The sequence below is a fragment of the Salmo trutta genome, chromosome 36 (genome assembly GCF_901001165.1).
Source record: "Salmo trutta chromosome 36, fSalTru1.1, whole genome shotgun sequence".
Classification (NCBI taxonomy): Eukaryota; Metazoa; Chordata; class Actinopteri; order Salmoniformes; family Salmonidae; genus Salmo; species Salmo trutta.
The window spans coordinates 2233154-2305242 of record NC_042992.1 but is presented as its reverse complement, the minus strand read 5'-3'; the positions used below and the strand labels follow the sequence as shown (position 1 = coordinate 2305242).

At 44.7% G+C, this 72089-nt stretch overlaps 3 protein-coding genes across 4 annotated transcripts; 2 read left to right on the top strand and 1 right to left on the bottom strand.

Annotated features, from left to right (window-relative positions):
- Positions 1-13824: 13824 nt before the first annotated feature.
- Positions 13825-19895, top strand: LOC115176278 (uncharacterized protein C6orf62 homolog). The gene is made up of 5 exons (XM_029736203.1): positions 13825-15568; positions 16042-16218; positions 16331-16456; positions 16793-16927; positions 18422-19895. Exons 1-5 carry the CDS (start codon positions 15440-15442, stop codon positions 18545-18547), a joined length of 693 nt encoding a protein of 230 aa, XP_029592063.1. The 5' UTR covers positions 13825-15439; the 3' UTR covers positions 18548-19895.
- Positions 19896-22938: 3043 nt separating this feature from the next.
- On the top strand, positions 22939-29800 carry tdp2b (tyrosyl-DNA phosphodiesterase 2b). Of its 2 annotated transcripts, XM_029736202.1 has the most exons (8): positions 23073-23164; positions 23347-23397; positions 23808-23938; positions 24397-24600; positions 26729-26820; positions 28113-28231; positions 28335-28505; positions 28797-29800. In XM_029736202.1, exons 2-8 carry the CDS (start codon positions 23383-23385, stop codon positions 29082-29084), a joined length of 1020 nt encoding a protein of 339 aa, XP_029592062.1. In that variant the 5' UTR covers positions 23073-23164; positions 23347-23382; the 3' UTR covers positions 29085-29800. The 2 variants fall into 2 exon arrangements, with proteins under 2 accessions (XP_029592061.1, XP_029592062.1); XM_029736201.1 differs by lacking the exon at positions 23347-23397 and having other exon boundaries at positions 22939-23164.
- Positions 29801-43322: 13522 nt separating this feature from the next.
- Positions 43323-67190, bottom strand: LOC115176276 (transmembrane protein 64). The gene is made up of 3 exons (XM_029736200.1): positions 65554-67190; positions 46701-46856; positions 43323-44648 (listed from the first exon to the last, which is right to left on the bottom strand). The coding sequence occupies exons 1-3, from the start codon at positions 66274-66276 to the stop codon at positions 44460-44462; spliced, it is 1068 nt and encodes a 355-aa protein (XP_029592060.1). The 5' UTR covers positions 66277-67190; the 3' UTR covers positions 43323-44459.
- Between the last annotated feature and the right edge of the window lie 4899 nt (positions 67191-72089).

Genomic DNA, 72089 nt, shown 5'->3' with positions numbered 1-72089 from the left:
GAGGATTTGAGGGTGAGCACTGGGCCTAGGTTTTGGTTCAGTGAGGGTTTGAGGGTGAGCAATAGGACTAGGTTTTGGTTCAGTGAGGGTTTGAGGGTGAGCACTGGGCCTAGGTTTTGGTTCAGTGAGGGTTTGAGGGTGAGCAATAGGACTAGGTTTTGGTTCAGTGAGGGTTTGAGGGTGAGCACTGGGCCAAGGTTTTGGTTCAGTGAGGGTTTGAGAGTGAGGAGTATTTCTCTCTTTAGTGTGGGTTTGCACGTGGACTGTCAGATTTGCTTTGGAGTCCAAGACTCCTTCACACACACCACAACAGTATTGTTTAGCATGCTTTGTGTGTGTTCTTTGCACGTGGTTAACTAAAAAACCCATACGAACAAAAGTCCTCCCACACAGCTTGCAGCAATAAGGAGAAGCATCTTCAACAACGCTTGTTCCTTTCTTCACCCGTTTTCTTTGTGATTTCCGTGGCTTTGACCCCAGCGTTAGCTCCCTGCTCTCCCCATCGGTGTCTCTCCCACTGTTAACACTGTTTTCACTCTGAGCTGCAGGACTGGATGGTTCTGATACTATATAGTCTATATAGTCTTCATCATCAGGCTCTGTCTGGATCCCTCCAGTTGTGTTATTGAATGGTGAACCTCCGTCTCTATTCTCCACAGTGTGGGGTGCATGCCTTGCGTTCACACCCTCACAGTCACTCACCACACAGACTGTTATGAAGTCTTTGGTATCAGACTCCAGCCCTTGAAGCAGCTCTTCCTCCTGACTGGTCCCGTAAAATTCCTCCTGTTCAACTTTAATCTGTGTGGGCTCTGGGGCCTGCTGCCCCATACTGGGACACTCTTGTTCACAGAGCTGCTGCTCAGAGGGAATCCCCTCTTTAGAGACTGTTAAGGTGAGCTGTTGGGGGTCTAAATTAGAACAAATTAGAGAAATACAAAATTAGTAATGTTATCATTAAATATATAGTTAGACGTTTGTAATCTAAAAAAAGTGTACCCATAGCTCTCAGAAACAAGCGCAGTTGCTGTTACATAGCTTGCTACATGTTTAGCAAACTAGCTAGCTACTTTACGGTGGGATACGTTCATCAAGTTGTGCTAGTTAGCTTAGCTAGCTAACGTTAGGTAGATAGTAAATTAGCTAGCTAACGTTAGGTAGATAGTAAATTAGCTAGCTAACGTTAGGTAGATAGTAAATTAGCTAGCTAACGTTAGGTAGATAGTAAATTAGCTAGCTAACGTTAGGTAGATAGTAAATTAGCTAGCTAACGTTAGGTAGATAGTAAATTAGCTAGCTATCTAGCCAAGTTGCGACTGGTGAGTGGATGTGAATCCAATTCGTGAATCGGGTTGTCGATAATACTAAGAGAGAGGGCCATAATTATTTCATCCCTTACAAGATTGATATAGCTACCTAGGGCAACGGGTGTCCGTCCACACATACCTTTTGTATTGAGGTGTAAAAGTGGTTTGAAATCCAGCAGCAGTCGTAACCGTTCGTTCTCCTCCTTGAAACGGGACATTTCGTCCTGATAGTCAGTTATTGTTCTCTCTACCGCCGACGTTATCTCTCTCGCCGCGGCAGTCAGCCGTTCAGTAAGATACACGTTGAACAACTCCAGTTTGGACATTTTATGAGAGTCGTTTTTTAATTTTAAAAACGTTATGAAAAGTCGATAGGTTTAAATTGTTATTTTGCTCAATTTACTGTGGTTTTATTCCGTTGTACCCATTGATGTGTAAAATAACCGTCGACTGATTCCAAGATGGACGACCAGCGTCATCTACTTCATCTACTCATTTGCATAGTGTCTCTTACGTCATCACGTTTCACAGTGGCCACGCCCCTCTAGTTAAAAACTCAGAATCTGCATTTGGATTCCAAGTCAAATTAGACTCAAATTTGATTTGTTAAAATCTTGCTCATACTCTTAAAATGAAATACCATGAACTGTCATCTCTTTAGCTGGGAATGTTGTTTAAAATGTCAGAGATAGCATATTTTGGTGATATCGTTATTAATTTACTGCCTAGCCCTTAAAAATTTACATTTTCATGTGCAGGTTGTGCTCTTAGTGTGCTAACACTCATTAAGACAGGCTGGTAGAACAGCTAGCCATAGCTAGCATTCACAGGTTGAAGTTCAAATCAAATCCAACTTTATTTGTCACAATTGCCAAATACAACAAAATGTAGACCTTACCGTGAAAAGCTTACTTACAAGCCCTTAACTGACTGCAGTTCAAGAAGAGTTAAGAAAATATTTACTAAATAAACAAAACATATATATTTTTTAAGTAACATAATAAAATAACAATAACGAGGCTATATACAAGGGGTACCGGTACAGGTTAGCTGAGGTAATTTGTACATGTAGGTAGGGGTGAAGTGACTATGCATAGATAATAAACAGCAAGTAGCAGCAGTGTACAAAACAAATGGGGGGGGGGGGTAAATAGTCCGGTGGCCATTGAAGTAACTTTTGAGCATAATGGAGTTGACTGGTGACTATAACATCACTATAAACTCACTGTGTGCAGTTTATTAGGTACACCACCTCGTTCACGAAAATGGATCGCTCCTACAGACAGTGAGTCATGTGGCCATGGTTTGCTATATAAAGCAGGCAGGCAGGCATCCAGCTACTGTTCTATTGAACTTTAGAATGGGGAAAACAAGTGACCTAAAGCGGCTTTGAGCGTGGTGTGATCGTCGATGCCAGGCACGTCTGATCCAGTATCTCAGAAACATTCACCCTCAAAATCAAATCAAATTTTATTGGTCACATACACGTGTTTAGCAGCGGGTGTAGCGAAATGCTTGTGTTTCTAGCTCCGACAGTGCAGCAATATCTAACAGGTAATGTCTAACAATTTCATAACAATACGCACAAATCTAAAGTAAAGGAATGGAATTAAGAATATATAATATATGGACGAGCAATGTCAGAGCGGCATAGACTAAGATACAGTAGAATAGAATACAGTATATACATATGAGATGAGTAATACATAGACTAAGATACAGTAGAATAGTATAGAATACAGTATATACATATGAGATGAGTAATACATAGACTAAGATACAGTAGAATAGTATAGAATACAGTATATACATATGAAATGAGTAATACATAGACTAAGATACAGTAGAATAGTATAGAATACAGTATATACATATGAGATGAGTAATACATAGACTAAGATACAGTAGAATAGTATAGAATACAGTATATACATATGAGATGAGTAATACATAGACTAAGATACAGTAGAATAGGATAGAATACAGTATATACATATGAAATGAGTAATACATAGACTGAGATACAGTAGAATAGAATAGAATACAGTATATACATATGAGATGAGTAATACATAGACTAAGATACAGTAGAATAGTATACTAATATTTTTTATTTAACTAGGCAAGTCAGTTAAGAACAAATTCTTATATACAATGACGGCCTACCCCGGCCAAACCCTGACGACACTGGGCCGATTGTGCGCTGGGACTCCCAATCACGGCCGGTTGTGATACAGCCTGGAATCGTGGGTTAACTGCCTTGTTCAGGGGCATAATGACAGATTTTTACCTTGTCAGCTCAGGGATTCGATCCAGCAACCTTTCGGTTACTGGCCCAATGCTCTAACCACTAGGCTACCTGCCTCCTCATATTTTTATTTATTTATTTTATTTCACCTTTATTTAACCAGGTTGGCTAGTTGTGAACAAGTTCTCATTTACAACTGCGACCTGGCCAAGATAAAGAAAAGCAGTGTGGCATTACAATCAGAATCTGAAACTACAGGTGTGCACTCACACTGGAGAGAAACTATTCCAATGCAAAGAATGTGACAAAGGCTTCCCTACCAAGCAATACCTGACCAAACACATGCTGTTCCACACAGGGGAGAAATCCTACCAGTGTAAGGACTGTGGGAAAGGCTTCGACCAGAGGGAAGACCTTGAACAGCACCAGTCAACTCACATAGAGGAGAAGCCATACGGTTGCATAGAGTGTGGCAAATGCTTTAAAGACACTTACCATATGGCCAGACATAAGCTGGTTCACACAGGGGAGAGACCTTTCACATGCATTGTGTGTGGACGGGGCTTCAGCACCCAAGGCAACCTGAAAGTACACCAGCGGATTCACACCGGAGAGAAACCCTACCGCTGTAAACTGTGTGGTAGATGCTTTACAGGTTTTGCTAGTCTTAAATATCACTTGAACACTATTCACCATTACGACGGTGTCCTTTAAATGACGTGTCTGTCAGAAGATGACAAACCAGAGGAACATCATTACACCATTGTGGCTTTATAGTGTATTTTTGGTGGCTGATGCAGAACAACCGTTAGGACATAGAATCTATAAAGGAATATGTGGTATAATCTCTAACACCTTGATTATGGTTCAACATTGGATGTGAAATAACACATGGAATCATGTACGGTAATAACCAAAAACAGTGTCAAACAAATCAAAATATATGTTCTATTCTTCAAAGTAGCCACCTTTTGCCTTGATGACAGCTTTGCACACTCCTGGCATTCTCTCAATCAACCAGCTTCACCTGAAATGCTTTTCCAAAAGTCTTGAAGGAGTTCCCACATATGCTGAGCACTTGTTGGCTGTTTTTCCTTCACTCTGCGGTCCAACTCATCCCAAACCATCTCAATTGGGTTGAGGTCGGGTGATTGTGGAGGCCAGGTCATCTGATGCAGCACTACATCACTCTCCTTCTTGGTCAAATAGCCCTTACACAGCCTGGAGGTGTGTTGGGTCATTGTCCTGTTGAAAAACAAATGATAGTCCAACTAAGTGCAAACCAAATGGGATGGCGTATCACTGCAGAATGCTGTGGTAGCCATGCTGGTTAAGTGTGCCTTGAATTCTAAATAAATCACTGACAGTGTCACCAGCAAAGCACCATCACACCTCCTCCTCCATGCTTCATTGTGGGAACCACACATGCAGAGATCATCCGTTCACTGGTCTAATGTCCATTGCTCTTGTTTCTTGGCCCAAGTAAGTCTCTTCTTCTTTCTGGTGTCCTTTAGAAGTGGTTTCTTTGCAGCAATTCGACCATGAAGGCCTGATTCACGCAGTCTCCTCTGAACAGTTGATGTTGAGATGCGTCTGTTACTTGAACTCTGTGAAACATTTATTTGGGCTGCAATTTCTGAGGCTGGTAACTCTAATGAACTTATCCTCTGCAGCAGATGTAACTCTGGGTTTTCCTTTCCTGTGGCGGTCCTCATGAGAGCCAGTTTCATCATAGCGCTTGATGGTTTTTGCGACTGCACTTGAAGAAACTTTCAAAGTTCTTGAAATTTTCCAGATTGACTGACCTTCATGTCTTAAAGTAATGATAGACTGTCATTTCTCATGGATTATAAAAAAAAATGTTTTCACCTTTATTTAACCAGGTAGGCCAGTTGAAAACAATTTCTCATTTACAACTGCGACCTGGCCAAGATAAAGCAAAGCAGTGAGACAAAAACAACAACACAGAGTTACACATAAACAAACGTACAGTCAGTAAACACAATAGAAAAGAAAATTAGAAAAATCTATGTATAGTGTGTGCAAATGTAGAAGAGTAGGGAGGTAGGCAATAAATAGGCCATGGAGGTGAAAATAATTACAATTTAGCATTAATACTGGAGTGATAGATGTGCAGATGATGATGTGCAAGTAGAGATACTGGGGTGCAAAAGAGCAAAAAATAATAATAATAATATGGGGATGAGGTAGTCGGGTGTGTAATTTACAGATTGGCTGTGTACAGGTACAGTGATAGGTAAGCTGTTCTAGCCGTAATAGGAACTTGGTATTTTACCAAATAGAGCTACCTTCTGTATACCACCCCTACCTTGTCAAAACACAACTGATTGGCTCAAACTCATTAAGGAAAGAAATTCCACAAATTAACTTTTAACAAGGCACACCTGTTAATTGAAATGCATTCCAGGTGACTACCTCATGAAGCTGGTTGAGAGAATGCCAAGAGTGCGCAAAGCTGTCGTCAAGGCAAAGGGTCACTACTTTGAAGAATCTCAAATGTAAATATATTTTGATTTGTTTTAACACTTTTTTTTGGTTACTACATGATTCCATATATGTGTTATTTCATAGTTTTGATGTCTTCACTATTATTATACAATGTAGAAAATAGTAAAAATAAAGAAAGGCCCTGGAATGAGTAGGTGTGTTCAAATATTTGACTGGTACTGTAAAAACACCTGGCCCGAATGACAGATCGCCACAGCAATTGGGCCATTATTAAGTTCCAGATGTTAAGACTACAAACCGTTATAAATTGCCTATTTGTTATTTCAATAGGCATAGGCTACTGATAAAAATCTGGGTTTCTAATCACAATTCAACTATGCCATGGTTTGCTGAGCTAGATGCAGGTAGGCTAACAGCCCAACATCTAATTTCAGGGAAAAGTCCACAATGAAACGAATATTAAATTGATAACTTCCAATTTAATCAACTAAACATGTTCATTAATAATTGCATAATAACACAAGGCTACAACAACAAAATTAGTTACAGGCTATATTTACTAAATCCGTTTCCCAGCTCCAGTTAGGCTACACAAGTGGCACAAATTGATATGCAATGACTCCAGTGATATCGTCATTTCAATATATATTTATTGTATCAAATGGTAGGCTACAGTAGCCTACAATGGCATATAAATGAATAGACTACTTGATCGCCATCAGAGGCAAATGTATTATTCTACACATTTAATGTCAGTTTCATTGGGGACTTTTCCCCATTAAAAAGAACCACACAAGGGAGTTCCAGAACTTCCATTTCAAATTTCCGCTCGGGCAGCCCCCGAGACCCAAGAACTGAGCATGCCTTCCTCCTGGCTACCCCAACCCTGGCCAACAGCTCCTCGTAGCTACTTGCCCAAGCTTCCCCAGCTTCTCCTTCACCCAAATCCAGATCGCAGATGTCCTGAAAGAGCTGCAAAACTTGGACCTGTACAAATCAGCCGGGCTAGACAATCTGGACCCTCTCTTTCTAAAATTATCCGCCGCCATTGTTGCAACCCCTATTACCAGTCTGTTCAACCTCTCTTTCGTATCGTCCGAGATCCCCAAAGATTGGAAAGCTGCTGCGGTCATCCTCCTCTTCAAAGGGGGTGACACTCTAGACCCAAACTGTTATTGACCTATATCCATCCTGTCCTGCCTTTCTAAAGTCTTTGAAAGCCAAGTTAATAAACAGATAACTGACCATTTCGAATCTCACCGTACCTTCTCCGCTGTGCAATTCGGTTTCCGAGCTGGTCACGGGTGCACCTCAGCCACGCTCAAGGTACTAAATGATATCATAACCGCCATCGATAAAAGACAATACTGTTCAGCCGTCTTCATCGACCTGGCCACGGCGTTCGACTCTGTCAATCACCGCATTCTTATCGGCAGACTCAACAGCCTTGGTTTCTCAAATGACTGCCTCGCCTGGTTCAGCAACTACTTCTCAGACAGAGTTCAGTGTGTCAAATCGGAGGGCCTGTTGTCCGGACCTCTGGCAGTCTCTATGGGGGTACCACAGGGTTCAATTCTCGGGCCGACTCTTTTCTCTGTATACATCAATGATGTCGCTCTTGCTGCTGGTGATTCTCTGATCCACCTCTACTCAGACGACACCATTCTGTATACATCTGGCCCTTCTTTGGACACTGTGTTAAGAAACCTCCAAATGAGCTTCAATGCCATACAACTCTCCTTCCGTGGTCTCCAACTGCTCTTAAACGCTAGTAAAACCAAATGCATGCTTTTCAACCGTTCGCTGCTCGCACCCGCCCGCCCGACTAGCATCACTACTCTAGACGGTTCTGACCTAGAATATGTGGACAACTACAAATACCTAGGTGTCTGGCTAGACTGTAAACTCTCCTTCCAGACTCATATCAAACATCTCCAATCCAAAACCAATCTAGAATCGGCTTTCTATTTTGCAACAAAGCCTCCGTCACTCACGCCACCAAACTTACCCTAGTAAAACTGACCATTCTACCGATCCTCGACTTCGGCGATGTCATCTACAAAATAGCTTCCAACACTCTACTCAGAAAATTGGATGCAGTCTATCACAGTGCCATCCGTTTTGTTACCAAAGCGCCTTATACCACCCACCACTGCGACCTGTATGCTCTAGTCGGCTGGCCCTCGCTACATATTCCGCGCCAGACCCACTGGCTCCAGGTCATCTATAAGTCTATGCTAGGTAAAGCTCCGCCTTATCTCAGCTCACTGGTCACGATAACAACACCCACCCGTAGTACACACTCCAGCAGGTATATCTCACTGGTCATCCCCAAAGCCAACACCTCCATTGGCCTCCTTTGGCCGCCTTTCCTTCCAGTTCTCTGCTGCCAGTGACTGGAACGAATTGCAAAAATCGCTGAAGCTGGAGACTTACTAACTTTAAGCATCAGCTATCTGAGCTGTTAACGGATCGCTGCAGCTGTACATAGTCCATCTGTAAATAGCCCACCCAATCTACCTACCTCATCCCCATATTGTGTTTATTTACTTTGCTGCTCTTTTGCACACCAGTATCACTACTTACACACCATCATCTGCTCATCTATCACTCCAGTGTTAATCTGCTAAATTGTAATTACTTTCCTACTATGGCCTATTTATTGCCTCACCTCCTCACGCCATTTGCACACACTGTATATAGACTTTCTTTTATTACTATTGTGTTATTGACTGTATGCTTGTTTATTCCATGTGTAACTCTGTGTTGTTGTTTGTGTCGCACTGCTTTGCTTTATCTTGGCCAGGTCGCAGTTGTAAATGAGATCTTGTTCTCAACTAGCCTACCTGGTTAAATAAAGGTCAAATAAAAAATAAATAAAAAAACTTATCTTGATACTGTTTTCTTTAAGCAGTCAACATTAGAATCAAATCAAATCAAATCAAATCAAATTTATTTATATAGCCCTTCGTACATCAGCTGAAATCTCAAAGTGCTGTACAGAAACCCAGCCTAAAACCCCAAACAGCAAGCAATGCATGTGAAAGAAGCACGGTGGCTGGGAAAAACTCCCTAGGAAAGTTTAAACCACCTCCAAGCAAATGTATTGTATGTAATGCACTCTAGTGCGCCCAGTCGTGTCACGTCCTGGCCAGTATAAGGATTAATTGGTATTGTAGTTTGGTCAGGACGTGGCAGAGGGTATTTGGTTTATGTGATTCGGGGTGGTGGTTTTTCTAAAAAGGGTATTTGATTTATGTATTCCGGGGTTTTTGGGCACTGTTCCTTGTTTATGTAATTGTATGTTTAGTCTAGGTAATCTGTTTCTATGTTGAGTTAATTGGGGTGGACTTCCAATTGAAGGCAGCTGTGTGGTGTTGCCTTTGATTGGAAGTCCTATATTAGTTGGGTGTGTTTGTCTGTGTATTTGTGGGAGATTGTTCTGTGTTTAGCCTTGTGCCTTGCCAGACTGTCTGTTGATCGTTCGTTCTCTTGTTTGTTATTTTTGTACGTTCATTCTGAGTTAATAAACGTCAAGATGAGCTTACACATACCTGCTGCGTTTTGGTCCTCCATTACCAACGACAACCGTGACAGAATCTCCCACCAACTAAGGACCAAGCAGCAGAGGAAAATGGATTTTGAGTTGGACTGGTGGGAGAGATGGACCTGGGAGGAAGTTCTGGATGGGGCTGGACCTTGGCACCAGGCTGGGGAGTACCGTCGCCCACGGGAGGAGATAGAGGAAGCTAAGGCAGAGAGGCAGCGGTATGAGGCCAGGAACGCGCTGATGGAGAAGCACGAGAGGCACCCCCAAGAAATGTTTTGGGGGGGCACACGGGTAGTTTGGCTAGGCCTAGGAAGAGCCGGAGGCCAGCTACCCGTGGTTATATGGAGGAGCGTATGAGGTGGAGAGCGACATGTTTCGCTGAGGAGCGCACTCTCTCACCCATACGCACGCACAGTCCGGTGCGCGTTATTCCAGCCCCTCGCAGGTGCCGTGCTAGAGCGGGCATCCAGCCTGGTAGGAGGATGCCTGCGCAGCGCATCTGGTCGCCGGTACGCCTCCGAGGACCAGGCTACCCAACTCCCGCTCTACGCACGGCTACCATCATGCCCCTGCACAGCCCAGTCCGCCCTGTACAAGCACCCCGCTTGTACAGGGCTACTAGTTCCATCCAGCCAGGACGGGTTGTGCAGGAGGTAAGATCAAGACCGCCTGTGCGCCTCCATAGCCCTGGGTTTCCAGCTCCTGTCTCTCGTGCGGACCCGGAAGTGCGTCAGCCCAGTCCGACTCGTCCTGTTCCCGCTCCCCGCACTAGCCTGGAGGTGCGTGTTCCCAGTCTGGTACGTCCAGTACCAGCACCACGCACCAGGCTTCAAGTGCGTCATCCCAGTCCGACGTCGCTAGAGCTGCCCGTCAGTCAAGAGTCGCCCGAACTGCCCGTCAGTCAAGAGTCGCCCGAACTGCCCGTCAGTCAAGAGTCGCCCAAACTGCCCGTCAGTCAAGAATCGCCAGAGCCGCCCGTCAGTGAAGAGTCGCCAGAGCCACCCACTAGTCAGGAGCTGCCAGAGTGGCCAGACTGCCCGGAGCTGCCAGAGTGGCCAGACTGCCCGGTGCTGCCAGAGTGGCCAGACTGCCCGGAGATGCCAGACTGCCCGGAGATGCCAGACTGCCCGGAGATGCCAGACTGCCCGGAGATGCCAGACTGCCCGGCGATGCCAGACTGCCCGGCGATGCCAGAGTGGCCCGACTGTCCTCCGGCCCAGCCCGAGTGGCCCGTCTACCCGGAGCTGCCGGGGTGGGTCGTCTGCCCGGAACTGCCTGAACCAGAGCCACCTCCAGATATAGGTGGGTTGGGGAGGGGGGGTGTAGCACAGTGCCGTCGTTGACGGCAGCCACCCTCCCTTCCCTCCCTTTAGTTAGGGGGATTTTTTTGTTGTTGTTTGGGGTTTTTGTTAATTTGAGGTGCTTCCGGGGTTAGCACCTTTAGGGGGGGGGGGTACTGTCACGTCCTGGCCAGTATAAGGATTAATTGTTATTGTAGTTTGGTCAGGACGTGGCAGAGGGTATTTGGTTTATGTGGTTCGGGGTGGTGGTTTTTCTAAAAAGGGTATTTGATTTATGTATTCCGGGGTTTTTGGGCACTGTTCCTTGTTTATGTAATTCTATGTTTAGTCTAGGTAATCTGTTTCTATGTTGAGTTAATTGGGGTGGACTTCCAATTGAAGGCAGCTGTGTGGTGTTGCCTTTGATTGGAAGTCCTATATTAGTTGGGTGTGTTTGTCTGTGTATTTGTGGGAGATTGTTCTGTGTTTAGCCTTGTGCCTTGCCAGACTGTCTGTTGATCGTTCGTTCTCTTGTTTGTTATTTTTGTACGTTCATTCTGAGTTAATAAACGTCAATATGAGCTTACACATACCTGCTGCGTTTTGGTCCTCCATTACCAACGACAACCGTGACAAGTCGTTTTCCAGTGCTTTCACTCCATTATTTCATGATCTGCATCAGATCTATCGTATGAATATGTTTTACGGAAAAAGGGTTGGAAATACAGTCGGTGTCTCCATAATGACTCAGCAACAGTCTGCCTCACTGCCATAACAGGCAGAAATACGTCTGTTACCCACCTATGGAAAAAGGGTTGGAAATACAGTCGGTGTCTCCATAATGACTCAGCAACAGTCTGCCTCACTGCCATAACAGGCAGGAATATGTCTGTTACCTACCTGATAGGGCCTGTGATTGGCTGACCAGGTCAGCTGACCAGGTCCCTGGTAACCTAGTCCCTAAAACAGAGGTGTGAAGTGCCCCACTGAAAAAATTGGATAAGGCGGGGGATTTGTAGCCTTGTCAATTAAGGTGTGTTCGTAAATTCACTCTGGCTATCTATTCCGATTTCAGCGTATTCTAGTCTGAGTGTGTCAGAGTGCAGAATAACTGATGAATTTACAAACGTTTAACACCCGTTGAATATGGCCGGTGTCAGTAAACCTCGCCAAAAAAAAAAAAATTGTAATTAAATTGTTGCCAGCAGTACAGTTACAGTCACCAACGCTCTGGATAACCAGCCCTTCTAAGGCGAGTAAAATGGTCAGAGTTGGGTGTTCTGTAACGCCCTGGCCATAGAGAGGGTTTTTTTGTTCTTTATTTTGGTTAGGCCATGGTGTTACATTGGGTGGGCGTTCTATGTTCCTTTTTCTATGTTTTTGTATTTCTATGTTTTGGGCCGAGTATGGTTCCTAATCAGAGGCAGCTGTCTATCGTTGTCTCTGATTAGGAATCATACTTAGGCAGCCTGTTTTCCTTTGGGGATTTGTGGGTAGTTGTTTTCTGTCTTGTGTGTGTTCACCTGGCAGAACTGTTGGCTTTCGTTTTCCCTGTTTGTTTTTGAAGTGTCTCATTAAAAATCAGAATGACCACTTACCACGCTGCATCTTGGTCCCCTCTTCCAGACGATCGTTACATGTTCTCTCATTTGTATCTAGAAGTAGCTAGCAAGCTAGCCAACGTTAGCGTGTGTGCTTGATTTCCGTTGTGAGGTCAGAACGCTTGGATCAACCCTAGTCCTCGGCCATAGTGTCCAGTGTGTCATAGTGTCCAGTGTGAGCTCTGAATTTACAAACGGACAATCTGACAACACTCTGAATTTATGAACGCCCACAGAGCACTCTGGCATCCCCACATTGAATTTACGAACCCCCCCCCCCCCCCCCCCCCCCGGTATCATTAGATAGAACGTTCCAAAATAGCATGGAAATTATTGTGTCGTTCCGGACTATGCGATTCACAACACTGTCTCACAACACCCTCCCAACACTTCTCATCTATTGAATATACATTTATTTTAGGCAACATACATATACAACAAAATGCACAATGTGGACCCAGAGGATATCACTTGAAAGTATTAATTAAAACGCTTATTTCCAAAGTGGTCCTCGATGGTTTAAACAATAACACATGATTAAAAGTCAAGACAAAATTACAAACAACCATAAATACATTCATTTATATTGACATGGTAAAAAGTGGTACTATTCATTGCACTTCTCCCTAACCGTAAAAATCAACCATATTAATTTCACATTAAAACAATCTATTAATTGCACATCATACCGATCCTTCAAATAGATACACCTGACCAGCACTATGGGCCACAAGGGGCAGTGGAGTGGTTTCTCTTTGACAACCTTGTCCAAATGAAAAACTTTGACTGCTTTTTAAAGCTATTTGTACTTTTAAACACCCCAGATCATACCAATGGTCCCTCCCAAGTTCTCATCATTACTACAGGTCTAACCCTGTACCAGTCAGAGTTAGAGCTTCTAAGCCCATTATATTCATTCTTTTTTTCTTCTTCTATGCTTGTAAACAACTTAAGCATTACAAAACATGATATTTGAGCAAATAAAACTTATGAAAGCAAATATCCAATTCATTCTGTCGACCAAATTCGAAATTCTCTCATTAATTAACCTCCATACAAAAACTCTTTGCTTGGTGTGCGAAACAACGAGAATACGCCACCTGCTGGAGGAAGACATATTTTCCTCTGAGTTGGTCCTCTCTGGTTAATATCTATCTTTGTGTGGCTGTCTGACGCTGGTCGGCCATTTAAAATCCGCTGAGTTGGGCATCTCTGGTTAATATCTATCTTTGTCTGGCTGTCTGATGCTGGTCGGCCATTTAAAATCCGCTTAGTTGGGCATCTCTGGTTAATATCTATCTTTGTGTGGCTGTCTGACTCTGTTCGGCCATTTAAAATCCGCTGAGTTGGTCCTCTCTGGTTAATATCTATCTTTGTGTGGCTGGCAGACTCTGGTCGGCCATTTAAAATCAGCTGAGTTGGGCATCTCTGGTTAATATCTATCTTTGTGTGGCTGTCTGACTCTGGTCGGCCATTTAAAATCCGCTGAGTTGGGCATCTCTGGTTAATATCTATCTTTGTGTGGCTGTCTGACTCTGGTCGGCCATTTTGTGTAGGTTATTCGACGTCGGTTTACTAGCTAGCACACCAGGCCGAAGACTTCCAAGAAACTGAACAACAACAAAAAAAGCCGTTTTTACAACAAAACATCGTTCAATAATGGGTCCACCAGGAGACAACCTTGATCGTGCGTCCTCTGAAAGAACGGAGGATTTAAGTTGGTTTGTCAATTTATCTTGACATGGCATGTAAAGGTTAGTTTGGTGGTTGTGACGACTGAAGAAAAAGCACGGAGAAAAGAAAACAAAAATCCCAAACGCAGATAAAATAGCTAACACCTCAAATTCAGCGTGTGAAAAGAGATTTTTTTGTTTGACTACGTTTGTTGTCTCGACGGGAATCCTAAACATCATGATGATATTGAAGGAAATTGTCATTTAATTTAAAAAAATGACAGGACACAACAGTTAAACCAAGCCAACCGTACCGACATTAATAAATAGCAAACCGGACAGTAAAAGTCGTTGGAAATGTAAAATGGAAGATAACCGTCAGCTAGCTAACTAGCTAACCGCACGAAATATAGGCCTCAATTACACCAAGTAACAAAACACATATGATGTAGCTAGCTAGTTAATCCACTAACTAGTTAGTGTTTTGAAGTGTATACTGCTTAGCTAGCTCATGTTAGCTAGTCAGCTAAAAAAATAAATTACTCCCCGTCCGTCACTATGAGTATCGACAATGGAAGTAAACAAGGCCGTGGGACAGTTCAATGGTAGTAAAACCCGACATGTCAAACTACTTGGTAAACGTCAATGTTGTAACCTCAACCTGGTGCCAACATCTGCTATCCAACGTTTACTTTTTTCCCCACGATGGTTGTCTGTAAAACCCCAAGTCTTGTCGGTGTAACTCTTCGGATAAATGAACACAAACTGCGGCAGTCATGGACGAAGCGTTGACTTTGAGAAGACGAGAGGATATTGTCTTGTTAGTTTTGAGTCGTAGCCTTGTATTTCACTAGTGTCGGTATGGGTTTTTTTTAGGGGGGGAAATAGATATCCTTTCTGTTTAAGTAGTTGTTGTCAGTAACGTAAAAGGAAAAAGGTGCACCTAAATACGATTTGTTCATGTTATCACTAATGTGTTGAATTCAAGTTTAATTTGGCCTGTATTCGAATGTCATGTTTTTAATCACATGGCTTCTTCAGTAATGAATCAAACAAATGTAGCGAAATATTAAGAACCCCCCCCCACACACACACACTTTCGTATAATCCCTTTAAATACATACAAATGACAGTTTGATATTTAATAAATTCCTCCTTCAGTTAGTAGGTATTTCTAAAGAGATGGTTTAGAATCATTTGATTTCTAGATTCTGTAAAGGGGGGTAGCTACATCTCAAAAGTAAATAGACAACTCGAAAGTATAGGCAAAATATTCTGTAAAAGAGAAGACACTAGCATCAAAATCTAATAATGGGGGACCCAATCTCGAGAAGAAACCAAACTAGGAATCGACTCCGTGCTCAGATTCAGAAGAAAAGGGAATCCTTGGCTGACCAGTTTGACTTCAAGATCTACATAGCCTTTGTTTTCAAAGACAAGGTAAGTATTATAGAGAAGTACCCTATAGGGCCCTGGCCAAAAGTAGTGCACTATATATAGGGTGCCATTTGGGACAACCATTCTTTTGCTAGTAACTTCTCTGGTGTGATCGACTTGTCTGCCCGTTGTTCTTAATGTCTCTTCCCTGTCCTATGCTCCTTCCTATGGCAGAAGTCTGCACTGTTATTCTCATCCATTTACTCTCTCTGTTCCATCCTATGGCAGAAGAAGTCCGCACTGTTATTATTGTCTCTTCCATTTCCTCTCTTTCTGCTCCTTCCTGTGGCAGAAGAAGTCTGCACTGTTATTATTGTCTCTTCCATTTCCTCTCTTTCTGCTCCTTTCTATGGCAGAAGAAGAAGTCTGCACTGTTATTATTGTCTCTTCCCTGTCCTATGCTCCTTCCTATGGCAGAAGAAGTCAGCACTGTTTTTCTCATCCATTTCCTCTCTTTCTGCTCCTTTCTATGGCAGAAGAAGAAGTCAGCTCTGTTCGAGGTAGCTGAAGTGCTACCGGTGATGACCAACAACTATGAAGAGAATATCCTGAAAGGTGTACAGGCTTCCAGCTATTCCCTCCAGAGTTCCATGGAACTTATGCAGAAAGATGTTGTGCAGTTGCACGCCCCACGTTACCAATCCATGCGCAGGGTAAGTTAAAAACTGCATTCCTTCCATTGGGGAAACCTAAAAACCACAGAGAGAGAGAGAGAGACATATTGTGCTGTTTATTGACTGTAGCGTTCCTCTGTTCTTGTTGCAGGATGTCATAGGATGCACCCAGGAGATGGACTTCATCCTGTGGCCGCGTAACGACATCGAGAAGATTGTCTGTCTCTTGTTCTCCAGATGGAAGGGGGCTGAGAACGAACCCTTCAGGCCTGTTCAGGTAAAACATTTAGCTTCCTTCACCAAATGGCTACACACCTGGGTCCTATTCACTACATCACACTGTAGGGTAAAAAGGTTTGAGAGAGAGTTTATTGGATAAATTCAGGTAGTCTTTCCCTGTTTTTGGTTTATTAACTTTTTTTCTGGTGTGTTCCTAGTGAATATGTCCCTGAAATCAAATGTAATATATTCAAGTAATAGTCTATACTGTTACGTTGAGGGCCAGTCATGGTGAACTTTCTAGGGCTTATTGAACTTGAGCTGTTTTACGTCACAAAGGACATTTATATGAAGTGTTATATCCAATATGTATTTCTGTTTTGTTTATCCACAGGCCAAGTTTGAGTTTCATCATGGAGACTACGAGAAGCAGTTGTTGCACGCTGTCGGCAGGAGGGACAAGGCTGGAATGGTTATGAACAACCCAACTCAGTCGGTCTTCCTCTTTATGGACCGACAGCACTTACAGGTCAGTCCATTCACACAGCTGAGCTTACTACCCATAGGCCCTCTGGTCAAAAGGGTATCCAATAAATTTAAAAAAAAAAAGGTATATTTCGACCAATGGGTCACGTCTCTATCGGCAGCGTAGCCTAGTGGTTAGAGCATTGGACTAGTGACCGAAAGGTTGCAAGTTTGAATCCCCGAGCTGACAAGGTAAAAAATCTGTCGTTCTGCCCCTGAACAAGGCAGTTCTCTGTTCCTAGGCCATCATTGAAAATAAGAATTTGTTCTTAACTGACTTGCCTTGGTAAAATAAAAATATCAAAAGTTGTTAAGAGTTTTTTTAACGTTGTTGGATGGGTGACGAAATCAATGGAGGCCAGTGGAAAAAGTGGTCAGAAATCTAGAAAATGGCATTGAGTCAGCTGTGAAAGAAGGAAGAAGATTTCTCCCCCCCCAAAAAAAACAAGCTGAAATGTCAACAATGTTTTTTATTTTCAAAACCTTTTTACATTTAATTCAGTGTGTTAATTTGTCTTTTTGCGACCTCGGGGGGGAAAACAACTTTACGGACCACCACGACGTGAAGTCGATGCTCTGTCAAGACCTCGGTGATAATTATGGGATGTATTATAGATTGCGAAATCCAACTTTTTGGGATATAACGTGAACGATCTGAACGTGTTTTAAGATCACCACTATCATTCCTGTCCGTCAAGAACGTCTAACGCGTCATACCAATGACCAACTAACTCCCTGTCTGTAGCACTCACTTCCGTAATCAGGAAGTACTTTGAGAGGCTGGTCATGGCACACATTAGTCCACCATCCCAGACACCCTAGATCCGCTCCCAGTTTGCATACCGTCCCCAAGAGACGCATAGATGATGCAATCTCAATTGCACTCCACACTGCCTTCTCCTACCTACAAAAGAGTAATACATATGTGAGAATGCTGTTCATTGACTACAGCTCAGCGTTCAACACCATAGTCCCCCTCAAAGCTCATCACTAAGCTAAGGACCCTGGGACTAAACACCTCCCTCTGTAACTGGATCTTGGACTTCCTGACGGTTCGCCCCCCCCCCCTCCCCAGGGGGTAAGGGTAGGTAACAACACATCCGCCACCCTGACCCTTAACTGGCGCGTGGTAGCCCCCCGGGCGCGTGGTAGCCCCCCGGGCGCGTGGTAGCCCCCCGGGCGCGTGGTAGCTCCAGTCGACGTCGCTGCCGGCATGTCACTTGTGCCTAACATTCCTTCTCTTTGTGGCAGACTCCCCTCAATGCTAACCTGTCACCACTGCACTAGTCACACAATGGCTTTGGTAAAGCTAAGAGCTCTAACACACAGGTGGTAGAGAATCATTCTTTCTGTCATGGGGCGATGATGTCTTACCCACAGAAATATAATATATTAGTGAAATTACTAGTTGTTAATAGATTTTATTTCTATGGTCTTAACTGTCTCTTCCATGTTGTCAACCATGTTTTCTCTTGTCATCCTTCTTCTTCCCTGTCAGACTCCTAAAACCAAGGCTACAGTTTTTAAGTTGTGCAGCCTTTGCCTGTACCTGCCCCAGGACCAGCTAACGTGCTGGGGCGTTGGTGACATCGAAGACCATCTCCTCCCGTACATGCCCGACTAGGGCCCAGCCGGCCTCAATGGCCTCCACCCACAACACAAGGAAGATTTAACCCACAAGCCACTGAAGCAAGTTGATCTCTCTCTCTGTCTCTCTGTCTGTCTCTCTCTCTTTCTTTCTCTTTCCCCCCCACCACATTTTCTTCTTTTGAATAGAATTGAACTGGTGCTTGGATATCCCGTTTTGTTGTTAAACACTTGTTCATTCATTAATTTCTGTCCTCCTGAAGCATATTTGTTTTTCCTTACCAAGCTTCCTCTTCCTACCAGTTTTGGCTTGGTTTTCCCTTTTTTTTTTATCCCTCCATTTTGTTTATTTTGAACCTGCACAAACATTGATTTTGAGTGGTTGGTTATTCCCCTGGAGCTGCACTGTCAACGACACAGACCAGTCACTGAAGGAACTGTTTATGTTGCTACCAAGCAGGAACAAAGCCACACAGGCTTTCATGACGTTCAGTCTCTGCTGGACACATTGTAACCCATGTCATAAGATTTGTAAAAGCTTCTGTCATTTCAAAAGATGTGTTTTAAAAGACGGGAAAAGATGTCCGTTCTAGAACGACTAGCTACAATCTATGATGACAGGTGAGGTTTTGTTAAAACGTCTCCCTTTAAAGATAAATGGTGAACAGTATTTCAAAAATCATTTGGTGTAGGTATTTGCTTCTTTGTTTTCCTTTTAAGCCTCCTTTGTTTGAAGCTGCTTTTTTTTTTTTTTTTTTGATTTTGGCTGTCATTTGCATTCCTGTGAAATATGCCAGGTAGATAATTTTGGTAAGAGCTGGAGTATAGATGATAACTGTTGGGAGGGAGTTTTGAGACCAGTGTTGTGAATCGCATGGTGCGGACAGACACACAGTGTTGATGTTGGTTAGATGCTGAAGCTTGTTACCATGCAAGCCATTCAAGCTACTGAAATCTCATGGTTTTTTGTTTGTTCCCCAAGTGGGTTGGCAAGGGTGAATGTTGGAACTAATGTTAAAAAGATAATGTACCTAACAATGGAAAGGTTGTTGAGTTGAAATTAATGTGATCGGCAGATTTATGTTTCTTTAATTTGACCAACAAAACTATCCTAAAAGTACTAATTGATGCGGTGCTTATAAAATGGGTGTTATTTTTTATTTTTATTTTTTTGCAAGCTTGTTCTGCTGGGGAAATAAGGCACAGTTGGTAGATTTAATTTAGGTTTTTCTTTTTGATTCAATGTGTTCTCCTGAAGGCGGGTCGACCCGCGTCCGCCTGAAGGCGGGTCGACCCGCGTCCTCACGAGTTTATTCTTTATTTTGAAATTAATCTAGAAAACAACACTGCTGAACATATCCCAATACAATGCCAACTTAAAAGTATTTCCTGGTGTGTTTTATTGTGTATACACAGTGTGTAGATATATATTTACAGCACTATTAGATACACACAATAATCATCTTTCTTCACCCCTCCACAGACTTGCTAACTAACACAGTGCCACAATTTCCTGATTTGCTGACAGTGGCTCTGGTGTAAAGTTTCCTCTAGTAACATGAACTAGGTTCAGCTTCCCCTCCTCCAATCCTAACCATTAGTGGGGAAATGCAAAACTGACCCAAGATCAGCATTTAGGGGAAAGTAGCTACCAAGGTGCTTTGTGTGTCCCTTTTTTGTACGATGAGTTTTCCTCAGAGGCTTTGCCAGTGAGGTCTACAGGAGCGAATGCCAGAGTCCGTCCTTGCTTTCGACACCTTGGCTGTGATCAGCACATCCTCAACCACCTCGGCAGCGTTCATGTACCTGTCGGTAAATGGTTGTTCCATTCAGTGGCTGTGTCCCAAATGGCAACCTGTCCTCTATATTGAGCACTATCTTTTGACCAGAGCCCTAGACTGCCATTTACAGATGCAACCAAATGAGCTTTTCCATTCATTGTTTTTAGATGACAGGGTTATTACTCTTTCATCCTCCACCTATTACAGTATGGAGCAACCCGTTTTAGAGCTCAAAGGCTACAACACCAAAGAGCCCTAAAGACACACAGTTCTGTATAAATGGCTTCCATTCATTCTACAGGTTATTATCAAGCCTGGGTAAGAGTCTGTTTTGTGCCATCATGCCACTTCTCATACCACACTGCACAAACAGATCTGAGACCAGGCTATTCTCCCATGTATCGGCTAGCTACTGTAATTTAATTTATAAACCTCCAGGTGGTGGTGGTGTTCATGTCTTGACTTTGGGACCAGACAACCAGTCATTCATTATCCCTTTGATCAACAGTGAATAGAGCATGGCAGACACGGTTATCTGTCAGTTTGTAAGACTAGTGTTACATCTCAATTGTATGTTATTGATTCCTTGTGTACCTTTCCTTGTCCACTTATCCAAAATGTATGGGAGAAACCTCAGCTATTCTGCTGCAGTGAGCTTCGAGAAGGAAACGAGGGATGTCAGGAATCAAGGACATACAATTAATAAGATTCACCCTAGTGTAACACAGTATAGCTTCCGTCCCTCTCCTCGCCCCCCCTACCTGGGCTCGAACCAGGGACCCTCTGCACACATCAACAACTGACACCCCACGAAGCATCGTTACCCATCGCTCCACAAAAGCAGCGGTTCTTGCAGAGCAAAGGGGAACAACTACTTCAAGGTCTCGGAGCGAGTGGCGTCACCGATTTTGAAACGCTATTAGCGCGCACCACCGCTAACTAGCTAGCCATTTCACTTCGGTTACACTGGGTAACCTGAGAAAATGTAAGGGTGTGGTGAGAACACCTTTGTTGACAAGACTGTCGAGGTCTGATTTCATCTTATGCTATTTTTAAAATGTAAAAATAACACACACCTTTACTCAATCAAACCCCTGAGTGTCCAACATATGCTAACATTTTTTGTTTTAACTACTTTAAAGTTAGAGAAACCATATTTAACGACGCAATATGCAATTTAATTCTCAATCGCATTAGTGGAAACAAAAACTGCCCTCAGAACAATCCGCTACTCCGCGTCGCTGATTGGTCAGTTTACATCGCTGCTAACCCTCGTTTTTGATTGGCTAGCTTCACAAGCGTGTTGCATGTGAAGTCTTTGCCCAACAAAGTGATATTAGGATATATAAGTTATCCCGTATGAGCTTTTGTGCCGACTACATTACGTTGTTACAGGTGTCAAGCTTATGGGCAAGTGGCTGCAGTGTGTAGGAGGGCGGTTTCTAGGTGTGAGAAGTGTGCAGAAGGGGATGAGACAGAGGAATGTGTAGTATTGGGGATAAGTAGTGGTATGTGTTAATTGTGGGCGTGCCCATGGGGCTGGGGATCAGAAATGTCCCGTGTGAGAGAGGCAGGTTGAGGTTTCCAGGGTTAGAGTAGTGTAGAAGTTGTCATATGCTGAGGCAGTGCAGAAAGTAGAGGAAGATGGGTTAAGGTGGAGGGGATCCTGAGAGGAGTGGTGTAGTAGTAGATCTGTACCAGAACAGAGAGGAATGGTGTAGTAGTAGATCTGGACCAGAACAGAGAGGAGGGGTGTATTAGTAGATCTGTACCAGAACAGAGAGGAGTGGTGTAGTAGTAGATCTGTACCAGAACAGAGAGATAAACCAACAAGTCATATATGTTTCAGTAACATTGGGATTTCTAGCATTTATAGGAATGGTTATCAACTGTACTGCAGGGATGGAACGTAAAGTCACAGAAAATTGAGGATGTGATGGCAGCTGCAGCAGTGGCGGTTCTAGACCATTTCAACTGGGGGGGGGGGGCCAAGCTGGGGCCAGTTGTACTGTTAGAGGGGCCAAGCTGGGACCAGTTGTACTGTTAGAGGGGCCAAGCTGGGGCCAGTTGTGCTGTTAGAGGGGCCAAGCTGGGGCCAGTTGTGCTGTTAGAGGGGCCAAGCTGGGGTCAGTTGTACTGTTAGAGGGGCCAGTTACATTAGACGTTATTGTTGCCATATCGTTTTCTTCACTGCATTAGCAGGCAAAATACCATGTTTATAATCATTAGTGTTCCGCGTTGCCACTGTCTAATAACGGAGGTAAAAAAAAAAAAGAATGTTAGCAAAAATTAGTTATGTAAAAATGATTTCCTACTCCACATTTAGGGGGGCCACAAGGGGGTCCAAAATTGTTGTCACAGGGGCACTGCCCCCCAGAACCGCCCCTGAGCTGCAGAGAGGTATTTGAGACTGGACGTCAGAAGAGTTACAGGGGGTGTCCCATCTTTTCAGGCTGTTGGCCTGAGGTAGGACGAAATAGATTTAAATAGTGGAGTAGGGTAGTGGGTTTTTAGTGAGTGTAGGGTTAGTTGGTAAGGTATTTGTTTTATTTAAAAATAAAAATAAATAAATTCAAGCAAAGTATAAGGAAGTTCTACTCCAGTTTGGTAGGTGGCGGTAATGCAACATTCATTGGATGTCAAACGACGTTAAACCTCGGAATAAGAAGTAAAAAAAAAAAACCGCTTTTTGCTTCGCTACTAACAAGATTACTCGTCGCTATAAAAATAGATAAATCATGAGTGATATTTCCAAGTCCGTGTCGACTTTAGAAGAAACGAGGACTGGTCTGTGTGATGAGTTTGTGTCCATAACAGGATCCGATAGCGCCGTGGCTCAATGCTACCTTGCTGAAAACGACTGGGAAATGGAGGTACAGCTAAATCAGCTTCCATCAGTCCCCATTTATTACTAACCCCTGTAGGACGACACAGCCTTTTTCCTCAGTCTGCAATGACACAAGTGTCCAATCCAATATCAAAAGTTTTGTCAGAAATTGTATTGCCTTACAACGGTTTGTAATTCTAGACTAAAATAACGTTTTTCCATCTGTAGTCGGATGGATGCTACAGCAAGGAGTCGCTGTGAGATATGTCTCGGGAAAATGTACTGTGTAATCCTAATTATATCTACTGACAAATCGAGAATTTAAATACAGCTGGTTTTTCATCAGCATGCTAGGCTAACTAATGCTACAGCAGCACACAGCATGCTAGGCTAACTAATGCTACAGCAGCACACAGCATGCTAGGCTAACTAATGCTACAGCAGCACACAGCATGCTAGGCTAACTAATGCTACAGCAGCACACAGCATGCTAGGCTAACTAATGCTACAGCAGCACACAGCATGCTAGGCTAACTAATGCTACAGCAGCACATTTGGATTGGATTGGACAACACGTCCGGTAGCTACTCATCCCAACGCGTTGGACATTAATATCACTTTGGTTTTTAGGTCTGAAAACAACATTAACCCACTTCTCCATACTGCATGAATGTTGTGTTACCTTTCAGAGAGCTTTGAACTCATTTTTCGAGGCTAACATGGAAGCAGTTTTTGCAGTAGAAGATTCACCAAAGAAGGACATCAGCCCACCTAAAGTTAAAAGACGGAAGTTGGACAAACCACAGGGGAAAATGGACTGGTATGTATTGTGATGTGTATTCATGCATTGGCCTGTCTACAATATCAATGTTCATTTAGTCATTTTTGGTAAGTGTAAAATTAACTATGAGCCTCTAACCTTTATTTAACTAGGCAAGTCAGTTAAGAACAAATTATTTACAATGCTGGTCTAGATATTTTCTGTAATACAGTGTTTCCCCAGTCCTGTTCCTGGGGACTCAAAGGGGTGCACATTTTACTTACTGACTTAGCAATTTGCCCTCAACACTTTTTGATTCAAATAATCAAAGGCTTGATGATAAGTTGAATCAAGTTTGTTAGTGCCAAACCCTAACCCCTAACCCCTAACCCCTAACCCAACCCCCTAACCCCTAACCCAACCCCCTAACCCCTAACCCAAAACCCCCAACCCCTTTTGGGTCCTCAGGACCAGGATTGAGGAAACACTGCCCTAATCTGTCCTTGTAAATCCTGCAGCATTGACCTGACCACAGAAGAGCCTGCCTGTTCCAGCAGCAGTGCCAAGTCAACCAAGTCAGTGGAACCCAAAGCTAAAATTAAAACCTCGGTCTCTGAGGAGCAGGAGGACGGCAAACTGTCGTTGATCTCTTGGAATGTAGATGGGCTGGACACCGTGAACCTGGGAGAGCGAGCTAGAGGCCTCTGTTCCTATCTGGCCCTGTGAGTCGATGTTCGGTAACTGTCCTTATGTCAACCATTATGGAACTATGTCAAATACTTTCCTTAACATTCTCACTCTTAACCGAAGGACTTTTCTCTGGGTTACTTCATCTGCATCCCAAATGGCACCCTATTCCCTACATAGTGCACTACTTTAGACCAGGACCCTATATAGTGCACTACTTTAGACCAGGGCCCTATGGCACCCTATTCCCTATATAGTGCACTACTTTAGACCAGGGCCCTATGGCACCCTATTCCCTATATAGTGCACTACTTTAGACCAGGGCCCTATGGCACCCTATTCCCTATATAGTGCACTACTTTAGACCAGAGCCCTATAGAACCCTATTCCCTATGTAGTGCACTTCTTTTGACAAGGGCCTAGGGCAGCGTGTTTGGCTCACGACCCCATTTTGCTTTCAAAAAATTGTTGCGATCAGAACCATGTGGGGGAAAAAAGGATGTAATTAACAGCCAATGTTTAGTTTTTTTAATGTGGGACTATGACAGTCAATTACAAAACATTCTAACAACATTTATGATAGTATTCTCAACTCACTATCACATACTTTTAATGTGGGACTATGACAGACAATTGCAAATTAGTTCTCTGATCTTACCGCCACTAATGAGATGGGTGTGGCTTGATGCATATGACGTCGGAGCTTGTCAAAGTCGAGGGGGTTTGTGGTCGACGGTGTACACCTCATCTCTGCTGTCACATCCAACCGGGATCGATATTCATCTTCAGGACAGGAGGTCTTGAGCTCGAGAAAAGAGGCCTGACTTCCTGAGTTGGAATTCTGTTAAAATTGATTCTTTTTTTTTTTTCCTCCCAGAGTTCCCTGTTGTTTTGAACGCGGCGTTAATGCTCAGAGGGAGACGTCAGGAACCAAAATTCCTCCGTAGTGACCCGTGATTGCGAGTCGTTCAGTCAGTGCCCTCTTGACTTTTAACAATAGCGTAAATGATTCGTTTAACAGCGTTATCTGATAAAGGTATTGATGTGAGTTTCTGTCCCTCTGCCTCCCAACTCATTGTTTTCACCATATCAAATGTGGCCGGTAATATCGAAGTCTCTGCAATAGTGTGTAGTTTCATAGTGTAGCTAGTCATTCACCATGGGAATGATTCAATAGTGTAGTTTCATAGTGTAGCTAGTCATTCACCATGGGAATGATTCAATAGTGTAGTTTCATAGTGTAGCTAGTCATTCACCATGGGAATGATTCAATAGTGTAGTTTCATAGTGTAGCTAGTCATTCACCATGGGAATGATTCAAGTGCGGCCTTTTGTCGTGATCTAAGGGCACTCTGGTTAAATTTGAGATTTAGATTTGAATAATTTTAATTTAGATTTTTAAGGTTAACCACATTACAATGCTTTTGAGATAAAGACGACATTATAATATATTTTTTTCTGGATTTTGGAAATTCTCCCACCACCCTATTTTCCTATCAGGGACCCCTAGTTTGGGAACAGCTGGCCCGGGGCTTTGGGCACAACAGCTGGCCCGGGGCTTTGGGCACAACAGCTGGCCCGGGGCTTTGGGCACAACAGCTGGCCCGGGGCTTTGGGCACAACAGCTGGCCCGGGGCTTTGGGCACAACAGCTGGCCCGGGGCTTTGGGCACAACAGCTGGCCCGGGGCTTTGGGCACAACAGCTGGCCCGGGGCTTTGGGCACAACAGCTGGCCCGGGGCTTTGGGCACAACAGCTGGCCCGGGGCTTTGGGCACAACAGCTGGCCCGGGGCTTTGGGCACAACAGCTGGCCCGGGGCTTTGGGCACAACAGCTGGCCCGGGGCTTTGGGCACAACAGCTGGCCCGGGGCTTTGGGCACAGCAGCTGGCCCGGGGCTTTGGGCACAGCTGGCCCGGGGCTTTGGGAACAACAGCTGGCCCGGGGCTTTTGGGTGCATTTAGAATACACACAACCTATGTGAAATGCATGCCTAACATCCTTCCTCTAAACTCAAGGACATGTCTCTGGGTTAGCCTACTTTTCAGGCAGATCCAAAACGTCATGGGGGGGGGGATGTATTTTATTTGCATTTCAAACAGATACTAATGGTGGATAGTACCATGAATGGTCTGTTTAAATTATGTTCTCTCCTCTCTGTTAAGCTATACCCCTGACGTGGTGTTTCTGCAAGAACTCATTGAACCGTATGTTCAGTACCTCAAGAAGCGAGCCGTCAGCTACACCATCGTTGAGGGTACGGTGTGAACATAATACCTACGTTCCCATTTCCACAGTAATACTTAGAATGCATGAGTTATTAGTTACGGAAAGCAGGGGGATACCTAGTCAGTTGTACAAATGAATGTCTTGAACTGAAATGTGTCTTCCTGTATTTAACCCAGCCCCTCTGAATCAGAGAGGTGTGTGGGGGGGGGGGGGGCTGCCTTAATCGACATCCACGTCTTCGGCTCCCGGGGAACAGCGGGTTAAAACTGCCTTGTTCAGGGCCCGGGGAACAGTGGGTTAAAACTGCCTTGTTCAGTACCCGGGGAACAGTGGGTTAAAACTTCCTTGCTCAGGGGCAGAAAGACAGATTTTTACCATGTCAGCTCGGGGATTCGAACCAGCAACCTTTCGGTTGTTGGCCCAACGCTCTAACCACTAGGCTGCTTGCCGGGGCCAGTTGGGTTATGGGAACAGAACCAGTGTCTTCTGTCTTTTTATGCCAAGGTAATAGGTTCGATTCCCGCTGAGGAATGGACGTTGCTTTGAATAACTATCTGCTGAATATCATATATACACTGAGTGAACAAAACATTATGAACACCTGCTCTTTCCATGATATAGACTGACCAGGTGACTCCAGGTGAAAGCTATGATGCCTTATTGATGTCCACTTGTTAAATCCTCTTCAATCAGTGTAGATGAAAGGGAGGAGACGGGTTAAAGAAGGATTGTTAAGCCTTGAGACAATTGAGACATGGATTGTGTATGTGTGCCATTCAGAGGGTGAATGGTAAAGACAGAATATTTAAGTGCCTTTGAACTGGGTTACGGTAGTAGGTGCCCAGGAGCACCGGTTTGTGTCAAGAACTGCAGCGCTGCTGGGTTTTTTCACGCTCAACAGTTTCCCCGTGTGTATCCAGAATGGTCCATCCACCCAAAGGACATCCAGCCAACTTGACACAACTGTTGGGAAGCGCTGGAGTCAACATGGGTCAGCATCCCTGTGGAACGCTTTCCACACCTTGTAGAGTCCATGACCCGACTAAATGACACTGTTCAAAAAGACGTGCAATCGATATTAGGAAGGTGTTCCTAATGTTTGTTAAACTCAGTATATATGACTGTGATTAAATATACTAAAGACACCTTGTAGAGTCCATGTCCCGAAAAAATTGAGGCTGTTCTGAGGGTAAAAGGGGGGGTGCAACTCAATATTAGGAAGGTGTAGCTAATGTTTTATATAATCTCTGTGTGAGATATATATATATATATATATATATATATGTGTGTATATCTAACATTTACTTCCTCGACATTCAGGGGGTGAGGAGGGGTACTTCACTGGTTTGATGCTGAAGAAGTCCAGAGTCAAACTCCTGAGTAGTGACATCATCAGTTACCCAACCACTCAGATGATGAGGAATCTGCTCGTTGCTCAAGTAGGTCGGCACTGATTTTAAACCAGAAGTCCAAACAAGTAATTATCTTGTTAATACACAGCGTATCATAGGTCTGTGTGCGTTTTCCCCCATTCGGTCTCAGGTGAAGTTCAGGGACCAGGTGATGTGTGTGATGACGTCCCACTTTGAGAGCTGTAAGGGACAGGCGGAGGAGAGGATGAAACAGCTGAGGGAGATGCTGAAGAGAATGAGGGAGGCGCCCAGTAACGTAACTGTCCTATTTGGAGGGGACACCAACCTGAGAGACACAGAGGTTAGGTTTTTGATCTATATATATATATATTATCCTAAAACCATGATTTCTCTCTGGCCTCTCAGATAGGAATCTGTAAACCCTTGATAACACTTTGTCTAACATTTAATTTCTGTCCTGTGTGGCTCAGTTGGTAGAGCATGGTGTTTGCAACGCCAGGGTTGTGGGTTCGATTCCCATGGGGGGGCCAGCACAGAAAAAATAAAAATGTATGAAATGTATGCATTCACTACTGTAAGTCGCTCTGGATAAGAGCGTCTGCTAAATGACTAAAATGTAAAAATGTCTCAGGTGACCAAGGTTGGAGGTCTACCCAGTGGGGTGTGTGACGTGTGGGAACAGTTGGGGAAGCAGGAGCACTGCAGGTACACCTGGGACACCAAGGCCAACAGCAACAAGAGTGTACCGTATGTCAGCAGGTGTCGTTTTGACCGAGTCTACCTCCGACCGGCCAAGGAGGGCCCCGGGTCCCGGATGACCCCAGACCATATGGCTCTGGTGGGTTTAGAGAAGCTGGACTGTGGTCGCTACACCAGTGATCACTGGGGAATCTACTGCAGTTTTATCCCTGGCTCCTGAGACTTAAGATTGTGTCACAAATTGTTCCCTGTAGTGCACTGCTTTTTTGACCAGGAATCAATATGGGGATGCAGCCTAACTGAGGATGAAACATGTTTGCGTGTAGTGGTCCCAGCAGGACTTGGAAGGGGCTAGAGTCTGACGAGTTAAACTTTCCTAAAGGACAGTTTTAAAAGGTTATAATTGCTCTAATATTGGATGGGTAGCGAGCACAGTCTCTGTATGGCTACTAACGGTAGGCTCAGAGACGGTTGGCTCACCTTTATTGTAATGCTAGTGCCTTGAGCCGAGGACAGGAAAGGTTTCTGAAGAGGATGCAATCTTGCCGTGGTCACCTCACGGATCTCTGGTCCTTGCTAATATACCCTCAGAATGAAAATGTTGGCAGTTTTATGTCCTAAATGGCTCCCTATTTAGTGTACTACTTTAGACCATAAAACTGGTGAAAAGGAGTGCACTATATAGGGAATAGGGGTTTCATTTTGGACAGCAAGCTGTGTGTATCTCATCCCAGTGTGTAAATGCTTTCTCTCCTAATAGGCTTTGGCTGTCATTTTTAATTTCAATATGTGATTTGAATATTTGTTTGGTTTTAATAGCAGAAGTCTTACATGTGATGATGATTTCCCTCAAGTCTGTTTTTAGTCCTGTACATTGAAAACACTTGAATAAAATTGAAATAAATACATTTATGGTATAAAACACCTTCAAGAATATATTCAAAAGGCTTGTTTTTCTTAACTAGAGGCTTCTATGACATACCTTTTAAACACCTAGGGAATGATGTTGCACAAATTATCAAGTCAAAATGCTAATCAATTTCCATGACAATAGTTAGTTTAGGAGGCATCTGTTCCCATCTCACTGCCTTCTGTCAGAATTTGATTGGCCAACTTTTTAAGGAAGAAAAACGACAAGTCACGATGCACTGCTAAAAGCTTTTTCTTCGAGTTGGTGTCCTTGCCAACGAACCTCAGCCTACGCAGCATGTTCTCTGCCCTGGTCGGTTTCACAGATTAGATCAGATTTCATTTTTGGTCCTTACCAAAAATGTCAAGCGTGGAAACAGAATGAGATGAATTGCTAGATTCAAAACAAAATGACCCACAAGCATTTCGCTACACCGCAATAACATCTGTTAAACATGTGACGATTTGATGTCACTGGGGAAAAAAGCAAACTGGTCAATTTATCATATATAAAATGCAAAGATTTTACTGAGTTACTGTTCAAGGACAATAGTCAATTGAAAAGTTAGGGCCTAATTAATCTATTGCTTTCACATGACAGAATACAGATATGCCTCTGTTGGTCACAGATACCTTTTAAAGGTAGGGTTGTGGATCAGAAAACCAGTCAGTATCTGGTGTGACCACCATTTGCCTCATGCAGCGTGACACATCTCCTTCACATAGAGTTGATCAGGCTGTTGATTGTAGCCTGTGGGATGTTGTCCCACTCCTCTTCAGTGGCTGTGGGGAAAAGTTGCTGGATTTTGGTGGGAAATGGAACACGAGGTCACTTTGTATGCCTTCCATTCAGTAGACCTCCGTGGCTTCTTTAATATCATGTGTCCTGCCAAACCCATGTCAAGACTTGCTCCCGTTGACCTCTACAATTATATATATTTAAATGTAACCTTTATTTAACTTTTCCAATGTTCTGCCAGTGCTCAGACCATAGATATATAATTAGTAGAATGGACACAGCTATTCTATTTGTAGTTGTATAGTTCAGATGTTTGGCAAGTGTCTACTGGCAGCTGTTTCCCTGGATGTTCCTTCACTCAGAGGATGCATCCTAAAAAGCACCATATTCCCTATATTGTGCACTAACTTTGAACATGGACTATAGGGTACATTTATCTAGGGAATAAGGTGCCATTTGGCACACGACTTTGGATCTTCTCTGGTCATCGTGAGTAGATGGTCGTGTTCCTCCAGGCACTGGGAGGGTGACAGTAGATGGCCGTGTTCCTCCAGGCACTGGGAGGGTGACGGTAGATGGTCGCGTTCCTCCAGGTACTGGGAGGGTGACAGTAGATGGCCGTGTTCCTCCAGGCACTGGGAGGGTGACGGTAGATGGTCGCGTTCCTCCAGGTACTGGGAGGGTGACGGTAGATGGCCGTGTTCCTCCAGGTACTGGGAGGGTGACGGTAGATGGCCGTGTTCCTCCAGGTGCTGGGAGGGTGACGGTAGATGGCCGTGTTCCTCCAGGTGCTGGGAGGGTGACGGTAGATGGCCGTGTTCCTCCAGGTGCTGGGAGGGTGACGGTAGATGGCCGTGTTCCTCCAGGTGCTGGGAGGGTGACGGTAGATGGCCGTGTTCCTCCAGGTACTGGGAGGGTGACGGTAGATGGCCGTGTTCCTCCAGGTACTGGGAGGGTGACGGTAGATGGCCGTGTTCCTCCAGGTACTGGGAGGGTGACGGTAGATGGCCGTGTTCCTCCAGGTGCTGGGAGGGTGACGGTAGATGGCCGTGTTCCTCCAGGTTCTGGGAGGGTGACAGTAGATGGCGACGTGTCTCTACAGGTCTGGACAGAGTAGAGTTGGTTTGTCTGATCAAATCAAATCAAATGTATTTATAAAGCCCTTCGTACATCAGCTGATATCTCAAAGTGCTGTACAGAAACCCAGCCTAAAACCCCAAACAGCAAGCAATGCATGTGAAAGAAGCACATTGGCTAGGAAAAACTCCCTAGAAAGGCCAAAACCTAGGAAGAAACCTAGAGAGGAACCAGGCTATGAGGGGTGGCCAGTCCTCTTCTGGCTGTGCCGGGTGGAGATTATAACAGAACATGGTCAAGATGATAAAATGTTCATAAATGACCAGCATGGTCAAATAATAATAATCATAGTAGTTGTCGAGGGTGCAACAAGCACGTCCGGTGAACAGGTCAGGGTTCCATAGCCGCAGGCAGAACAGTTGAAACTGGAGCAGCAGCACGGCCAGGTGGACTGGGGACAGCAAGGAGTCATCATGCCAGGTAGTCCTGAGGCATGGTCCTAGGGCTCAGATCCGAGAGAAAGAAAGAGAGCATATTTAAATTCACACAGGACACCGGATAAGACAAGAGAAATACTCCAGATGTAACAGACTGACCCTAGCCCCCCGACACAAACTACTGCAGCATAAATACTGGAGGCTGAGACAGGAGGGATCAGAAGACACTGTGGCCCCATCCGATGATAGCCCCAGACAGGGCCAAACAGGAAGGATATAACTCCACCCACTTTGCCAAAGCACAGCCCCCACACCACTAGAGGGATGTCTCCAACCACCAACTTACCGTCCTAAGACAAGGCCGAGTATAGCCCACAAAGATCTCTGCCACGGCACAACCCAAGGGGGTCTGATGGTGACGTGTCCCTACAGGTCTCAAACAGCAGGAGGTACAAGGCAGGTTGTTAGCCTGGATCCCAGATCTGCTTGTGTGGTCTAGCTAACTCCAATGTAGCATGGGTACCAGTCTGTTTGTACCACCTTGCCACTCCTTGTCTTGACGTGAAAGGACAGCATGAAGTAGGCAAAAGCACAAAACAGATCTGGGGCCAGGCTATGACGTTATAGCCCAAGCCTGGGGCTTGTATGATTCTGCCCGTTAATATCGTTCAGTTCAATCAACATCAATACGGTCCCGTCATCACATTTCTGCACACTTTTCAGGATGTTAACATCTGTTCTAGAGTCATCTCTTTCTCAACCCCCGTCCTACTCACCATTGAGTTAAACAACAATTTGACCCTGGACCAGCTGTTAAAATATGCATTTACTGTACAAGTATTCAATAGTTTCAATCAATTGAGCTTGAAATCATGAATTTCCAAAAGAAAACAAATGTCATTTGTGTCTTTATGTTTAACATGATTTATCAATGTTTATAAGTTAAGCAGAAACAGTGAAGAAGTCATATACCAGAATGACAAAGCGATAACAGGTTTTAAGACATTTTTGGAAATGTATAAAAAAAATAAAACATCCATACCTTATTTACATAAGTGTTCAGACCCTTTGCTATGAGACTCTAAATTTATCTCAGGTGCATCCTGTTTCCATTGATCATCCTTGAGATGTTTCTACAACTTGATTGGAGTCCACCTGTGGTAAATTATATTGATTAGACATGATTTGTAAAGGCACACACCTGTCCTCCGAGACAGGATTGTGTCGTGGCACAGATCTGGGGAAGGGTACCAAAAAATGTCTGCAGCATTGAAGGTCCCCAAGAACACAGTGGCCTCCATCATTCTTAAATGGAAGACGTTTGGAACCACAAACACTCTTCCTAAAGCTGTCCACTCGGCCAAACTGACAAATCAGTGGAGACCAAATCAGTGAGGTGACCAAGAACCTGATGGTCAATCTGACAGAGCTCCAAAGTTCCTCTGTGGAGATGGGAGATCCTTCCAGAAGGACAACCATCTCTGCAGCACTCCACCAATCAGGACTTTATGGTGGAGTGGCCAGACGGAAGCCACTCATCAGTAAAATGCACATTACAGCCTGCTGGGAGTTTGCCAAAAGGCACCAAAACGACTCTGACCATGAGAAACCAGATTCTCTGGTCTGATGAAACCAAGACTCTTTGGCCTGAATGCCAAGCATCATGTCTGGAGGAAACCTGGCACCATCCCTACGGTGAAGCATGGTGGTGGCAGGGACTGGGAGACTAGTCAGGATCGAGGGAAAGATGAACAGAGCAAAGTACAGAGAGATCCTTGATGAAAACCTGCACCAGAGCACTCAGGATCTCAGACTGGGGTGAAGGTTCACCTTTCAACAGGACAACGACCCTAAGCATACAGCCAAGACAACACAGGAGTGGCTTTGGGACAAGTCTCAATATACTTGAGTGGCCCAGCCAGAGCCCGGACTTGAACCCGATCGAACAACTCTGGAGAGACCTGAAAATAGCTGTGCAGCAACGCTCTCCATCCAACCTGACAGAGCTTGAGAGGATCTGCAGAGAAGAATGGTAGAAACTCCCCAAATACAGGTGTGCCATGCTTGTAGCGTCATACCCAAGAAGACTCGAGGCTGTAAATCGCTGCCAAAGGTGCTTCAACAAAGTACTGAGTAAATGTTATATTTCAGAAGGCAAAAATGTCTAATTTGTCATTATGGGGTATTGTGTGAAAAACCCCCAATTTAATCTATCTTAGAATAAGGCTGTAACGTGCCAAGCAGTGTGAATACTTACTTTCCGAATACAATGTATTCAACAGCTTTTTGAGAAAGACAACCATACTCTGAAGCTGCTTCCAAAACCAGAGAAGAAGAATGAGAAAAGATGGAAGAGAGAGAGCCTGGTGTCAAACCGGTTTATGTTATAGACGAGCCAAAACCTATGGTCATTTTTGGCAGGACAGCACAAACAGGTCTGGGACCAGGCTATGAAAGAGAGAGATGTCAAGCTTGGGAACAAAACAGGGACCAAACCAGATGTTTGGAAGAAGCCCTTGTCAGAATACAGTATTAGAGCTTTACCATCAGAGCACCACCACAATACAGATATGTAATTTAATATGCACGTAATTATGATCACATTCTTCTTGTATTCATGTCATGTTTGATTGTTGGTCTTAAGATGTACCATTTTACATACTAGTGACTTCTTAAACCAGCTTGATTCTTGTATGTTGTTCACATTATGAAAATATTGCTCTGTCTAGGTTTTAGACTGAAAAACTTCTCGTTGTATCATATAAAAACTGTCACGTTCTCCAAGATAGCAGGAAAGGGGTAAGGTCAGGCGCAGGTCCGTTGAACAAAACGTTTAATACAGCCAAGGGCAAAACACAGCGACAAGGCAGGGTGCACAGTCAACAAAAAGGAGGAGAACAGCTCCAAATAGACGGGGCGCAGCCCGACAACCCTAATGCCTATCCAAATACGTTGCGTAATCCAATGCATACATAAATCCTGCCCACTACAATAAACGTAGCACGAAACAATCCCGCACGAAAACAGACAAACTAAATACCCCCCCCCCACTAATGACAAACAAGGAACAGGTGCAGACAAAAACAGACATAACCAACAGACACTGAAACGTAGATCGGTGGCAGCTAGTAGGCCGGCGACGACGACCGGGGAGAGGCGCCACCTTCTGTGGACGTTGTGACAAAAACATAACAGTTCTCATATAAAATCTAAAGTAATACATAACTACTAATAACTAGGTCAAATCTAACTTCTGCTGACATTTGATAAGCCTTTACTTGTAATCTGGCCCGGAAAATAACAGCTGGCATGTCATCAGTAGTTCCTGTTATGACAAGTCAGGAACATCTACACACAGGGATATAACCATAGATACCACATCTACACAACCTTAGATACCACATCAACACACAGGGTTATAACCTTACATACCACATCTACACACAGGGTTATAACCATAGATACCACATCTACACAACCTTACATACCACATCAACACACAGGGTTATAACCTTACATACCACATCTACACACAGGGTTATAACCATAGATACCACATCTACACAACCTTACATACCACATCAACACACAGGGTTATAACCTTACATACCACATCAACACACAGGGTTATAACCTTACATACCACATCTACACACAGGGTTATAAACATAGATACCACATCTACACAACCTTACATACCACATCAACACACAGGGTTATAACCTTACATACCACATCTACATACAGGGTTATAACCTTACATACCACATCTACACACAGGGTTATAACCTTACATACCACATCTACATACAGGGTTATAACCTTACATACAGGGTTATAACCATAGATACCACATCTACACACAGGGATATAACCATAGATACCACATCTACACACAGGGTTATAACCATAAATACATACCACAGGGACCCTGTGTGTAGATGTGGTATGTAAGGTTATAGCCCTGTGTGTTGATGTGGTATGTAAGGTTATAACCTTGTGTGTAGATGTGGTATCTATGGTTATAACCCTGTGTGTAGATGTGGTATGTGAGGTTATAACCCTGTGTGTAGATGTGGTATGTGAGGTTATAACCCTGTGTGTAGATGTGGTATGTGAGGTTATAACCCTGTGTGTAGATGTGGTATCTATGGTTATAACCCTGTGTGTAGATGTGGTATGTGAGGTTATAACACTGTATTTAAATCCAATTTTATTAGTCACATGCGCCCAGAATACAACAGGTGTAAATCTTACAGTGAAATGCTTACATTAGGGGCCCCTAACCTACCCTCTATAGTGCCTTGTGGTCGGAGGCCGAGCAGTTGATCACATTGATTGAGAGGTTGTTGTCCTGGCCCCACACGGCCAGGTCTCTGACCTCCTCCCTATAGGCTGTCTCATCGTTTATCAGACCTACCACTGTTGTGTCATCGGCAAACTTAATGATGGTGTTGGAGTCGTGCCTGGCCGTGCAGTCATGAGGGAACAGGGAGTACAGAACGGGACTGAGCACGCACCCCTGAATGGCCCCTCTGTTGAGAATCAGCATGACGGGTGTGTTGTTACCTACCCTTACCACCTGGGGGCGGGCCGTCAGGAAGTCCAGGATCCAGTTGCAGAGGGAGGTGTTTAGTCCCAGGGCCCTTAGCTTATTGATGAGCTTTGAGGGACTATGGTGTTGAACACTGAGCTGTAGTCAATGAATAGCATTCTCACATAGGTGTTCCTTTTGTCCAGGTTGAAAAGGGCAGTGTGGAGTGCAATAGAGATTGCATCATCTGTGGATCTGCTTGGGCGGTATGCAAATTGGAGTGGGTCTAGGGTTTCTGGGATAATGGTGTTGATGTGAGCCATGACCAGCCTTTCAAAGCATTTCATGGCTACAGACGTGAGTGCTACGGGTCTGTAGTCATTTAGGCAGGTTTCCTTAGTGTTCTTGGGCACAGGGACTATGGTGGTCTGCTTAAAACATGTTGGTATTACAGACTCAGTCAGGGAGAGGTTGAAAATATCAGTGAAGACACTTGCCAGTTGGTCAGCGCATGCTCGCAGTACATGTCCTGGTAATCCGTCTGGCCCTGCGGCCTTGTGAATGTTGACCTGTTTAAAGGTCTTACTCACATCGGCTGCGGAGAGGGTGATCACACAGTCTTCCAGAACAGCTGGTGCTCTCATGCATCTTTCAGTGTTATTTGCCTCGAACGAACATAGAAGTAGTTTAGCTCGTCTGGTAGGCTCGTGTCACTAGGCAGCTCTCGGCTGTGCTTCCCTTTGTAGTCTGTAATGGTTTGCAGGCCTTGCCACATCCGACGAGCGTCAGAGCTGGTGTAGTACGATTCGATCTTAGCCCTGTATTGAAGCTTTGCCTGTTTGATGGATCGTCGGAGGGCATAGCGGGATTTCTTATAATCTTCCGGGTTAGAGTCCCGCTCCTTGAAAGCGGCAGCTCTAGCCTTTAGCTCAGTGCGGATGTTGCCTGCAATCCATGGCTTCCGGTTGGGGTATGTACATACGGTCACTGTGGGGATGACGTCATCGATGTACGAATTGATGAAGCCAAAGACTGATGTGGTGTACTCCTCAATGCCATCGGAGGAATCCCGGAACATATTCCAGTCTGTGATAGCAAAACAGTCCTGTAGTTTAGCATCTGCTTCATCTAACCACGTTTTATAGACCGAGTCACTGGTGCTTCCTGCTTTAGTTTTAGCTTGTAAGCAGGAATCAGGAGGATAGAATTATGGTCAGATTTGCCAAATGGAGGGTGAGGGAGAGCTTTGTATGCATCTCTGTGTGTGGAGTAAAGGTGGTCCTGAGTTTTTTTCCCTCTGGTTGCACATTTAACATGCTGATAGAAATGCGGTAAAAGGGATTTAAGTTTCCCTGCATTAAAGACCACTAGGAACGCCTCCTCTGGGTGAGAATTTTCTTGTTTGCTTATGGCGGAATACAGCTCAATCAATGCTGTCTTAGTGCCAGCCTCAGTCTGTGGTGGTATGTAAACGGCTACGAAAAATACAGATGAAAACTCTCGATAAATAGTGTGGTCTATAGCTTATCATGAGATACTCTACCTCAGGCGAGCAATAGTTCAAGACTTCCTTAGATATCATGCACCAGCTGTTATTTACAAAAATACATAGTCTGTCGCCCCTTGTCTTACCAGACGCCGCTGTTCTATCCTGCCGGTACAGCATATAACCAGCCAGCTGTATGTTGATAGTGTCGTCGCTCAGATACGACTCCATGAAGCATAAGATATTACAGTTTTTAATGTCCTGTTGGTAGTTTAACCTTCCTCGTACAGTTGAAGTTTACATACACTTAGGTTGGAATCATTAAAATTCGTTTCTCAACCACTTAACAAATTTCTTGTTAACAAACTATAGTTTGGCATGTCGGTTAGGACATCTACTTTGTGCATGGCACAAGTAATTTTTTGCAGACAGATTATTTCACTTATAATTCACTGTATCACAATTCCAGTGGGTCAGAAGTTTACATACACTAAGTTGACTGTGCCTTTGAACAGCTTGGAAAATTCCAGAAAATGATGTCATGGCTTTAGAAGCTTCTGACAGGCCAATTGACATCATTTGAGTCAATTGGAGGTGTACCTGTGGATGTATTTCAAGGCCTACCTTCAAACTCAGTGCCTCTTTGCTTGACATCATGGGAAAATCAAAAGAAATCAGCCAAGACCTCAGAAAAAAATTGTAGACCTCTACAAGTCTGGTTCATCCTTGGGAGCAATTTCCAAACGCCTGAAGGTACCACGCTCATCTGAACAAACAATAATACGCAAGTATAAACACCATGGGACCACGCAGCCGTCATCCCGCTCAGGAAGGAGACGCACTCTGTCTCCTAGAGATGAACGTACTTTGGTGCGAAAAGTGCAAATCAATCCCAGAACAAGAGCAAAGGACCTTGTGAAGATGCTGGAGGAAACAGTTACAAATGTATCTATATGCACAGTAAAACGAGTCCTATATTGACATAACCTGAAAGGCCGCTCAGCAAGGAAGAAGCCACAGGCTCCAAAACTCCATAAAAAAGCCAGACTACGATTTGCAACTGCACATGGGGACAAATATCATACTTTTTGGAGTAATGTCCTCTGGTCTGATGAAACAAAAATATTACTGTTTGGCCATAATGACCATCGTCGTTTTTGGAGGAAAAAGGGGGAGGCTTGCAAGCTGAAGAACATCATCCCAAACGTGAAGTGAAGCACAGGGGTGGCAGCATCATGCTTTGCTGCAGGAGGGACTGGTGCACTTCACAAAATAGATGGCATCATGAGAACAAAAATTATGTGGATATATTGAAGCAACATCTCAAGACATCAGTCAGGAAGTTAAAGCTTGGTCACAAATGGGTCTTCCAAATGGACAATGACCCCAAGCATACTTCCAAAGTTGTGGCAAAATGGCTTAAGGACAACAACGTCAAGGGATTGGAGTGGCCATCACAAAGCCCTGACTTCAATCCTATAGAACATTTGTGGGCAGAACTGAACAAGCATGTGCGAGCAAGGAGGCCTGTAAACCTGACTCAGTTACACCAGCTCTGTCAGGAGGGATGGGCCAAAATTCACCCAACTTTGTGGGAAGCTTGTGGAAGGCTCCCCGAAACGTTTGACCCAAGTTAAACAATTTAAAGGCAATGCTACTAAATACTAATCAAGTGTATGTAAACTTCTGACCCACTGGGAATGTGATGAAAGAAATAAAAGCTGAAATAAATCACTCTCTCTACTATTATTCTGACATTTCACATTCTTAAAATAAAGTGGTGATTCTACCTGACCTAAGACAGGGAATTTTTACGAGGATTAAATGTCAGGAATTGTGAAAAACTAAGGTGTATGTAAACTTCCCACTTCAACTCTAGGTCATCGATTTTATTATTTTGCACACATCTTCTCCGGCGCCATTGTCATGATGTGGTGTCCAAGTTAAATCAGAATGGTTAAGCCAGCTAGCCTACAGTAAATCAGAATGGTTAAGCCAGCTAGCCTACAGTAAATCAGAATGGTTAAGCCAGCTAGCTAGCCTACAGTAAATCAGAATGGTTAAGCTAGCCTACAGTAAATCAGAATGGTTTAGCTAGCTAGCTAGTCTACAGTAAATCAGAATGGTTTAGCTAGCTAGCCTACAGTAAATCAGAATGGTTAAGCTAGCTAGCTAGCCTACAGTAAATCAGAATGGTTAAGCTAGCTAGCCTACAGTAAATCAGAATGGTTAAGCTAGCTAGCTAGCTAGCCTACAGTAAATCAGACCATAATGTACTCAGGGCTCCTTGGCACAACATTTCCTCCTTTCCATCTGTTCCTGTCAGAACTGCAGAGCTGCTAAAATGTTATCTTCCCGGGATCAAAGGACAACCAGGCCAAAGCATAACTGTTCCTATTGGTCAGGCAGGACAGGACCTCCAGGCCAAACCAGTGGACGGTCTTGTCACGACCTGGGTCCTATTCAAAACCAATGTTTCTTATTGGACAAATTCAATTTAGTGGAAAGGAGGTGCCAAATGAACACGAGCCATTACTGATAGAGACTATCTTAAACAATAAGGCACAATTAACTACAGACTGAAACTTATCCCAAAAATTCCCTACATAAAAATGCAAATAATAATAATAAAAACAAATGAACCCAAAAAAACGGTGTAATAAGTGATGCATGGGGAGGTTTGGATGGAACATGAAAACAGAAGTCAACAAACTCCTAGTTTTCACATTTATATTATTAGCATGCGTGTTTTTACACCTGCATTGTTTGCTGTTTGGGGTTTTAGGCTGGGTTTCTGTACAGCACTTTGAGATATCAGCTGATGTAAGAAGGGCTTATAAATATATTTGATTTGAAATTTGATGACAGACACAGAGTTACGTCCCAAATGGCACCCTATTCCCTATATAGTGCACTACTTTTGACCATTAAACCATACGTCGTCACTAAACCATACGTCGTCATTTTGCCAGTGAACCTGACAGTAAAAATAATAATAGTGGTAGTTTGTCAATATAGCATGTCTCTATGGACTAAGGCAGGTTATAGCATGTCTCTATGGACTAAGGCAGGTTATAGCATGTCTCTATGGACTAAGGCATGTTATAGCATGTCTCTATGGACTAAGGCATGTTATAGCATGTCTATGTACTAAGGCAGGTTATAGCATGTCTCTATGGACTAAGGCAGGTTATAGCATGTCTCTATGGACTAAGGAAGGTTATAGCATGTCTCTATGGACTAAGGCAGGTTATAGCAGGGTTTATCATCAGGTTATAGCAGGGTTTATCATCAGGTTATAGCAGGGTTTATCATCAGATTATAGCAGGGTTTATCATCAGGTTATAGCAGGGTTTATCATCAGGTTATAGCAGGGTTTATCATCAGGTTATAGCAGGGTTTATCATCAGGTTATAGCAGGGTTTATCATACTAGGCAGGTTATAGCAGGGTTTATCATCAGGTTATAACAGGGTTTATCATCAGGTTATAACAGGGTTTATCATACTAGGCAGGTTATAGTAGGGTTAATCATCAGGTTATAGCAGGGTTTATCATCAGGTTATAGCAGGGTTTATCATCAGGTTATAGCAGGGTTTATCATCAGGTTATAGCAGGGTTTATCATCAGGTTATAGCAGGGTTTATCAGGTTATAGCAGGGTTTATCATCAGGTTATAGCAGGGTTTATCATCAGGTTATAGCAGGGTTTATCATCAGGTTATAGCAGGGTTTATCATCAGGTTATAGCAGGGTTTATCATCAGGTTATAGCAGGGTTTATCATCAGGTTATAGCAGGGTTTATCATCAGGTTATAACAGGGTTTATCATCAGGTTATAGCAGGGTTTATCATCAGGTTATAGCAGGGTTTATCATCAGTTATAGCAGGGTTTATCATCAGGTTATAGCAGGGTTTATCATCAGGTTATAACAGGGTTTATCATCAGGTTATAGCAGGGTTTATCATCAGGTTATAGCAGGGTTTATCATCAGGTTATAGCAGGGTTTATCATCAGGTTATAGCAGGGTTTATCATCAGGTTATAGCAGGGTTTATCATCAGGTTATAGCAGGGTTTATCATCAGGTTATAGCAGGGTTTATCATCAGGTTATAGCAGGGTTTATCATCAGGTTATAGCAGGGTTTATCATCAGGTTATAGCAGGGTTTATCATCAGGTTATAGCAGGGTTTATCATCAGGTTATAGCAGGGTTTATCATCAGGTTATAACAGGGTTTATCATCAGGTTATAGCAGGGTTTATCATCAGGTTATAGCAGGGTTTATCATCAGGTTATAGCAGGGTTTATCATCAGGTTATAGCAGGGTTTATCATAGTAGGCAGGTTATAGCAGGGTTTATCATAGTAGGCAGGTTATAGCAGGGTTTATCATAGTAGGCAGGTTATAGCAGGGTTTATCATCAGGTTATAGCAGGGTTTATCATCAGGTTATAGCAGGGTTTATCATATCATCACCATAGCACCCACTCGTAGCACGCGCTCCAGCAGGTATATCTCACTGGTCACTCCCAAAGCCAACACCTCCTTTGGCCACCTTTCCTTCCAGTTCTCTGCTGCCAGTGACTGGAACGAACTGCAAAAATTGCTCAAGTTGGAGACTTACATTTCCCTCACTAACTTTAAACATCAGCTATCTGAGCAGCTAACCGATCGCTGCAGCTGTACATAGTCCATCTGTAAATAGCCCACCCTATCTACCTACCTCATCCCCATATTGTTTTTATTTACTTTCTGCTCTTTTGCACACCAGTATTTCTACTTGCACATCATCTGCACATCTTTCACTCCAGTGTTAATCTGCTAAACTGTAATTACTTTGCTATTATGGCCTATTTATTGTCTTACCTCCTCACGCCATTTGCACACACTGTATATAGACTTTTTCTATTGTATTATTGACTGTACGTTTGTTTATCCCATTGGTATCTCCGTGTTGTTTGTGTCGCACTGCTTTGCTTTATCTTGGCCAGGTCGCAGTTGTAAATGAGAACTTGTTCTCAACTGGCCTACCTGGTTAAATAAAGGTGAAATAAAAATAAAAATAAAATACTAAGTTATAGCAGGGTTTCCCAAACTGTCCTTTTTACAATAAATAAAAAAATCTTCATGCTTAGATTATTTGAATCAGCTGTGTAGTGTTATGGCAATAACCAAGAAGGTGCACCCTGGGGGCCCAGGACTGAGTTTGGGAAACGCTGGCCTATAGTGAAAGAGAAGAACAAGGAAATAAATGAATAAAAAAAAAACTCGTAGTGTGCATTAGCACTAAACCATTTATTTCTTTCATCATTAGAAATGAATTCAACATATAGCATAGCCCCTGGTCCCACAGTGTAGAAGAGAAGCCATTGGCCCCTGGTCCCATACTGTAGAAGAGAAGCCATCGGCCCCTGGTCCCACACTGTAGAAGAGAAGCCATTGGCCCCTGGTCCCATACTGTAGAAGAGAAGCCAATGGCCCCTGGTCCCACAGTGTAGAAGAGAAGCCATTGGCCCCTGGTCCCATACTGTAGAAGAGAAGCCATCGGCCCCTGGTCCCACACTGTAGAAGAGAAGCCATCGGCCCCTGGTCCCACACTGTAGAAGAGAAGCCATTGGCCCCTGGTCCCACACTGTAGAAGAGAAGCCATTGGCCCCTGGTCCCACACTGTAGAAGAGAAGCCATTGGCCCCTGGTCCCACACTGTAGAAGAGAAGCCATTGGCCCCTGGTCCCACACTGTAGAAGAGAAGCCATTGGCCCCACACTGTAGAAGAGAAGCCATTGGCCCCACACTGTAGAAGGGAAGCCATTGGCCCCACACTGTAGAAGAGAAGCCATTGGTCTCGGAGATCTGAATGGTGAGCTGTGCTGTATAGAGTAGTCAGGTTAACTCTTCCAACACACCGACAGCCTCATCTGGATACGTGTGCATGAACAGTTCCACATTCACCTTCTGCTACCATTTCTGTCAAGCCGTCTACACATACAGTTTGAGGCGTACCTTCGATAAATCCAACATCTGCACCACACAGAATGAACTGCAACTGCCTCTGCCTCTGCAACGCAATGCAGCAAGGCAAACGCAGCGTTTTAATTGGAAATTAATGTAATTATGGTGTACCAAAATGCAACGAAGCCGTCGGTGTGTTCGAAGCGTAAGTCTGTGATGACGACACCACCGTACCTGACTACTAAAACACCCGGCACCCCTCAGCTGCACCTACAAGCCCTATAGATCCACACAATCAGCATCCCTATTTGGCAGGTCCTCCTCACTCCAGACTCCTCACCATGGAAGGCACTCCTATCAGATATCACAACTGCTACACTGGCCAATCCGGTGTTCAGTTCGATCCCAGTCGCTTGTCTCCAAATCAGGGTTTTGGAGACATTTAAAAAAAAAAAAAAATAATCAGACCACGTTGATGATCCCGCCCCCGGCCGACGCCCTCTTGCTGCAGTACGTGAAGCCGCTGTGATTGGTGGGAGTGCCGTTCATGTGCGACGTCTTCAGCTCCATCTGACAGGCAGCGATGGCCGCATTCAGCTCCACCTGGGCCCGATGGACCACGTAGAACATCAGGCCTATACTGATGATGATCTGAGAGAGAGAGGGAACAGAACCGTGTTTTAGAACCAAGGAATTAATACCACGTAGAACATCAGACCTATACTGGATGATGATCTGAGAGAGAGAGAACCATCGAGGACAAAACTATTTAGAACCATGCTGTGTAGAACATCAGGCCTAAACTGATGATGATCAGAGAGAGAGAACTATGGTTTAGAACCACACTGGTTTAGAACCACAGAATAACTGGGCCCGATGGACCACATGGAACATGAGGCCTATACTGATGAAGATCTGAGAGAAATGAGGCAAGCTAACTGTCAGAAGATCCTATACTGAAGATCTTAGAGAAATGAGGCAAGCTAACTGTCAGAAGATCCTATACTGAAGATCTTAGAGAGATGAGGCAAGCTAACTGTCAGAAGATCCTATACTGAAGATCTTAGAGAGATGAGGCAAGCTAACTGTCAGAAGATCCTATACTGAAGATCTTAGAGAGATGAGGCAAGCTAAGTGTCAGAAGATCCTATACTGAAGATCTGAGAGATGAGGCAAGCTAACTGTCAGAAGATCCTATACTGATGAAGATCTGAGAGAGGACGAGGCAAGCTAACTGTCAGAAGATCCTATACTGATGAGAATCAATGAAAGGTTTAATTTCTTCATCCATCCACCATGTCCCGTTTCTGTGACAGTAGCTGCCTACGGGTCTAGTTGCTGATGAACATGTTGTTCTTCATCGAATGTTCTCTTGAAAAAAAAGGTACAAAAAAAGGTGTCTGACCTGAAGAACCAAGAACTGGCATTCTAAACAACAACAAAAAAAGAACGTATTTGGGTGCAGTGTTGATGGTTTTCAGGACAAAGATTAAGCCTGGTCCTGGACTAAGTGGCACTTTCAATTGAGGATATCTAGTGAGTATACAGTACTCGAGTCCAGGACTAGGTTTAATCTGTCAAATTGGTTTACTGATCATCGTTAGACAAGCATTTTCAGGTCTTACCATAGTTTTGTCTTAAATCTGCTTCAAAAAAATCTAACTAGGCCACTCATTCACTGTCTACTTGGTAAGCAACTCCAGTGTAGATTTGATCTTGTGTTTTAGGTTATTGTCCTGCTGTAAGGTGAATTCATCTCCCAGTGTCTGGTGGAAAGCAGACTGAACCAGGTTTTCTAGGATTTTGTCTGTGCTTATCTCCACTCTTTCTTTTCTTATCCTGAAAAACTCCCCAGTCCTTAATGATTAGAAGCATACCCATAACATGATGCAGCCACCACTATGCTTGAAAATATGGAGAGAGATACTCAGAAATGTGTTGTATTGGATTTGCACCAAACATAACACTTTGTATTAAGGACAAAAAGTTAAGTTGCAAACAGGATGCATGTGTTGGAATATTCTGTACAGGCTTCCTTTCTTTCCGGTCACTTATGTTCGTATTGTGGAGTAACTACAATGTTGTTGATCCATCCTCAGTTTTCTCCTCTCGCAGCCATTAAACTCTGTAACTGTTTTAAAGTCACCGTTGGCCTCATGGTGAAATCCCTGAGCGGTTTCCTTCCTATCTGGAAACTGAGTTAGGAAGGACACCTGTATCTTTGTAGTGACTGGGTTTATTGATACACCATCCACACTGTCATTAATAACTTCCCCATGCTCAAAGGGATATTCAAATGTCTGCTTTTTTTTCCAAATCTGCTGACTCTCTGTTCTGACTCACCTGTAGACAAGGTATCTGCTGACTCTCTGTTCTGACTCACCTGTAACAAGGTATCCACTGACTCTCTGTTCTGACTCACCTGTAGACAAGGTATCTGCTGACTTTCTGTTCTGACTCACCTGTAGACAAGGTATCCGCTGACTCTCTGTTCTGACTCACCTGTAGACAAGGTATCTGCTGACTCTCTGTTCTGACTCACCTGTAGACAAGGTATCCACCTCTCTGATCTGACTCACCTGTAGACTGAAGACAAGGTATCCGCTAACGCTCTGTTCTGACTCACCTGTAGACAAGGTATCTGCTGACTCTCTGTTCTGACTCACCTGTAGACAAGGTATCCAATTCTCTGTTCTGACTCACCTGTAGACTGAAGACAAGGTATCCGCTGACGCTCTGTTCTGCGATGACGTCCTCCATGGTGCGCAGCGTGGTGCCCAGGTAGGAGTTTAGGAGCTGTGTGGGCAGCAGGCCGACTGACGACGCCACCAGGTAGTTTGGCAACGACACGTCTGTGATCTGAAAGGAAGAGATATTGAAAGTCACAGTTAGTCTTGTCCCAGGGCGGCCTCTAGGGAAGGAGCCCCACCTCCAGAACGGCCTCCAGGGAAGGAGCCCCCACCTCCAGGGAAGGAGCCCCCACCTCCAGGGAAGGAGCCCCCACCTCCAGGGCGGCTTCTAGGGAAGGAGCCCCCACCTCTAGGGAAGGAGCCCCACCTCCAGGGAAGGAGCCCCACCTCCAGGGAAGGAGCCCCACCTCCAGGGAAGGAGCCCCACCTCCAGGGCGGCTTCTAGGGAAGGAGCCCTATTTCCTGTTTCTGTAGCATGACAAGATGCTCGTCTGTAGGTGAAACAATCAACCGCGAAATGTAAAAGGTGAAAAATACAGCCAAAACATGAAGTTTGCCTGCATTTCGGTTGTATTTTTCACCTTTAGATAAGAGGTTGATTGTTTCTCCTACAGACTAGTGAAGCGCTGTATCCTCTATGTTAAGTCTCTTAACTAATCTATAAAAAAAACACAGTGAAAGCGTCAGGCTGAAGTTTAGAGTCCCAGCTAGCTCAGTCTCTTATCACTAGATTACTCAATAGAAACATGTGTTTCAGTCCCCTTGGCCTAGAACGTCCCAGGAATCATAACATGAGCCTCCAGATATGACCTTGGTACAGACAGAATGCATATATTATGACTAGCCTAGCAGATACTGGTGGTGGGGGGAAGGAAGAAAGAGAGACAGACAAAGACAGACAGACAGACAAAGGAGACAGACAAAGGAGACAGGCAAAGGAGACAGACAAAGACAGACAGACAAAGGAGACAGACAAAGAAAGACAGACAAAGAAAGACAGACAAAGAAAGACAGACAAAGAGAAACGTCTTGTTGTTGCAATGCACAGAAACAAAGTACTTCCACAGGCTATATACACATTCATGCTAGACAGGCCTACTTCTATGTTTCTCCTTGAAAAGGGTTGAACTTGCACCCTGAGGGAGGCGCGCCCACAGCATGGAGTCTATCCTTAAAGACAGTGTCTCTTTCATGTTATTCTGTTACCGTGCAGCAGATATCAAATCCTCCTGTTATCTTGTGCTAAGCTAAGCTAAAAACGCACTGTGCCATGATATCTACGCTGTGTGGACTTCCCACCCAGGCATCTGTCTGTTCCTACTGCGTCCCAATGGCACAATATTCCTTTATGAAAGCTGCGCACTATGTAGGGAAAAGGTTGTGATTTGGGATGCAACCTGTGGGTAGGGTGGGTATAGAGGCTGTGGGTAGGGTGGGTATAGAGGCTGTGGGTAGGGTGGGTATAGAGGCTGTGGGTAGGGTGGGTGGGTATAGAGGCTGTGGGTAGGGTGGGTATAGAGGCTGTGGGTAGGGTGGGTGGGTATAGAGGCTGTGGGTAGGGTGGGTATAGAGGCTGCGGGTGGGGTGGGTGGGTATAGAGGCTGCGGGTGGGTGGGTATAGAGACTGTGGGTAGGGTGGGTGGGTATAGAGGCTGTGGGTAGGGTGGGTGGGTATAGAGGCTGTGGGTAGGGTGGGTATAGAGGCTGTGGGTAGGGTGGGTATAGAGGCTGTGGGTAGGGTGGGTATAGAGGCTGCGGGTAGGGTGGGTATAGAGGCTGCGGGTAGGGTGGGTATAGAGGCTGTGGGTAGGGTGGGTATAGAGGCTGTGGGTAGGGTGGGTGGGTATAGAGGCTGCGGGTGGGGTGGGTATAGAGGCTGTGGGTAGGGTGGGTATAGAGGCTGTGGGTAGGGTGGGTAGAGAGGCTGTGGGTAGGGTGGGTAGAGAGGCTGTGGGTAGGGTGGGTATAGAGACTGTGGGTAGGGTGGGTATAGAGACTGTGGGTAGGGTGGGTATAGAGGCTGTGGGTAGGGTGGGTATAGAGGCTGTGGGTAGGGTGGGTATAGAGGCTGTGGGTAGGGTGGGTGGGTATAGAGCCTGTGATTAAATAGGGCCCAGAGTTAGGATCCTGTAGGTCTAACCCATTGTGATTAAATAGGGCCCAGAGTTAGGATCCTGTAGGTCTAACCCATTGTGATTAAATAGGGCCCAGAGTTAGGATCCTGTAGGTCTAACCCATTGTGATTAAATAGGGCCCAGAGTTAGGATCCTGTAGGTCTAACCCATTGTGATTAAATAGGGCCCAGAGTTAGGATCCTACAGGTCTAACCCATTGTGATTAAATAGGGCCCAGAGTTAGGATCCTGTAGGTCTAACCCATTGTGATTAAATAGGGCCCAGAGTTAGGATCCTGTAGGTCTAACCCATTGTGATTAAATAGGGCCCAGAGTTCGGCTGAGCATGTGAACAAACATCTTCCCTGTTTGGTACATCACATGATGAATTCATCATTTATCACTCAATTAAAAACTAATGATTGATGGGGTCGGGTGGCCAAACGGCACCCTTCATCATAGGGGCTCTGCATAGGGGCTCTGCATAGGGGCTCTGCATAGGGGCTCTGCATAGGGGCTCTGCATAGGGGCACTGCATAAGGGCTCTGCATAGGGGCCCTGCATAGGGGCACTGCATAGGGGCACTGCATAGGGGCACTGCATAGGGGCACTGCATAAGGGCACTGCATAAGGGCACTGCATAAGGGCACTGCATAAGGGCACTGCATAGGGGCTCTGGTCAAAAGAAGCATGCTTCACTCTCAATAACATAGCTGGAAATAGTTGATATTTTATCTGTTCTGCTAAGCCTGGCAGACTATGGGGTTTTGGGTTACAGATCTAAAAAACGCAGTGCTCTCTAAAGCAGGCTACTTCAGCAGGAAACAAACCAGTCAGGGGACATTGATGGAATGGAGCTTCCTCTTCTACAGAATGTGCTTACTAAAAAAAGGGTGGACGGACTCAACAAGGGTCTAATAACCAGACAACCTGGATGCATCACAGGCCTAGCCGTCCGCGTCCCAAATGACTCCCTATTCCCGCTATAGTTCACTACTTCTGACCACAGCCCTCTAGAAAAAGGTGCCATTGGGTCGCGGTCAAAACGTAGTGAACGTTGGGATTAATGCAAAAATAATTTTGCTCAAAAAAAAGACGGGTGCCTCGACTAGTAGCCTCATATTTCTGAATAAATAAAACCCCTGTGGCTACTTCAACAAACATTCTGAAAACCAATACATTTTGTAGGCTAATGTGGCACGTAGGCTAATGTGGCACGTAGGCTAAGGTGGCACGTAGGCTAAGGTGGCACGTAGGCTAAGGTGGCACGTAGGCTAAGGTGGCACGTAGGCTAATGTGGCACGTAGGCTAATGTGGCACGTAGGCTAATGTGGCACGTAGGCTAATGTGGCACGTAGGCTAATGTAGCACGTAGGCTAATGTAGCACGTAGGCTAATGTAGCACGTAGGCTAATGTAGCACGTAGGTTACAACCTGTCTGTTGTAACTACGGATATTGCAGTAGCAGAAGCAGGGTTCAGTCTACACATCACATTGGGGCAAAACAATCCGCCTTTTAACCACACATTAACATTTGTGATGATTTGATAGACAGTAAATCATGATAGACATGATTTCAATCCACCAGAGTAGCTGTTCCACCTCTGGGAAGTTGAAGCATGTAGCCGGTAAGCTGAGTTCGACAGTGGGCGAGTTAGTTCTGGATGGCCCGGGGCCTACTGCTATTTGTCATATTGTAGCCTGATTGTTGCTGAAAAAAAAAAAAAAAAAGAACATTCCTACTTTGACTGCCTGTCTGTCTCCTGCTTCAGCCAATGGTTGTAATGAAAACATTTTATTAAAATCAGTATTTAGACTGCATGTCTGTCTTGACTGTGTTGGACATGTTGCCTATAAAGCCTTTCCTAAATAGACTTCCTGTCTGTGCCGTGATAGATAAAAGTCAGAGCAAAGTTGGATCCACAGCCGTCGTCGGAAAGTATTCAGACCCCTTGACTTTCTCCACATTTTGTTACGTTACAGCCTTATTCTAAAATGGATTAAATCATTTTCCACACACACACACACACACACACACACACACAATATCCCATAATGACAAAGCAAAAAACAGGTTTTTAGAAATGTTTGAAAATGTATTAAAAATACAGAAATACCTTATTTACATAAGTATTCAGACCCTTTGCAATGAGACTCAAAATTGAGCTCAGGTGCATCCTGTTTCCATTGATCATCCTTGAGATGTTTCTACAACTTGATTGGAGTCCACCTGGAATTGTCCGTAGAGCTCCGAGTCAGGATTGAAGGTCCCCAAAAACACAGTTGCCTCCATCATTCTTAAAAAAGGAAGAAGTTTTGAACCACCAAGACTCTTCCTAGAGCTGGCCGCCTGGCCAAACTGAGCAATCGGAGGAGAAGGGCCTTGGTCAGGGAGGTGATCAAGAACCCGATGTCAGAGCTCCAGAGTTCCTCTGTGGAGATGGGAGATCCTTCCAGAAGGACAACCATCTCTGCATCACTCCACCAATCAGGCCTTTATAGTAGAGTGGCCAGACAGAAGCCACTCCTCAGTAAAAGGCACCTAAAGGACTCTCAGACCACAAGATTCTACAGTCTGATGAAACCAAGACTGAACTCTTTATAGCGTCATACCCAAGAAGGGTCTGAATATTTACATAAATGTGATTAAAGATTTTTATTTTTAATACGTTTACAAACATTTCTAAAAACCTGTTTTTCCCCTTTGTCATTGTGGGGTAGTGTGATGTCATTGTGGGGTATTGTGATGTCATTGTGGGGTAGTGTGATGTCATTGTGGGGTAGTGTGATGTCATTGTGGTGTAGTGTGATGTCATTGTGGGGTAGTGTGATGTCATTATGGGGTATTGTGTGTAGATTATTTTTTAATCCATTTTAGAATAAGGCTGTAACGTAACAAAATATGGAAGAAGTCAAGAGATCTGAATACACATATATATACATATATATACACATATATATATATATATATATATATATATATATATATATATATATATATATATATATATATATATATATAAATAAGAGTCCATTTGATGGAAATCTGTCACAGTGACAGAACTTTAGCCCCTGTGCACAATATAGGGAACAGGAAGTCATTTGGGGAATCACATTCATTATATAGGGAACAGGAAGTAATTTGGGGAAACAAACTCATTATATAGGGAACAGGAAGTAATTTGGGGAAACAAACTCATTATATAGGGAACAGGAAGTAATTTGGGGAAACAAACTCATTATATAGGGAACAGGAAGTCATCAGTTAAAAGGCCTCCTTTTCCTTTCGTGTTTAGAGTAATTAAATGTAGAAATGTCAAGCAGGTCGACAACGAAACAGTCTACAGACAGCCTGCAGGTAGGATTAACTGAGGAGGGAGGGAACGGGGGCCTTTAACTGTTCTTCAACAAGACATGATACAAGCGGCAACAACTTGTACAGTGGAGAGCGATTTGGGAGCGTCAGTGTTTTGGCAGAGTGGAGGGTCAAAGGGCAGTCTCGTCTTGGCTCCTGTCCTGGGAGGGACGTTATAACCTTTGGACAGAGAACTTTACCCAAGGGCGATTCCATGCGTAGGTTGATAATATGTTTTGGTATCTCAGATTGTTTGTTTGACATGAACAATTAGAAAAATCCTTATTAAGAAAGAAGCCATTTTAGGCCCGATTCAGACCCATCCATGCCTCCTGTAAGACTCTTTGATCCGTACGTGATACAGACATCATCTTGGTATCATTATACTTCTTATAGCACTCTCATATAGAGTGTCTACAATCTGAAGTACACCACAAGTCCAGTAGGAATCCTGCTAACTCTGAAGGTGCTGTAAGCATAAGTTTTTTTTAGAAGCACCACCAACCCAGTGAATTGTATTTCAGAATCACTCCATGAGAGTCTGCTGTAAAGGAGTGTAATGATACCAAGATCATTGTCTGTGTCACGTATGGTTCACAGATCATTGGGTCTTACAGGAGGCACGGATGGGTCTGAATCGGGCCTAAAATGGCGGCTTTCATCGCGACTTTAAAAAAATGGGTTTGTGATACAGAGGCTCTAGAGACAAAAGAAATGCCAAACATCGTTCCTTCCAGTGAAGTTACTGTGAGAATTACCAGAAGAATCTGAGATAGATAGCGAAAATATTTCTGGGCTACGTTTGTGAATACAGGCTCTGGCGTCATGGGTGGGACATTTTAACCATTGGACAGGGAACTTCCAAGTCCAATATCCAAGTCCCTCAGTGTCCATATCCCAAATGGCACCCCATTTCCAACACAGCCCACTGCCGTTAACCAGGCAGGGCCCACAGCCCACTGCCGTTAACCAGACAGGGCCCACAGCCCACTGCCGTTAACCAGACAGGGCCCACAGCCCACTGCCGTTAACCAGACAGGGCCCACAGCCCACTGCCGTTAACCAGACAGGGCCCACAGCCCACTGCCGTTAACCAGGCAGGGCCCACAGCCCACTGCCGTTAACCAGGCAGGGCCCACAGCCCACTACCTTTGACCAGGGCCCAGAGCCCACTACTTTAGACCAGGGCCCAGAGCCCACTACTTTAGACCAGGGCCCACAGCCCACTACTTTAGACCAGGGCCCACAGCCCACTACTTTTGACCAGGGCCCACAGCCCACTACTTTTGGCCAGGGCCCACAGCCCACTACCTTTGACCAGGGCCCAGAGCCCACAGCCCACTACCTTTGACCAGGGCCCAGAGCCCACTACTTTAGACCAGGGCCCAGAGCCCACTACTTTAGACCAGGGCCCACAGTCCACTACTTTAGACCAGGGCCCACAGTCCACTACTTTAGACCAGGGCCCACAGTCCACTACTTTAGACCAGGGCCCACAGTCCACTACTTTAGACCAGGGCCCACAGTCCACTACTTTAGACCAGGGCCCACAGTCCACTACTTTAGACCAGGGCCCACAGTCCACTACTTTAGACCAGGGCCCACAGTCCACTACTTTAGACCAGGGCCCACAGTCCACTACTTTAGACCAGGGCCCACAGTCCACTACTTTAGACCAGGGCCCACAGTCCACTACTTTAGACCAGGGCCCACAGTCCACTACTTTAGACCAGGGCCCACAGTCCACTACTTTAGACCAGGGCCCACAGTCCACTACTTTAGACCAGGGCCCACAGTCCACTACTTTAGACCAGGGCCCACAGTCCACTACTTTAGACCAGGGCCCACAGTCCACTACTTTAGACCAGGGCCCACAGCCCACTACTTTAGACCAGGGCCCACAGCCCACTACTTTAGACCAGGGCCCACAGCCCACTACTTTAGACCAGGGCCCACAGCCCACTACTTTAGACCAGGGCCCACAGTCCACTACTTTAGACCAGGGCCCACAGTCCACTACTTTAGACCAGGGCCCACAGCCCACTACTTTAGACCAGGGCCCACAGCCCACTACTTTTGACCAAGGTCCACAGCCCACTACTTTTGACCAGGGCCCACAGCGAAGCTGTAAAGTATGACCTGCTGACTGGTTTAGGTCAAATGAAAACTACAATCCTATACGACTCACTCACCTCACTATACAATGAATAGGGGGCTACTGGGGACACAAGCTCAGTCAGGAGAAAAGGATGGAACATAATTACTGGGAGGAGAACACAGTACCTTCAGAAAGTATTCACACCCCTCCTGACTGATTCCATGTTGTTGTGTTACAGCCTGAATTCAACATTCAATAGGTTCCCCCCCCTCCTCACCCATCTACACACAAACCCCATTATCACAAAGTGAAAAACATGTTTTTAGACATTTTTGGCAAATTGCTAAATGACTGTGTGATATTAGGTTGCTTCTTGTGTAAATATTTTCTGTCTGGATTTTAATGATTTCATGAACATGAATCTCATTTACATAAGTATTTACACCCCCGAGTCAATACATGTTAGAATCACCTTTGGCAGCGATTACAGCTGTGAGTTTTTCTGGGTAAGTCTCCAAGAGCTTTGCACACCTGGATTGTACAATATTTGCAAATGATTCTTTTTAAAATTCTTCAAGCTCTGTCAGGTTGGTTGCTGATCAGCTCTGTCAGGTTGGTTGCTGATCAGCTCTGTCAGGTTGGTTGTTGATCATTGCTAGACAGACATTTTCAAGTTTTACCATAGATGTTCAATACGATTTAAGTCAAAATTGTAACTCGGCCCCTCAGGAACATTCAATGTCGTCTTGGTAAGCAACTCCAGTGTATATTTGGCCTTGTGTTTTAGGTTATTGTCCTGCTGAAAGGTGAACTTGTCTCCCAGTGTCTGTTGGAAAGCAGACTGAACCATCATGTAGGATGTTGCCTGTTCTTAGCTCTATTCCGTTTCTTTTTATCCTAAACAACTCCCTAGTCCTTGTCGATGACAAGCATACCCATAACATGATGCAGCCACCACCATGCTTGAGAATATGAAGAATGGTACTCAGTGATGTGTTGTTGGATTTGCCCCAAACATAATGCTTTGTATTCAGGACATTAAGTTTCATTTCTGGATCCATCCTCAGTTTCCTCCCATCACATCCATTTAAAACACTGTTTTAAAGTCACCATCGGCCTCATGGTGAAATCCCTGAGCAGTTTCCTTCCTCTCCATCAACTGAGTTAGGAAGGACGCCTGTATCTTTGTAGTGACTGGGTGTATTGATACACCATCCACACTGTCATTAATAACTTCCCCATGCTCAAAGGCATATTCAAATGTCTACTTCATTTTTTACCCATCTACCAATAGGAGCCCTTCTTTGCGAGGCATTGGAAAACCTCCCTGGTCTTTGTGGTTGAATGCGTGTTTGAAATTCACAGCTCGACTGAGGGACCTTACAGATAATTGTATGTGTGGGGTACAGAGATGAGGTAGTCACTCAACAATCATGTTAAAACACTATTATTGCACACAGGGTGAGTCCATACAACTTATGTGACTAACAGCTTTGTACTCCTGAACTTATATCCTACTTCCCATTAAAGGGTTTATATACTTATTGACTCAGGGCTTCAGCTTTTAATTTTTTTATTAATTTGTAAAAAAATAAAAAATCTAAAAACATTCCACTTTGACATTGGTTATTGTGTGTTGGCCAGTGACACAAAATCTCAACGTAATCCATTTTAAATTCAAGCTGTAACAACAACAAAAATGTGGAAAAAGTCAGAGTGTGTGAATACTTCCTGAACTGTATGTTCATGTCTGAACTCAACTGTGGAATAAATAAATGATTATGCAAACAGTAGGGTGGCAGCGGCAACGCTGTAGCAAACTCCTATAAGGCTGTTAGGCTCGGTCAGGTTTCTCTACATGTGTGTGGCTTCAGTTCTACAGCAGTAAAATGAATATGGAAAACATTAGTCTAGTTCCCCTTTCAAGAGTGGATGACGCTTGATTTTGTTGAAGATAAACTGTGAACAAAACTCTAAAACTTTGATTTTAGAAGTGGCAACTCCAACGTCATTAGCAGCAACTTTGTAACCGTCGTATGCCACCCACCTTGAAACAACCTAGTTTCAAGTCTATATTTGTGTGATGCTGTAGGCCTCGCAGACTCCTGATAGGCTAATGGAAAATGACACTCCTGGGTCTGTAAGGTTAGGGTACTATCCAAACAAAATGCTACCCATTTTATACAACTATAAAATGCTACCTATTTTATATAACTACAAAATGCTAAATGCTACCTATTTTATATAACTACAAAATGCTAAATGCTACCTATTTTGCAACTGCAGTAGGCTAAGAAAGCCACTCTGACATGCAACAACTCTAGAACCATCTTAAGTCACACCAACCAGAAACAGTAACCAAACAGTTGATACAAGTGAAAAAATAGTTACAGGTTGCAGTTGGACAAATTAAACTGGACAGTAAGCAAGATCATCTGTACGGTCACAGTGAAGGCACTATCCAACCAAAACGCTAACCCTTTCATTAAAAACAGCTGTAGCCACTCTATCTAAGCCACCATAACAGGCATTAGGGCTCTCTTTCTCCCAGTATCCAGGTACACAGGACATACCAAAAAATATCCACTGAACGAGCAAAAACAACGTAGCTACTAGAAGGTATCAGATGAAAGTTAGTAGTTATGATGTCCCCTACAGTAGTCAACGTGGTAAGTCCAGAACAGCTGCTGTCCCCTACAGTAGTCAACGTGGTCAGTCCAGAACAGCTGCTGTCCCCTACAGTAGTCAACGTGGTCTGTCCAGAACAGCTGCTGTCCCCTACAGTAGTCAACGTGGTCTGTCCAGAACAGCTGCTGTCCCCTACAGTAGTCAACGTGGTAAGTCCAGAACAGCTGCTGTCCCCTACAGTAGTCAACGTGGTCAGTCCAGAACAGCTGCTGTCCCCTACAGTAGTCAACGTGGTCTGTCCAGAACAGCTGCTGTCCCCTACAGTAGTCAACGTGGTCTGTCCAGAACAGCTGCTGTCCCCTACAGTAGTCAACGTGGTCTGTCCAGAACAGCTGCTGTCCCCTACAGTAGCCAACCTGGTCTGTCCAGAACAGCTGCTGTCCCCTACAGTAGCCAACCTGGTCTGTTCAGAACAGCTGCTGTCCCCTACAGTAGTCAACGTGGTCTGTCCAGAACAGCTGCTGTCCCCTACAGTAGTCAACGTGGTCTGTCCAGAACAGCTGCTGTCCCCTACAGTAGTCAACGTGGTCTGTCCAGAACAGCTGCTGTCCCCTACAGTAGTCAACGTGGTCTGTCCAGAACAGCTGCTGTCCCCTACAGTAGTCAACGTGGTCTGTCCAGAACAGCTGCTGTCCCCTACAGTAGTCAACGTGGTCTGTCCAGAACAGCTGCTGTCCCCTACAGTAGTCAACGTGGTCTGTCCAGAACAGCTGCTGTCCCCTACAGTAGTCAACGTGGTCTGTCCAGAACAGCTGCTGTCCCCTACAGTAGTCAACGTGGTCTGTCCAGAACAGCTGCTGTCCCCTACAGTAGTCAACGTGGTCTGTCCAGAACAGCTGCTGTCCCCTACAGTAGTCAACGTGGTCTGTCCAGAACAGCTGCTGTCCCCTACAGTAGTCAACCTGGTCTGTCCAGAACAGCTGCTGTCCCCTACAGTAGTCAACCTGGTCTGTCCAGAACAGCTGCTGTCCCCTACAGTAGCCAACCTGGTCTGTCCAGAACAGCTGCTGTCCCCTACAGTAGTCAACGTGGTCTGTCCAGAACAGCTGCTGTCCCCTACAGTAGTCAACCTGGTCTGTCCAGAACAGCTGCTGTCCCCTACAGTAGTCAACCTGGTCTGTCCAGAACAGCTGCTGTCCCCTACAGTAGCCAACCTGGTCTGTCCAGAACAGCTGCTGTCCCCTACAGTAGTCAACGTGGTCTGTCCAGAACAGCTGCTGTCCCCTACAGTAGTCAACGTGGTCTGTCCAGAACAGCTGCTGTCCCCTACAGTAGTCAATCTGGTCTGTCCAGAACAGCTGCTCTGTTACACCTGGGCGGAAGCAATGTTTTGATACTAAACAATGTGTGCTGTCAAAACAACTCATGTCCACGTTTGTAAGAGACTGACTGCTCAATATGTTCCTTTGTTGTTTTATCGACTAAAGCTACGGAGTATATTACTACAACCTGAACCTAATCCCACATCCTGCTGATCTTCATAAAGCAATAGAAGGGTTGACATATGTAGCGTAACCTAGCCTAATTAAAATACATCTTGCCCATTTAAAATGCAATATCATGCTAATGTCTAAGATTGTAATCACCCTCTACCACTCGATTATCTGGAACATTTGGGAAGCATAGAAAAATCAAAAAAAATATTTTTTTTTAGGCCTACCGTCTCTGCTAACAATATCTGCACTTTTCCACTAGTAGGACAAAAAAAAAAAAAAACACTGAGTCATTATGAAAACACGCATATTTAAATACGATTACCAACACAATGGGGATTCAAGATATTAGGCTACATTTTACTCTGATACAATTTGAAAACCAGTATGGAGTGCGTTTGAGATTGCGTCATCTGTGGATCTGTCAGGGCGGTACGCGAATTAGATTGGGTCTAGGGTTTCCTGGCACGATGATGGTGTTGTGAGCCATGACCAGTCTTTCAAAGCACTTCATGGCTACCGACATGAACGTAGAGAAAGCCCATTCTCTTTGGCAATGACAAGGAGTGGCAAGGAGTGGAATGCTAGATAAAGAGACTGGTACTCAAACCTGGGAATTATTATTTTGGGTTAGAGGCCACTCTTGAACATCTAAACCTATAAATAAAGTAGAAATTATAATGGCCCTATATTATTTTTTTTTAATCTATATTTTCAAATAACTTACTTTTTTGATGGCTCGCAAATTGAATTTTGACAAACAAATCGGCCCCCAAAACATCTTTGCGGCCCTCAAGCTAAAAAGGTATGCCCACCCCTGGTCAAGGATTATACAAGGCTTAGCATATAGGCTACTGTATGAAAGGTGGACCACATGTGAAGATGGTGCTGCAGTGGATAGCTGCCGTCTTACGAGCTCTTGACCAATTTTGCGTCTAATCACTAGAGAATAAACTGGATGAGCTCTGTTGGAGAATATCCTATCAACGGGACCTGAAGAACTGCAAGATCCTGTGTTTCTGAGAGTCGCGTCTGAACAAGGATAATATACAGCTATGCCTCGTCAAGACCAATCGCAAGAGTAGGGTCAGGTTAAGGGGGGGTAAGGGTCAGGTTAAGGGGGGATGTGTTAGTCACTTTGCCCACCACCTGTTGTTAACAATCTCTAATATAAAGGAAGTCTCAAGGTTTTGCTCGCCTGAGGTAGAGTACCTCATGATAAACTGTAGACCACACCATTTACCAACAGAGTTTATCTATAGTCTTCGTAGCTGTCTATTTACCACCAACGAGCTGTATGAGGGCATAAGCAAACAAGAAAATGCACATAGAGAGGCGGCGCTCCTAGTGGCTGTTGATTTTAATGCAGGGAAACGTTTTACAGTACCTAATTTTCAGCTGTGCAAAATAAAAACTCTAGATCACCTTTACTCCACACACAGAGACGCGTACAAATCTCTCCCTTGCCCTCCATTTGGCAAATCTGACCATAAATCGTCCTGATTCGTGTTTACAAGCAAAAACTCAACAGGAAGTACCAGAGACTTGCTCAATAAGGAAGTGGTCCGACGAAGCGGATGCTAAGCTACAGGTCTGTTTCCCTAGCACAGACTGGAAAATGTTCTGGGATTCATCCTGTAACATTGAGGAATTTACCACAGTCACTGGCTTCATTAATAAGTGCATTGATGAAATTGTCCACAGAGTGACCTTACGTGCATACACACTGAGCTAAAGGCTAGAGCTGCTGCCTCAAGGAGCAGGACACCATTCCGGATGTTGATAAGAAATCCCACTTCGACTTCTGACAAACCATCAAAACGTCAATACAGGACTAAGATCGAATCCTACTACGCTCGTCGGATGTGGCAAGGCGTGCAAACTATCCTGGAATACAAATGAAAACCCAGCAGCGAGCTGCCCAGTGACACGAGCCTACCAGACAAGCTAAATTCCTTCTATGCTTGAAGCAAGCAACACTGAACCATGCATGAGAGCACCAGCTGTTCCGGACGACCGTGATCTCACTCTCCGTAGCCGATATGAGTAAGACATTTAAAACAGGTTAACATTCACAATGGACAGACAGATTACCAGGACGTGTACTCAGAGCATGCGCTGACCAGCTGGTAAGAGTATTCACTTACATTTTCAAGATTCAGCATGGGTCCGCAGATGCTCAAAAAGTTCTACAGCCACACCATTGAGAGCATCTTGACTGGCTGCATCACTGCTTGGCATCCAACCGCAAGGCACTACACAAGGTAATGCGTACGGCCCAGTCTACATCGGTTGTTTACAAAAGCATGTGACGAATATTATTTTTGGCATGCCTGTGTAACCGATGTGAAATGGCTAGTTAGTTAGCGGTGGTGCGCGCTAATAGCATTTCAATCAGTGACGTCACTCGCTCTGAGACCTGAAGTGGTTGTTCCCCTTGCATTGCAAGGGCCGCGGCTTTTGTGGCGCGATGGGTAACGATGCTTCGTGGGGTGTCAGTTGTTGATGTGTGCAGAGGGTCCCTGGTTCGAGCCCAGGTTGGGGCGAAGAGAGGGACGGAACCTACACTGTTACACCTTGTACAGTCTAATTGCTAGCCTGGGTGGGTACGAGCATGTTTGTGCCAAACATTTATATGTTAGGCATGACTTACAAGGATTTGACATGATAGAACCAACAGATGTGGGACCATGCTCTCTAACCACACAACAGACTACTGGGACCATGCTCTCTAACCACACAACAGACTACTGGGACCATGCCATCTAACCACACAACAGCCTACTGGGACCATGCTCTCTAACCACACAACAGACTACTGGGACCATGCCATCTAACCACACAACAGACTACTGGGACCATGCCATCTAACCACACAACAGCCTACTGGGACCATGCTCTCTAACCACACAACAGACTACTGGGACCATGCTCTCTAACCACACAGCAGCCTACTGGGACCATGCTCTCTAACCACACAACAGCCTACTGGGACCATGCCATCTAACCACACAGCAGACTACTGGGACCAACAGCCTACTGGGACCATGCTCTCTAACCACACAACAGCCTACTGGGACCATGCTCTCTAACCACACAACAGCCTACTGGGACCATGCTCTCTAACCACACAACAGCCTACTGGGACCATGCCATCTAACCACACAGCAGCCTACTGGGACCATGCAATCTAACCACACAGCAGCCTACTGGGACCATGCAATCTAACCACACAACATCCTACTGGGACCATGCAATCTAACCACACAACAGCCTACTCCATTCCATTCAGGTGAGGAGGAAGATTCATTAAGATACTGTCTGAAGAGATAGTGCCGAGCGGGAGCTGCCCTCCCGTAGGGGTGGGAGGGCCAAGAGACCTGAGGTGGCAGAACGGAGTGCTCGGGTTGGGGTGTAGGGTTGGATCATAGCCTGAAGGTAGGGAGGGGGACAGTTCCTCTTGCTGTTCCCTAGGTAAACACCATGGTCTTGCAGTGGATGCGAGCTTCGACTGGTAGCCAGCGGAGCGTGTGGAGGAACAGGGTGACATGGGAGAGGGGTTGCAGAGTTCTAGATAAGTTGCAGGGGTTTGATGGTACAAGAGGGGAGGATGAGAACAGAGGAGAGAGAGAGAGAAAGTCTGCTTTGGCACTGAGGTGAGAGAGATAGTGAGAGTCGTTCAGAGAGAGAACGCTCAAGTGTTTTGGAAAGAAAAGAAAGAATGGATACAGATCAGTAGTTTTTGACGTCAGATGAGTCGAGTGTTTGGTTTCTTGAGGAGGGGAGCGACTCTGACCATGTTGAACTCAGAGGGGACGCAGCCAGTGGTCAGGGATGAGTTGATGAGGGAAGTGTAGGCCTAGTGTTGACACAGAGGGGCAATTCACTGTTAGCTGTGTCAAGTGTTGGAGACCAGCGACAGATTAGTCCGTGGGGATAATTCCGGGTTTACCACACACACACCACCTTCTCAGTGGGGGGGTAAAATAGCTGGGGGTTCAAAACATCAGACTAGGGGTGCAACTCAAATGGCACCCTATTCTGTTCATAGTGCACTACTTTTGACAAAGCCTCATGTCGGTAATAGGGTGTAATTTGGGACATACCCTAGGCCTAGCTCAAGGGCTGCAATGGCAGGATCTCAGAAAAGTACATCTGTGTTTAAAGTTTCCTTCAGCTTTTTTTGTACTGTCCAGTTTGTGTAAACAGCATCTAGGGCTGCAGTAGGTCCGGTTTGTGTAAACAGCATCTAGGGCTGCAGTAGGTCCGGTTTATACTGTAAACAGCAGCTAGGCCTGCAGTAGGTAGGTTTATACTGTAAACAGCAGCTAGGCCTGCAGTAGGTAGGTTTATACTGTAAACAGCAGCTAGGCCTGCAGTAGGTAGGTTTATACTGTAAACAGCAGCTAGGCCTGCAGTAGGTAGGTTTATACTGTAAACAGCAGCTAGGCCTGCAGTAGGCAGGTTTATACTGTAAACAGCAGCTTGGCCTGCAGTAGGCAGGTTTATACTGTAAACAGCAGCTAGGCCTGCAGTAGGTAGGTTTATACTGTAAACAGCAGCTAGGCCTGCAGTAGGTAGGTTTATACTGTAAACAGCAGCTAGGCCTGCAGTAGGTAGGTTTATACTGTAAACAGCAGCTAGGCCTGCAGTAGGTAGGTTTATACTGTAAACAGCAGCTAGGCCTGCAGTAGGCAGGTTTATACTGTAAACAGCAGCTAGGCCTGCAGTAGGTAGGTTTATACTGTAAACAGCAGCTAGGCCTGCAGTAGGCAGGTTTATACTGTAAACAGCAGCTAGGCCTGCAGTAGGTAGGTTTATACTGTAAACAGCAGCTAGGCCTGCAGTAGGTAGGTTTATACTGTAAACAGCAGCTAGGCCTGCAGTAGGTAGGTTTATACTGTAAACAGCAGCTAGGCCTGCAGTAGGTAGGTTTATACTGTAAACAGCAGCTAGGCCTGCAGTAGGCAGGTTTATACTGTAAACAGCAGCTAGGCCTGCAGTAGGTAGGTTTATACTGTAAACAGCCTAATGCATGGCTGGCTACTACTGTCTGCATTTCTTCCAGACAAATTTAGATGAAGCTAAGATAATTCACCATATATTGGTTCAAAACTTCTCTCCCCACACTTATGTCACAACATTTGGTTTCATTTACTAAATGACCTGTCGTTCAGTAAACATGCTTGGACAAGGAGCAATAACAATAACAACAACTAGAAGCATGGGCTTGGATCACAGCATAACGACAGGTGTCGTCCGCAACGGAATAATTATACCAACAGACAAAGTAGACGTACTAAAACAACACCACGTAGACAGACTAAAACAACACCACGTAGACAGACTAAAACAACCATATGGCCTCGGACAAGAAACAATTAGATTCAACAACGACTAGCTGTGAATTCTGATTCCTACATGACGTTTGGAGAAAAGGTAGACTCGTGCCCTGAGACGAGTGACAAACAGTGTGTGTGTGTGTGTGTGTCTGGAGAAATGAGAGCAGTGGCTTGTTCTAATCCAATCGTTGCAAAGGTTTCAACCGATAGCCCGCCCGTTTCTTTGCAGACAGAAGAAGTAGCCAATAGTTATTTCGAGAACACAGAGCTTCACACTGTTTGAGTGAAAGAGATGTGTGCTGGCAGCTGGAAATACAGATCATTTAAAAAGAAAAATACTTGTCGTTGTCATATTTCTCCATATCTGATACAATACACATTGTGTCACAGTATTCAGCACAGCCCTAGCCTAGTGTGTGTAGCTTTGGGAACGCCCGGCCCCGTTCTCCCAGGAACGCCCCGGCCCCGTTCTCCCAGGAACGCCCCGGCCCCGTTCTCCCAGGAACGCCCCGGCCCCGTTCTCCCAGGAACGCCCCGGCCCCGTTCTCCCAGGAACGCCCCGGCCCCGTTCTCCCAGGATCGCCCCGGCCCCGTTCTCCCAGGAACGCCCCGGCCCCGTTCTCCCAGGAACGCCCCGGCCCCGTTCTCCCAGGAACGCCCCGGCCCCGTTCTCCCAGGAACGCCCCGGCCCCGTTCTCCCAGGAACGCCCCGGCCCCGTTCTCCCAGGAACGCCCCGGCCCCGTTCTCCCAGGAACGCCCCGGCCCCGTTCTCCCAGGAACGCCCCCGCCCCGTTCTCCCAGGATCGCCCCGGCCCCGTTCTCCCAGGAACGCCCCGGCCCCGTTCTCCCAGGAACGCCCCGGCCCCGTTCTCCCAGGAACGCCCCGGCCCCGTTCTCCCAGGAACGCCCCCGCCCCGTTCTCCCAGGATCGCCCCGGCCCCGTTCTCCCAGGATCGCCCCGGCCCCGTTCTCCCAGGAACGCCCCGGCCCCGTTCTCCCAGGAACGCCCCGGCCCTGCTCGAACACACCTGATACTGCAAATCAGCTTCTCATCAGGACCTAGGCTACATTAGCTGAATCATTAAAGTATGTTGGAGCAGGGCTGGAACAAAGGCCTGCACATCCACTAGGTGGTCGACCACCCTCGCAGACGCCCTCTGTCTCAAATGGCACCCTATTCCCTTTATAGTGCACTACGTAGTACGGCTGAAAGATGTGGGCAAAAGAAATCTAATACGATGTAATAAAACATTTTATAAATATATTGCGGTTTGACTTGTTATTTAAATCAAAACACTTGGGTGAACTGTTGGAATAATATAAACATAATGATTTATATTATGAAGCAAAGTGGAAAGCGGCATCATTCTTGTTTGTAACAATGTGTTGACTGTATTTGACCTAACAGAACATCAACCACAATAATACTGGATCTAACAGAGGAGCCAGCCTGGATCTAACAGAGGAGCCAGCCTGGATCTAACAGAGGAGCCAGCCTGGATCTAACAGAGGAGCCAGCCTGGATCTAACAGAGGAGCCTGGAACTGAGCTGTTTGAGTGACAGGGGGCTGGGCCTGTGTGTGGGAAGCAGCTGGTAGAGGGAGAGAGAGTACAAAGAGTAAACTAGAAAAACAAACATCGCAGTATGCATATTGCACATGTCAATATAAAAATTTTAGACGAATGCAATTAATTGTGCAGCCCTACTATTTAGGGAATAGTGTTCCATTTGGGAAGCAGCTTCTGGTTCCCGTTTCTCATCTGCACAGACAATGGAGAAAAAGGACCAAAGACACCATCAGAAACTGTACTTGTAAGATTTTCAACCATACTCACTGAGAAAACTGCATTCTGGAGTCCAAAGGGAATGGGCGTGAGTCTCGCCAAGGCCACAACTTTGAGTCCACTCCCCCCCTCCACCACCCGTATTACAGCACTGAGCTGTTCAGAGTTCCCCACCTTGTTGACCACCCAGTCCGTCAACAGTCTCTTACACACCAGGTGAGCCAGGAAGGTACCTATGAGCACCCCCACCATGACCAGCCCCATACCCAGCACGAAGCCGTACAGGTACCCCGCAGCCACGTTCAGTACGATGTAGCCCCAGCCGAACGGGAAGGACACGATGATCAGACCAACTATGAACAGCAAGGCTCCAACCAGGCTGTCCAAGCTCTCCACCCAGAGGAGAAGGTCCTTGAGGTACTGTCGGACGAGAGCCACGGAGGAGAAGCACACGGCTGTCAGAATGCACGCCAGGAGGGCGCTCTTAAAACAACACGTGGTAATACAACACGGGTGTCTGAAATCCCCGTTGGTGGCGCCGCCACCGGTGAATGACACGCCAGTGTCAACGATGCTCTCCGGGTCTCCTTCAGACTTGCCGACGGCGCCTCCTCTCTCGTCAAAGGCGTTGCATATTAAGATGTCTATTTTATCGCAGTCGTCCGGTGAGGATCTCTGGAGCCAGCGGTTCAGCTGGATCTGTCCTCTGACCGCAGCGTGTTTCAGGACCTTTAGGACGACCTGCAGGGATGGTGGTGACCCTGCGCCCCACATCGTTGCCCTACAACTGAGTCTCAGGGAGATGGACAGTCAATCTGACTAGTTGTGCCCAGATTTAAGACGGAGCGTTGTAAACTTGAATATTACCGGTTTCCTTTTTGTAGAAACGTTGACGCTTGAACATAAATAATGAGAACTGAGAGATAATTAGGTTGACGTGGTGACGGTGAGAAAGGTTATGGATGGGGACACATTTCTATTTCTCAGCATACAGGATAACTGTTTACATAGGCTTCAAAAAGGAGAATTCTTCCAGTCTGGGTTTCCATCATATGAATGATCATCCAGTGTGACAGTTCTTGATCTTGGGTACACTAATTTGGGAGACATGCCAGTCCAATGATTTCTGAAAAACAAGGTTTTCACATCGCCTGGAATCATCGGAGGAAAAACGTAAATGACTCACAGCAGCTACCGTCACAAAAATCACTGTGTTGAAAAGCATCGGTCGATGTTAATCTGACAAACCGAGACAAGGCAACAACAAACTGATCAGAAAGTCACGGTACCGTTTAAATACGTCTGATCCAAACCAACTACACGTATCGATACGGGAAACGGTCCAAAGATAAATCCGTGCAAAGACACGTAACTTTTGCGAGTCCTCGGTCGTATTTCTGTGAAAATGTTTTGCAGCGGGTTGCTACTCCGTGGAGACCGAGTCCAGTCGGCTGACGGTGTAAAGTCCTGATCCAGCCCAACGGGCACAGTCACCGAACATTGACCTTGTTGTTCTCTTCCTGGTGATAACCGGAGCGTCTCCCGGGTCCGTCTGATAGCCAGCTGACTCTTATTACTAGTCGTTTTGGCCACAATAGTAAGTGGTGTTGACGTTGAACGCTATTCATACACCAGCCACTGCTCTGTTTGTTTCCCAGAATGCCAAGTACCAGACCATGTGACTACTACGGTTCTGGCCTATGAACCACGGCGGAATAAACCCAGCTAACGGGATCTTTCTGTAGACACCACATCCACCACGGGTCCTTGGACAAACCCACAGAGTAACACAGTACGAGTTATAATACACTTCAACCTAATCAGAACAGGGAAATGGTTACAAACGGGTTTTCCACCTTTATTTAACTAAGTCAGTGAAGAACAAATTCTTCTTTACAATGACAGTCTACACCGACCAAACTATAGAGACAGTTGAAATCAGAGCTGTGATTCGTGTAGGTTTCCCTGACGAGAGGTTGTATAGTGGAAATCTCTCTCAGACCAGGTGATCTATCAATATATTCATCTCGATTTACTCTCTCACTCCAAAATGATAATCACATCAAAGTAAACATCAGGCAAGACTACAAATCCCTGCAGGTCATCACCTTTACTAACAGGTATTGATCCTGCAGGTCATCACCTTTACTAACAGGTATTGATCCTGCAGGTCATCACCTTTACTAACAGGTATTGATCCTACAGGTCATCACCTTTACTAACAGGTATTGATCCTACAGGTCATCACCTTTACTAACAGGTATTGATCCTACAGGTCATCACCTTTACTAACAGGTATTGATCCTGCAGGTCATCACCTTTACTAACAGGTATTGATCCTACAGGTCATCACCTTTACTAACAGGTATTGATCCTGCAGGTCATCACCTTTACTAACAGGTATTGATCCTACAGGTCATCACCTTTACTAACAGGTATTGATCCTGCAGGTCATCACCTTTACTAACAGGTATTGATCCTACAGGTCATCACCTTTACTAACAGGTATTGATCCTACAGGTCATCACCTTTACTAACAGGTATTGATCCTGCAGGTCTCTAGCTGATACCTTTACTAACAGGTATTGATCCTGCAGGTCATCACCTTTACTAACAGGTATTGATCCTGCAGGTCTCTAGCTGATACCTTTATTAACAGGTATTGATCCTGCAGGTCATCACCTTTACTAACAGGTATTGATCCTACAGGTCATCACCTTTACTAACAGGTATTGATCCTACACGTCATCACCTTTACTAACAGGTATTGATCCTGCAGGTCTCTAGCTGATACCTTTACTAACAGGTATTGATCCTGCAGGTCATCACCTTTACTAACAGGTATTGATCCTACAGGTCATCACCTTTACTAACAGGTATTGATCCTACAGGTCATCACCTTTACTAACAGGTATTGATCCTGCAGGTCATCACCTTTACTAACAGGTATTGATCCTACAGGTCATCACCTTTACTAACAGGTATTGATCCTACAGGTCATCACCTTTACTAACAGGTATTGATCCTACAGGTCATCACCTTTACTAACAGGTATTGATCCTGCAGGTCATCACCTTTACTAACAGGTATTGATCCTACAGGTCATCACCTTTACTAACAGGTATTGATCCTGCAGGTCATCACCTTTACTAACAGGTATTGATCCTACAGGTCATCACCTTTACTAACAGGTATTGATCCTGCAGGTCATCACCTTTACTAACAGGTATTGATCCTACAGGTCATCACCTTTACTAACAGGTATTGATCCTACAGGTCATCACCTTTACTAACAGGTATTGATTCTGCAGGTCTCTAGCTGATACCTTTACTAACAGGTATTGATCCTGCAGGTCATCACCTTTACTAACAGGTATTGATCCTGCAGGTCTCTAGCTGATACCTTTATTAACAGGTATTGATCCTGCAGGTCATCACCTTTACTAACAGGTATTGATCCTACAGGTCATCACCTTTACTAACAGGTATTGATCCTACACGTCATCACCTTTACTAACAGGTATTGATCCTGCAGGTCTCTAGCTGATACCTTTACTAACAGGTATTGATCCTGCAGGTCATCACCTTTACTAACAGGTATTGATCCTACAGGTCATCACCTTTACTAACAGGTATTGATCCTACAGGTCATCACCTTTACTAACAGGTATTGATCCTGCAGGTCATCACCTTTACTAACAGGTATTGATCCTACAGGTCATCACCTTTACTAACAGGTATTGATCCTACAGGTCATCACCTTTACTAACAGGTATTGATCCTGCAGGTCATCACCTTTACTAACAGGTATTGATCCTGCAGGTCTCTAGCTGATACCTTTAGTAACAGGTATTGATCCTGCAGGTCATCACCTTTACTAACAGGTATTGATCCTGCAGGTCTCTAGCTGATACCTTTACTAACAGGTATTGATCCTGCAGGTCATCACCTTTACTAACAGGTATTGATCCTACAGGTCTCTAGCTGATACCTTTACTAACAGGTATTGATCCTGCAGGTCATCACCTTTACTAACAGGTATTGATCCTGCAGGTCATCACCTTTACTAACAGGTATTGATCCTACAGGTCATCACCTTTACTAACAGGTATTGATCCTGCAGGTCTCTAGCTGATACCTTTACTAACAGGTATTGATCCTGTAGGTCATCACCTTTACTAACAGGTATTGATCCTGCAGGTCTCTAGCTGATACCTTTACTAACAGGTATTGATCCTGCAGGTCATCACCTTTACTAACAGGTATTGATCCTACAGGTCTCTAGCTGATACCTTTACTAACAGGTATTGATCCTGCAGGTCATCACCTTTACTAACAGGTATTGATCCTGCAGGTCATCACCTTTACTAACAGGTATTGATCCTACAGGTCATCACCTTTACTAACAGGTATTGATCCTGCAGGTCTCTAGCTGATACCTTTACTAACAGGTATTGATCCTGCAGGTCATCACCTTTACTAACAGGTATTGATCCTGCAGGTCTCTAGCTGATACCTTTACTAACAGGTATTGATCCTACAGGTCATCACCTTTACTAACAGGTATTGATCCTGCAGGTAATCTCTAACAGGTATTGATCCTGCAGGTCATCACCTTTACTAACAGGTATTGATCCTGCAGGTCATCACCTTTACTAACCGGTATTGATCCTGCAGGTCTCTAGCTGATACCTTTACTAACAGGTATTGATCCTACAGGTCATCACCTTTACTAACAGGTATTGATCCTGCAGGTCTCTAGCTGATAACTTTACTAACAGGTATTGATCCTGCAGGTCATCACCTTTACTAACAGGTATTGATCCTGCAGGTCTCTAGCTGATACCTTTACTAACAGGTATTGATCCTACAGGTCATCTCTAACAGGTATTGATCCTACAGGTCATCACCTTTACTAACAGGTATTGATCCTACAGGTCATCACCTTTACTAACAGGTATTGATCCTGCAGGTCATCACCTTTACTAACAGGTATTGATCCTGCAGGTCTCTAGCTGATACCTTTACTAACAGGTATTGATCCTGCAGGTCATCACCTTTACTAACAGGTATTGATCCTACAGGTCATCACCTTTACTAACAGGTATTGATCCTGCAGGTCATCACCTTTACTAACAGGTATTGATCCTGCAGGTCTCTAGCTGATACCTTTACTAACAGGTATTGATCCTGCAGGTCATCACCTTTACTAACAGGTATTGATCCTGCAGGTCTCTAGCTGATACCTTTACTAACAGGTATTGATCCTGCAGGTCATCACCTTTACTAACAGGTATTGATCCTACAGGTCATCACCTTTACTAACAGGTATTGATCCTGCAGGTCTCTAGCTGATACCTTTACTAACAGGTATTGATCCTGCAGGTCTCTAGCTGATACCTTTACTAACAGGTATTGATCCTACAGGTCATCACCTTTACTAACAGGTATTGATCCTGCAGGTCATCTCTAACAGGTATTGATCCTACAGGTCATCACCTTTACTAACAGGTATTGATCCTACAGGTCATCTCTAACAGGTATTGATCCTGCAGGTCATCACCTTTACTAACAGGTATTGATCCTACAGGTCATCACCTTTACTAACAGGTATTGATCCTGCAGGTCTCTAGCTGATACCTTTACTAACAGGTATTGATCCTACAGGTCATCACCTTTACTAACAGGTATTGATCCTACAGGTCATCACATTTTCCAAAAAGGTATTGATCCTGTAGGTCATCTCTAACAGGTATTGATCCTGCAGGTCATCTCTAACAGGTATTGATCCTGCATGTCATCTCTAGCTGATACCTTTACTAACAGGTATTGTGTCCATTTAAAACTACACAAGACAGTTCACAGAATTATCAATTTAAAGACATTTTGCCAATTTAATCATTACTGAATATAGCTAACATTAGATAGTTCATCCAGAGATATTCTTCCCTTTGCCCTGATTCGTCAGTCTCGTCCAGATCATCATGGTATTTGTAGTTCTTTATGATAGCCTCATTATCAGGTAAGACTACAAGAAACACAGCCCTTATTTTAAGTGTTTCTAAAATCACCTATTGGGGAAAAAAATGAATGGAACTATTTCCTTGTTTGACTACTAGGTTTTATGGGTATTATGACTCATAGTGTTGTATTCTATACTGACAAGATACACGTCTTCTTTGGTGAGGTTTAACGGTGAAGTTTAACGGTGAGGTTTAACGGTGAGGTTTAACGGTGAAGTTTAACGGTGAGGTTTAACGGTGAAGTTTAACGGTGAGGTTTAATGGTGAAGTTTAACGGTGAGGTTTAACGGTGAGGTTTAACGGTGAAGTTTAACGTCGGTTGGCATCCAATATGTTGCATTTGCGCCCCTCAACTGAACTATAGTATAGATCCATTACACTACAACGATACAAAATGGCGAAAAGGGGAAGCGAGAAAAAAGTTAAATAAAAATAAACATATTTTAATTACCCTACTAACTAGCCCTATACTCATTAAAACCCATCAGGCCATTCCACTACTTTAAACCCTTTCTGATCCTAGCCCACGCCAACGGCCTCAGAGGATGAGACACCACCACTCAA

Excerpts from the sequence above, each read along its gene's own strand:
- LOC115176278 (XM_029736203.1), top strand. The coding sequence starts at position 15,440 with ATGGGGGACCCAATCTCGAGAAGAAACCAAACTAGGAATCGACTCCGT. Across the intron at positions 15,569-16,041 it reads CCTTTGTTTTCAAAGACAAG|AAGAAGAAGTCAGCTCTGTT; the intron begins GTAAGTATTATA and ends TTTCTATGGCAG. Across the intron at positions 16,457-16,792 it reads AACCCTTCAGGCCTGTTCAG|GCCAAGTTTGAGTTTCATCA; the intron begins GTAAAACATTTA and ends GTTTATCCACAG.
- tdp2b (XM_029736201.1), top strand. The coding sequence starts at position 23,030 with ATGAGTGATATTTCCAAGTCCGTGTCGACTTTAGAAGAAACGAGGACT. Across the intron at positions 23,165-23,807 it reads AAAACGACTGGGAAATGGAG|AGAGCTTTGAACTCATTTTT; the intron begins GTACAGCTAAAT and ends GTTACCTTTCAG. Across the intron at positions 28,232-28,334 it reads GGAATCTGCTCGTTGCTCAA|GTGAAGTTCAGGGACCAGGT; the intron begins GTAGGTCGGCAC and ends ATTCGGTCTCAG.
- LOC115176276 (XM_029736200.1), bottom strand. The coding sequence starts at position 66,276 with ATGTGGGGCGCAGGGTCACCACCATCCCTGCAGGTCGTCCTAAAGGTC. Across the intron at positions 46,857-65,553 it reads TCCAGAATGCAGTTTTCTCA|ATCACAGACGTGTCGTTGCC; the intron begins GTGAGTATGGTT and ends TCTTCCTTTCAG. Across the intron at positions 44,649-46,700 it reads ACCTTGTCTTCAGTCTACAG|ATCATCATCAGTATAGGCCT; the intron begins GTGAGTCAGAAC and ends TCTCTCTCTCAG.